We start from the raw sequence: 71,635 nt of genomic DNA, 5'->3' as shown, positions 1-71,635 counted from the left end.
AGTTCCAACTAAATTCAAATATAAAATCAAAGGGCTTTGTTCTAATAATGAGGCTGAGTATGAGGCTTTAATTACAGGCCTTGAAATTTTAATTAGCCTGGGGGCAAGAAATGTTAATATAAGAGGTGATTCAGAATTAGTGTTGAGGCAATTAACACAAGAATACAAATGTGTTAATGAACACTTAGCAAAATATTTTGTTATAGCAAGTTCTCTTCTGAATCATTTCGATTATATTAACATTGAGCATATACCTCGACAAGAAAACCAAGAAGCAAATGATTTAGCCCAAATAGCTTCAGGGTACAAAATGTCGAAGGAAAAGTTAACTCAGTTGATCGAAATAAAAGATAAACTGGTATTACCAGAGCCATTAAGCACTAAATTGCCAATGCCAAAACTTGTGGGGGCAAGTATACCACAAAATAACGAAGATGAAAGCATGAATGATCTCCAGGAAAAAATTCAAATTTTGGCCATTGACAATATGTTAGATGATGATTGGAGAAAGTCCATTATTGAATATTTGGAAAATCCAATAGGCAATGTGGCTCGAAAGGTCAAATATAGGGCTTTAAATTACGTGATTATGGGAAATGATTTGTTTAAAAAGACTGCAGAAGGAGTGTTGCTGAAATGTCTAAGTGAATCAGAAGCATACTTGGCAGTTTCCCATGTTCACAGTGGGGCTTGTGGATCACATCAAGCAGGCCATAAAATGAAATGGCTTTTATTTCGACAAGGTTTATATTGGCCTTCGATGTTAAAAGACTGTATAGAATTTGCTAAAGGCTGTCAGGAATGCCAAAAGCATGCAGGGATACAGCATGTACCTGCTAGTGAGTTACACTCCATAATCAAACCTTGGCCTTTCAGAGGATGGGCTTTGGACTTAATTGGTGAAATCAAGCCTGCTTCTTCTAAGAACCAGCGTTATATCATAGTTGGTGTCGATTACTTTACAAAATGGATCGAAGCAGTCCCTTTGCCAAATGTTGATCAGGAAGCAGTAATTAGTTTCATTCAAAATTATATTATTTATAGGTTTGGTATTCCCGAAACAATTACCACTGATCAAGGTTCAGTTTTTACTGGACGAAAAATGCAAGAATTTGCCCAAAAAACTGGCTTTCGATTATTAACCTCAACACCATATTACGCGCAAGCAAATGGTCAGGTCGAAGCAGCCAATAAGATTGTAATTAACTTGATTAAAAAACACATTGCCCAAAAGCCAAGAAATTGGAATAAAACGTTAGATCAAGTTCTATGGGCATGTAGAAATTCTCCTAAGGAATCAACTAATACTACCCCATTTCGACTAACTTATGGGCATGATGTTGTACTTCCGGTCGAAATACATTTGCAATCAGCCAGGGTACAAAAACAAATGGATATTCCAATCGACCATTATTGGAAAATGATGTCAGATGAGTTGGTTGATTTAGATGAGGAGAGATTAAGAGCATTAGAAGTTTTGACTAAACAAAAAGAAAGAGTTGCTAAAGCTTATAATAAGAAAGTGAAGTCAAAAACTTTTAATATTGGAGATTTAGTTTGGAAGGTTATCCTGCCCATGGATAGTAAGGATCGAGCCTTGGGCAAATGGTCCCCAAATTGGGAAGGACCGTTCAAAATAATTCAGATCTATTCGAATGGTGCTTATAAGTTAGAGGAGCTAACCCCTCAGAAACGTACTTTGAGCATAAATGGTAAGTATTTGAAAAAATATAAACCAACACTGCTCGAAGTTAAAATAAGCATAGAATAAGAAAAATACTGGAAACATAAAAATGGCGATAACAGTAAAATTGCCACAAAAGGGCATTTGTCAATATTACATAAAAAGTAGAATCGAAATACAGAATTCGAAATAAAGAAATTATAAGTTCTACTAATGCATGACCAAGTCCTCATATAGTTTCTTCAAGGTGGCCATCTCTTTAGTTAAGACCTGGTCAGCACTCTCCATAGCTCTCGCCTCATCTGCTACAGCTTGAGATGCGCTAAAGGCCTTCAGGCCTTCCCTCCCTTTTTCAGCAACCAGCTTCTGAATCGAATCAGCGGCCTTCTCCTGGAGTTCTTTGCGTTTGGCCTGCTCTGTTACAATTTTCTGCCTTAGATCATCGACCTGAGACAGCAAATTTGTAATAGTTGCCTCCCAGGAGGAGATGTTATCATCACAGGCTTTGATCTCAGAAGATCCTTCTTTCGCCTCTTTGGTGAGACGTTCGACTTCATGTTGAGCAGCTCGGGCTTTCTCGAGCAGAAGGATATGTGCCTGTTTCTGGGCATCCAGTCTGGCGCTATTTTTGCGTTTTTTCTGCACGGCACTTGCAAACTGGTCGATGATGGCCTCGATTTGGATAACTTTGCCTAGAATCTCATCAGAGGTAAGGGGGTTGTGCAATTTCTTCAAAAAATTCAGGTGTCCAAAAGCAGCAGAGGGGTTCTCTTCAATGGATTTAAGTACGTCTTCCCGTGCGTATTCCATTGACAACTTCAAGAGCAGGCAATCTTGGCGTACTGAAGAGGTTATGTCAGCATCAGAGGAGGACGAAGCACCAGGAATCTTTTCACTTGAGGTGTTGGCTTGACTGGTGTTCAGCAGGAGTCGAAGGGCTGCAGCAGGGTCTTCGTCTTGCATTTGAATGAATGTATCCTCTGCGATCCCTATGCTAGCGGAAAGCTTAGATGTCGAAGACGCCGGGAAAATGTCCGAACCTCCAGCTTCAGCCTCTTCTGTGGCCTCTTCATCGAAAAAGTTTTCTTCGGATGAACTTTTCTGACTCGATCCATGAGGACTGCTGGGTCCAATGCCTTGACCTTCACCCTGTTCCTCAACATTCACTGCATCCGTTTCAGGAGCGGGAGATGTTCGAGCATGCGAGGGTATTTCTTCTACAGAAGCATTTTGTTGTACCTGATTCGAATTATCATGGAAAAAGGTTAACAAATAGTTTCGTATAAGCTATGATTTAAAACACATTAAAAGGATGATACCTCGACGGCAGGTTGTTTTTGTGGTGAGTTCGGTGGCTCGACAGGGTTGTCCATCTCAGCAATAGAAGGAGTAGTCTCTACTTCAGTACCGTCAATATCGGTCGAAGGTGGTTGGACGTCAACAGGATGATTGTCACCTTGTTCTTTTGAAGACTTGGTCTTTTTCTTCTTCTTCTTGATTGGCTCACCACCCTCAACAGCCACAGAAGGTTCAGGCTCGATTTGTTTCACTTTCTTTTTCTTCTTAGGCATTTGAGCCTGAGAATTGCCTGTCTCTGTTTGTTCAGCAGACTTGGTCGAAGTCGAAGGTAACTTTCTTTTTCTTATAAGAGGTCTTTCCTCTTCTTCCTGCATTACGAGAGTAAAGAATTGTTAGAATATAGACTTGAAAGAAAGCTATAATATTGACATTAGAAATAAAACTTGCATCTTTCTCTTCGTCTAATTCGACGACCGCATGCTTCGAACGTTTTGAAGTAGTGGTAGTATCAATGCTATCATCTTTCTTTTGACTCTGAAAAAATAAAGAAATATGAGGCAAGACGTTAAGAATAAAAGATAAGTTCAGAAGAGTTACCTTCTCTTCTTGTTTCCACTCTTGGATCTTCACCCCAGTGGGTTTCTTGGGTCTCACATCAGCTCGAGACGTTTCAGCACTTTTCTTCGTCATGATTGTTTTGCCTGAAATAAGAATGTTAGAAAAGGCAAGAATACGTATCAATTTAGAAAGTCAAAAGTAATTTAATACCTCGAGCTTGAAGGTTTGAGCGGATATTTTCGACCGTTGGTTGTATAAAACCACTCTCAAGTCTGGAGATCATGATAGTAGTGTCTCCAACTGAACGGGTCGAATAATATTTCTCCCACCAGGTAACAAACCCCATGGTGCAGAAGTGGGAATGATTGAACTCAAAAGGATGCAGGTTATAGTTTTCATCAAGAGAAATCTTCAAAAACTTCTTGAAAGTCTTTTCCGAAAGATTGGCCCCTCTTATGACGTCTCGAGGATCTTCGAACAAGCTTTTAGGACGGATTTGCGAGAGGCCAAATTGTCTTGAAACCAAATTAGGCTGGTATCCAACCAGGCCTAAATAGTTCGATTGAACACCTGTACGACAAGACAGGATCTGTGGATTCAAGTAAAATGACCATATTTCATTCACTTCTTCTTCATTGTCTGGATCGACAGCAGGAAAATAGTCAGTGAACCAGGCTGGGCCAACCTCTCGACTAATGAATGGAGCATGTTGGGGAAGAAACTTGTCAAAGCTCAGAAAAATCCTCATGTACTTTAGGAACAGCTTTTGTGGGTTTTGATCTAAGGTCTTGGGTGTTAATCGAAGTGCTCTCTGGCCTTCGATCGAGCGATTCGCAACTTCTTCAGCATAATCTTGTGGGATTATTAATCCCATTTCTTGTTCGAAAGTGGCATTAAGCCACAATTGGAGAAGCCACATAGGCCCGGACACTAAGAAGGAAGACCCATCCTTCGATTTCTTCAGATCATCGCATGCCTCACCAAGCGATTCGTATAGCACTGCTAACAAGAGGCGTCCAAATCCAAAGTTCTGACCTTCATGAATTTGTAGTGCCATTGGAATAAACCTTTTGGCTACTTGCAAGGATTTTGTGCAAAAGACATAGTGAGATAGCCACAGGGTCAAGAATGCTACATGCTCTTCATCAGAGACTTCCTCTTCGACCGGTCCTTTGTGTTCAGCTATATATTTGGAAAAGGTGTTCTCCTTATATACTAGCTTGATATTATCACTAGATTTAGTGGGATCATAAGTTTCTCCGCTAGGCCTAAGGCCTGTGAGGGCGGCTACGTCTAAGAGAGTGGGGGTCATCATACCACATTTAAACTGAAAGGTGTTGGTGGAAGACTCGAAAAAGTGCATAGCTGCTATCAGCATTTCTGGTCGATATTCAGGACCAGATCGAGAGAATTGTATCAAATAAAAAATGCCATATGTCTTCCAGAAATCCTCATATGCTTGTTCGACTCTATCAAGCCAAGGTAGGTAATCCCTATGGGCTATTGACGGGGCGGATCGAAAGAGTTTGTTGGGTTTGCTTAAACAACTAAAATTGTAGGGCTCACTATCAAAAATCCTAGGTTCGCAAGTTGGGTAGCAGGGAAATACCTTGTTCATTGCACTCGAAAGTGATTCTTGGTCTGGCAGGGGTCCACCGAAAGCGTAAACTGTTCTTTCCACTGCGAAAGGGATCATCACCTCCGATTCCCAGGTTTCTGTGTGTTCGGCGTCACCATGTGGTTCTGGAACCACCTTTTCTCCATCAGTCCTGACTGTAAAACGATGCCATTTCCCAGCAAACGGAACTGTTTGTCCTTGCGACATTGTAAGAAATTTGAAAAGGGATGATTTTCTCGCGAAGGGTTTGGTAGTTGTTGGAATCAGTGAGTGAGAGCTTGGGTTCACGAAGAACAGTGGCAAAGTTCGGAAATGCGGTGAGGTTGATGATAAAAGGAATAACGAGTATCTGGAAATGAGAAAGCTTCGCCGGAGATAATGGATGCAAAGAAGAAGAAGGGTTTCAGAAGCGAAGAAGAAGAAGAAAGGTTTCGGAAGCAGAGAAGCTGAGGGGTTTTCTGGAGTTTCTGGCGCTATTTATGGGGTTTCATTTTAAAAAAGGGAAAAAACAATATAATAAGAATCAAGGGTCAGAAATCAATCACATCATATTTCCCTTTTAGCTCCCCAGCGTGACACGCGTCCCACTCTGCCTAGAAAGGTGGAATTAATGATGGGTAGTGGGAAATCGAGGCGACGGTTATCAGTGAACGTGCGATCATGACGCCGTTTCAGGAAAACTGGTAGAAGAAGAGGAAAAATGTCAACTTCTCATCTTCCTTCGATCTCGAGTCGAAGCAGACATTTTTTGGGGGCAATTTGTTAGCCCATATTTTTGATGAGCTAAAAATATGCTCTAAATTCGAATTTTGTTAGATACTGTTCTAATCGAAAAGACAAGAAGGAGGGCTTCGAACCATTGGGCTAGTCGAGCGGGTGTATGGTCGAGTCGAAGGCAATACAGCAAAATTTCTGGACTTAACGTAATTTTTGACAAGACTTCATAAAATCAGTTCGACTTCGAGCAATATGGATAACCGTTCTAAGGAGCAGTTATGTGCATGCAAGGTGTACGTAGCAGGACACTTGGCGTTAGGATAATGTTCGATCGTTAGGGCGGTTTATTTTTAAATATCTATATATAGCAGTTGTTAGTCAGATTTCGAGGTCGCAAATCATTTATACAAATCCTTATATACTCAAAGTACCCAGCGCAGAGAGAAACGAGTACTCAAGGAGAATGTATGTTTGTGAACCATTTTAAGTTTTCTGTAAACTTTACATTTCGAATGCAATGCATTTTTCATTTCACTTTAGAATTCCTGTCTTTTAAAGGGTTCATTCGATCGAATGAACTCGTCGAGCCTTTTAATTCTGCAATTTACTTTTCCCTTATCAGTTTACTTCCAGCATTTCGATTCTCTCAATGAACTCATTGCAATGATGAACATTCAAAACTTCACATCTAAACGTAAACACACAATTGACATGCTCCTGAGATTCACTAGTCAATCTCGCAAGCAACTCGATTAGACTAGCGATTGTTTACCACATTTCACAGTAAACAATAAGTCGGTGGTTCGGTGCATATTCGTTGATATTTAATATAGAATTGTTGATTTCAAATTTGATACAATTCTTAGCAATTCAAATAGCTTTACTATGCATGTGCAGGTGGTGCATCGTGCTCGTCAGAAGTCCTACAAACATCGCCTAGTTTGCATGGGAGTTTTGATATGTGATAGGCTAGTGATCTCTTGTTTGCTGAATATTTGTAGTATCGTATTAATGTATGTACGTGGAAAACATTTCCTGGTTGAAATTCATCTTTAACTAACAAATTTTATTTGTAGGTGAAGTAGGAAGATACACATCAAAATCAAGATGGTTATTGTTGAAGAAGATAAAGTGGTTGCGACCCTTGACGTGAAAAATGCTCTAGATAGTAATGATTTTCAACCTAGCAATGATCAGGCTAATTCGGAATATCAGTCTGACCATAATGTGGAAAATTATGAGTCTTGGCCTGTCAAGTATCTCTCCAGTTCCAAAGCAGGAGTACTTCCTACATCTGAAACTTAAGCTTTTAGTGCCGATGCAAATGAAGGGACATTACCCAACCGTGAATTAGACAACACAGAAGAACTTCCTAATTAATACTGAGTGGGTAGGAGAATCACAAGTTACTGCCCGCCAACCAATCAAGCAATGATGAGAGCCTATGCAACAATCAACATGTTTGAAAGAAAAAATCACTTTCTGTTTCAAAGTTGCTCATGAGATTTTGGAAGTTTCTTTTCATTATTGTGAAATTAATTTCAAAAGGAAATGCTTTAAATTTTTAACCAAAGATTTTTTTTTATTTGTAACACATGGTTCTGTGGTGTCCTCGTTTTTGAAGGTATGTTTCTCATGTGGGGAAGACCCAAGCCTAGTTCTAGAAGGTAATTTGAGTCATTTCAATTGTTTATCTTTCATTTTTCTCAAAAATTGCTTATAAGACATTCACGAATCACAAATGCTGATTTTTGGGACTACACGTTTATGTTCACCAAATAATTTTTTTTATATTTCTATGTTTATATCAAATTACTTTTTAAGAAATGTATGTAAAGTGTAAACATGTTATCAATTATATTAAAATCTTCCACCATTATTTCAGATTTCTATTTTATTATGAAAGTTGTTTCTCATTAGTTATATTTTCCACCAAGTACACTATTATGTTTTTGGGATTTTGTAATGTTGAATTTCTTGTTCTTGTGTTTAAGGCAACATAGTGAGTATTCAACGAATGTTGTGCCCTAGAAAGGAAAAATGTCAGAGTTTTAATTGTAAAACAAAATCAACATTAAAAAAATAACATTAATTTCTACAAAACCCTTTTTAAAAGTCTTTATTTTCTAAGACAATTTTTAAAAAAATTATTTTAAAATAATTCTAAGATGAATTTTAAAAAATTATTATCATCTTATAAAGTTAACATTCTGAGACGATTTTTTAAAAAATTATTTTTAAATCCTAATATTTTTTAACATTATTTAAACAAAAAACCTAAGATTCTAAGTTGATTTCTAATTAAAAAAAATGATGTAAAAATCAATATTTTAAAACAGTTTAAAAATTCTCATAAAAAATCAATATTTTTTACGATAATAAATTCAAAAGACGGTTAAAAGCTGTCATAAAAGATGATAGATAACTATTTTAAAAGTGTTTTTTAGTAGTGAAAGTATTGTAGTTGCATTCCAGCATTATTATTATTTACTGCATAGACCGAGACTCACGAAATGATTTCCACTGAATTTGCGGCAGTTTTCTGGATCCAGAAATTTATACTCTTGTCTAGTTTACTGTGTAAAGAGGAAAACGTGATGAACAGCCACTTCAGGTATTTCAGAACCAAAACTTTGCACGTCTTTGTGTGCATGATAAATATCTCAAACTGGCCCGCAGTGATAAACTTTGCACTGAGTACAGTTGGGATCTTACTATTTGTGCCTAGCTTTGTAAAAGTCTTTAATTTCTTCACTTGCGTTCTAAAGAAAGCTAACATGGATTACTAACGTATAACTTGGACTAAAAGTGTAGACTCGAGACAATTTTTTTTATCATGTTATATGTGTGAAATATTTATCATTTCTGTTGATTATTAATTTTTGTTAAAAGTTTAATTAATCATATTTAGCCACTAGCATTTGCATCATAACCTATGTTATATATATATAAAAAACTCGAGACTTAAGAGCTGTACGGAGTTTCACTCGAATCAAAAGAAATTATGATGTAGAGCCGAGACACTTGAAGACCATACTTTTGCATAATATTTTAACGAATCTCCAATGCTGTAAAGCAAATAATATAACCATTTCCCGTACGGTCTTGGCAATTGTTAGAGATTTGGCCAATATAAAGGCATCGGACTAGGGAAAAGTGAATAAATGATGCTGTCCTCTGACAAGAAATATATATATTAGATTTGAAGAGTGTGTTGTAAACTTCATGAATTGAGTGCAAAAGTCAAGAAAAGTTGAGAGAGACCTCTTAGCTTAATTAGAAGACATCAAAGTGAGGATTATTTAAACATTTATTGCTTTAGTATCCATTCCTTCGATCACTCTTGCTAGGTCGGTTGATTTATTGGCATATATTAAATGAAGAGCTGTGTGCCCTCTCAAAATATCAGAGGATATATACAACACGCAGCACCCATAATTCCTTCACTAAAAAAGTCAACGATTGTTTATCATCAGTGTCCAAATTAAAGAAATTAATGGCAATATGTCAATAACACCAAAATCTATTACTGTTATAATATGTATATGCATAGAAAAATTATAAGGTATCTTTTTTAATAAAATAATAATAATTGAACTTTTGAAGAGCCAAAGGATTACAGGTGCTGCTTGGATGGTACTAGCTACTCCCAGTGTGATTGTATTATATATAGTAATAACAGTTGCTTGCTCTTTTATATAAATATTTTGTTTTCTATATAGATATAGATGGTAATGGCATTGCCACACACCTAGCTATGGTCACAATAATGAATAATCAGAAGGTAAAGCAGGGAATTTCATCAGTTGACAAACAGAGGGAATACTATATGTGAGTCTGTCTAGTTTGACTAGTTTATGAAGACAAACCATTCTTAGCACTGCAATAGATCACCATTAAGGCAATGTTAGTTTGCACTTATAAATGTTCTGATACCCATTTCAATATAAATCTAATAAATGAAAGTAAAATAAACATAAAAACAAGTATCCAGATCTGTTGACAAAATTAATTATTTCATGACCAACATAACTGAAAACCAAACATACACTAACTTTATGCATCTTTCATCAAATAATTCATTCTAGCATATTCTATTTATACCCATGATTTTAAATTGCGGTTCAATCACAATTGTGACCACAACATGAAGATATTTTGACACTTCATGATCGCATAATGTAAAAGTTTTTTGTCTCATTATAACATAACCGCGACTGCAGTCACAAGAGTAATTTAAAACCAATTTGATACCTTATTTCAATCAATACTGTATCTATTAACTTCAGGCTTCTACGTACTACTAGTTAGAGACTCGTGTTTACACTTGGTCCAGTTAGATGTAAAATATAAATATTTATGAAGTTTTACGAAACAGATTAAATTTTTGTATTAGTTTGTTCATGAAATTGTCTCAGCCAAATAGTCTAGAATTACATCATTTCACTCTTAGGCCGTGTTTGAATAAAAAGATTTCATAAACACGGAAAATGAAAGAGAAAGGATAAAATAAAATATATATATTTTAAGTTAAAATCAACCATGCACCACAATTTTTAAAGAAGTTAAATGAGATGTTTTTTTTATGAAAGTTAAGTGCATTAGCTGATTTTAACTTGCAGAAGAAATTCAATTGATTTTATTTTCTTATAATTTTTTTTTCTTTTATTGTGAATTAAAAAGTTCAGTTTCAGCACAAACCATTTACATGTTTCACTATCAAATAAATTAAGTTGAAAATATTTAATAACCGTGAATTATTATTATTCTCGAAACATATTTTTATCTTTTAGAATTATAATTTTTGAATAATTCTTTACTAAATTTTTACGTTCTAAAAAATCTCTAAATTATTATATATAGGGATTAATTCAAGCTAAAGTTTTGCATCGTACAAATTCTTTTATGCTTTAAATTGAAAACACTAGCTTAATTGGACTTTGATTTCAAATTGTTACTAATTAAACTATAACTATAATCAAGCGAATATAGATTCTCTAGAGTTGAAAAATAGCTGCACCTTGTGCCGTTTATAATAATCTAACGGTTAATATCTTCTCAACCAATTTTTTACTTTAACATTTTAATATAAAAGTATATTATTCTAAGGACCAGTATAGCAGTAACACAAAAATCAGGGGGTCAATTGAAATGGTTTTCAAATGTTGACTGAAACATGGAATTAACATATAAGTTAGTTTATTTATGTTAAAAGTTAGTTCATAATTCTGTTAAGAGTATGTTAGAAGTTAGCTATCATGTATATATAATCTCTCTTCTCTCCATAGTATAAGACATGGGCTTAAATCATAAGTTTATTACTGATTTATTATACAATCAAGTCCTTATATCTTTATATATTGAAAAGCTTACACTTGAACCACTGAGCTTTGTTGAATTACACACAATAGTACTATTCTCTTTATTTTCCTATATTAATCTCTCTTGATGTTGTTTGAAAATATTACATGACACTCTCAATAAAAGAAGTTATTATAAATATTAAACAATAAAAGGTATTACGTATGTGGAAGAAATGATTTTTTTTACACTGATATTTACATGTATATATCTCATTCTTGTACAAGTAAAACCTGATTAAAAAATAATAAATTAGGATAATTAGGAAAAGATAAATAATCATCTTAAAATGAGTATTACAACACTCTCTCTAACATATATAAGTGTGTAAGTTAATCTATTACTAGTATTTCTCTTATCATAATTATAATAATCATCCCTCTGGGTTGTTGTGGGCAGTCGACACGTACAACTTGTGCTATGTAAATGATTTTTTTTGTCAGAAAAGCCTAAATCATTATTCATCGTACCTACAGTAATTAGAAAAATTTAAATCCTTGTCCTATACATTTATAGCAACTAAGAAAGTTGAGAGTATAAATGTGAAGGTAAAATGAACAAGTTGATTAGTAAAAATCTCCCCCAATATTTTATCCTTCGATTTCCCAACACTAACATTATAACAAATTATAAAGAAAAACATATTATTGTTGATATATTCAGTGATCCCAAGAATAAAGATATACTTCCTCCTGTTTTGATTATTAAAAAAAGACATATTGTAAATTTATTAATAAAATTAGTTAAATTTATTAAATCGTGTCATTTCTAATTAAAAATTAAATATATTTTTTAAAATTTTCTTTTATTAGAAGTTGATATCATATATATAAAAAAATTCAATGAAGAATATTTTAAAGAGAGTCTCATTAAATAAGGCTTATATAATTGAGATTTGGTTACATTTAAAGCAAAAAAAATTAAAAGAAGAAGAAGAAATTGTTGCTTAAATTTGAGGAGAAAGTAAGATACAATATGAATTTTCTTCCATAAACCGTTATAAATAAATAATAAAAAGTGTTGTGAAGAATTTATTTCCTTTTAATAAAGAATTTAGTTGGATCATGACATTCACATCGTTGTCTACTTGTCTCGGATCATTCTTTTAAATTGCTGACTTTTTTTAAAACTTATAATTTAGTGTGATTTTAAATAGGTTAATATAAAATGTAAAAAAAATTATAATGATAGTGTATAAAAATTAAATTCTTAAAATAAGTACTCATATATTCAATTTTTTTTCAAAGTAATCGAGATTTAATAGAAAACAAAATGAATTATTATTATTATTATTATTATTATTATTATTATACCTTTAATTTCACTTGTATCTCATTTCTACCTTATTTTTATTATCATTTTTCTTTATATTCAAATGAGTAATGATTAACATTCTACTGAAAATGTCCATCCATTATCCATCTGGACACATGGTTTAGCTTATGTATAAATATGATTAATTTTAGGTTTAATTATTCTGTGTGTATCTGAACTTTACCAAATTTTTAATTAAGTCTCTGATTTTTTTCATTAGATTCATAAATTTATATTTAATTTGTAATTAGGTTTATGTGAATCCTAATTAAAAATTAAATACAAGTTCATGAATCTAATTGAAATAAAAAAAATTGTATTTATTTTGTAATTATGTCTCAGTTAGATCTAATTAAAAAAACCAAATACAAATTAAGATATCTAATTGAAAGAATAAAAAAGTTCAGGGACCTATTTTAAAATGACATATAATTTAGGAATCTAATTAAAAAACTAGGAACCTAATTAAAAAATTAGGAACCTTTGTAAGCTAGTATTTTTACCCCTGTAGATTTTAAATTGGTTGAAAAACTTAAGATTACTAAGTTGAGAACCTGCAGAAGCGAGGGTACTAGCTTGTATATGTGAGAATACTAACCCGTAGTGGTTGATAATTATTTAATGTAGTCCTTAAACTATTTGTCATATTTAAAAAGGTTCTTGAATTATTTTTTTAGTTGAGTTCTAAACTTCTATTTATTTCTTAATTAGGTTATTGTTGGATCTAATTAAGAAAGAAATACAACTTGAAGAATCCAACTAAAAAATAAAATTCATGAACTTAATTAAAAATTTAGGAACCCATAAAGTAATTGAACCTAATTTTTATTTCACAAGTGGTTAAGAAAAATGAATTTAATTGTATAATTATCATTATGTGATTAATATTAACCACTTTTGAGGCACAATTATTCATTATTAAATATTTCAATAATCGTATGACATTATCAATTATTTGAGACAAAGTTAATCACCATTAAACAATTCAATAATCTCATACCACTATTAAACACACATCGATAATTATATAAACCACATTTATTTAATATTAATCACTTGTGAAATAAAGTTAATTATATTAACATATGGAATTAAACATGAATGACAATCAGTTACTACTATTATCACTTGTTAGTCAAAGTTAATGATTAATAGGCATTTTAATAAACTTATGAGCATGTAACCATGTTAACTACATATCAATTTGTATACAATCATGTTCTTACTCTTCACTACTTTTTGACACAGGTAACTATATTTATACATATAGTTAATCACATATACTAAGTAAATGCTTAGTGTAAAATTTTTAAGTGTATGTTACTCTTTTTACTTTACAATTATATTATTGGTTATATTCATTCTTTATTTATTTAACTATTTCTTTTCAATTTGTCTCTTCTTTCTTCCATTCACACACTAAGTCTTATTTGTTTGTAGTGAAAAAAGTTAAAAAGAAGTGAAATAAACAATAACATGAGATGAGATTTACACTTTTATACTTCAATTTAAAGGATAAAACATGTTAGTAATTTCTGATATATACTTGAATTTTATTTTTAATCCTGATAAAAAATTTCTTTATTTCTACTCCATAATATTTAAAAAAAAATTGGTTTATGTCCCTAGTGTTTGCCAAGTCTATTGATTGTTAGTTTGACACGTCAGCTATCTATATGTTGTGTCACATCAGATTAAATGTGACATGTAAGTGATGATGTGTTCAATAACATGGCTGTCAATAATTAATAAATTAAAAGATAAAAAAAATAAAAAATAATATATTCTTTCTCTCTCCAACTCATTGATCCTTTCTTTCTCGATCTCTCATCTTAGCCTTCTTTTTCCTCCATGAACCACAACAATGGTTGTGGCAAGGTGTTGTTGACGATGATTTCGAGTGTTGTCACGAAAGATGGTTAAGAGCTTGAAGGAGATTGTCTCCAATTTTTAAGGCTTTTGCTTTGCTCCCTCATGCATTGCATGAGAAATATTTGAATGAGAATAATACTCATGTTTTGTTTAGTTGGTTGTGGAGTGTGATTTTTGTGGCGTAGGATGTTGTTTGGTTTGAATCTAATGATGGTTGTGATGTTTGGTTCAAATATGAGTGAAGATGATGACTTGGAGGTGATTTAGGCACAATGGTACTGAGGTGGTGTGGGCGACACGACGGCGTTGGGGTTAGGTGTACGTGGAGCGTGATGGTGTTGGTAGGGATCACATTGACATTGTTGATGGCCCAAGGGTGTAGGGTCCCTAGTTTGCATGCGAGAAGAAGTGTTTGGTCATGGGGGCACAACAATGTTGGCAAAGGGTGGCATGGTAGGTAGTCAGTATGTGGTTTCAGTGTCCATGGAGGTAGGTGTTGGTTAAGTGTTCATGAAGGAAAAAAAGATAACAATGAAGTGAGAGAATGATAAAGAAGGAACCAGTGTGATAGAGAAATAATTTCTTTTATATATATATATATATATATATATATATATATATATATATATATAATTTATTAATTATTGACAATCATGTTAGTAGATATGTCATCACTTAAATGTTAGATTGATAACTATGTCATTCAACATGATACAACATATAAGCAATGATATGTTAAACTAACAGACACATTAACCGTTAACAAAACTTATTAACGACAAAGACATAAACTAAAAATTTTAAAATATCAAGAAGAAATTTTTCATTAGAGATTACACACACACACACACACACATATATATATATATATATATATATATATATATATATATAAAGAATCACCGACATGTTTTAATCTAATTTAAAACTTTTATCTTAATTTATTTTCATTACATTATATTTCGTTCTACCAAAACACTAAAAAAATGGGGTTTACATTAACATTTTTCAACTTAAATATTAATATTCTTCGAGAAAAAAGGAGATTTTTTACCATTGATGTCCATCACTTTCCTATTATTGGGGAATAGGACCCTATCCGCACTAACACAATAAAAAGTTACGAAGGGTAGCTTTACCGTTGCCAATTATATATTCAGACCCACCCTTTTCACTTGTTCATGTCCATTCCTCTCTTCTCTCTTTCCCAAGGAACCTCTCTTCAAACAAATTCAGCCAAAACCCAGTAACCAAACCATGGCCTTTTTCCTAACACCCATTCTTCTCACCACACCTCCCAAGTTCTAAAATCCCCAGTCACCTCACCAATTTTTAACCCAACTCCAGAGTCCCCTGTTTTCCCCTGTTTCCCTTCCCCTGCTTTTTGCACATTTTCACTGTTGTTGAGTGTGGACACTCACAATGTCCTCCTCAAGTGTCTGCCAAGGGTTGCAATCTTGTCTCGAACCCCGCGTGATGGAGCCACGTGTACTCAGGCTCAAACTCGCACTACAACAAGGTTCCAATTTTCCTCAACCCTCTCCCTCTCCCACTACCAACACATTTTCACTTTCACCCCTCTCTGACTCCGAAGAAAACCCACCTACCAACTGCCAATGTGACAAAAATGACACAAAATCCGGCGAGCCTAGTGGCTGGAGTTTCCTTCAAACTCTCTCACAGGACAAAACAGAGGACCAAGTCTATGTCCACCCCACAGTTAAACGTTCCTCCTCAATTCTCAGTGAAAAAAGCTTAGAAATGTGCACCGAAAGCCTCGGCAGCGAGACCGGTAGCAATGCCAGTGAAAATGGTGATGACATGTCCTTGTTTTCCTTTGACACCAACACTCGTTCCACCGAACATACTACTACTACTACTGCTACTCATGCAAATTATGAGTCTAAAAGAGTGAACCGCACTTGCAACTTGCCACCACCACTGACCACAATCACTGATTTTGGCGGTGTTCATGTTCGACCTCATCGCGAAGGTGGAAGGCTAGTATTGGAAGCTGTAGCTTCTCCTTCCCCTCGTCCATATTTTCACATAGAGCGCGGCGATGGAAGGCTTAGGCTGTGTTTGCTTGAGAGCTTTTCGGCCTCGGATAGTGATGATGAAGTTTGTGATGCTGAGGAAGGTGTTGATGAACAACAGGAAGAAGAAAATGAAAGTGAGAAGAACAGAGGAGAAGAAGAAGAAAAGGAGTGTGGTGAAGAGGATATTGCTACTGGGGCAGAGGAGGAGGAGGAGGAAGAGTGTGTTGAGAACGTGGAGGATGGGATGGGAGTGAAAAAGTTGGCGAGACCAAGCAGGTGCAAGGAAAGTGGGAAAAGAGATATTTTTGGTGATGCCTTGGCTAATTTGAGCTTCCCTCGTTTTCTCTCTGTCTCCGAATAGAATTTCGTTTACTACTATTATCCCTCACTCTTCTCTTTCATTTTTCTTTTTAGGATTTCGACCACCCTTATGATTGGAAGACTGGTGCATCAAATTTCTGAATGCATGTCCTAATGTTAGTTAGTTATTATAGTTATTAGTTATGTTGGACATCGTCCTTCTGTGCTCCAATCTTTGCGGTGCTTGTCTCTGTTTTTTTTGTTATATATATATATATATATATATTTTTTTTTTTTGGTTGAGTACTTCTGTTTTTTTTTTTTGCTTATTTAACTTTTTCCTGTTCCTAGAATGCCCCGAAAGCATATTATTCGTTGACCGCAAAATTACAAACTATGATTATCTTAACAGACGCTAGAAAAAGAAAATGAAGGAAAAGCAAGGCATGGGGTATAATTTACGACCCAAACAGTGGACTCCAATCAGGACATAATCACATCAAATTATTCGCACCATATTTAATTTCATGTGTAATTTTTTTTATGTATATATTCGCAAAACCATCGAGCATGTGAATATATAAATGATTGACGAATTTTTATCAGATTTTATTTATTTTTTTCAAAATTTGAATTAGTTAGGTTTCATTTTTTCTCATCAACTAGATAATTAAGATAAAAAAATAAACTACAGATACAATTTTCTTGATTTGAACATTAAATATTTTTTTGGTTTAACTAGGAGATATTAAAATTTTTTATTTGACATTAATTAATTTCTCTTTCATTGAATCAGTCTATTTTGAAGTAAAATGATATATTCAGTTATATGTATGTTGTGATTTTATGTTTAAGTTAAAGATCAAATCTCTGAATTTAATTAAAAAACACAAGAGTTGAACTTCTTGTATCAACAACTTTTAGTTTTGAAAGAAGTTTTGTTGTCTGGAATAATTTTACTTACCTAAAAAAATATGTAGTTTCTAAAAAAAGAGAAAAATACTCTAGCACAATTAAAGGGAGATAGTACAGAAACATTTGTGTACATTGGTTACCTATTTTGTCACGGTTCTTGTCTGATTTTTCTTTTCTCTCGTGGAAGTGGAAGTCGATCGAAGAAGTGAGGTAGTCCTTTTCTTTCTCATAAATAAGGCGATGTTGTGTTGACAATGATTATGGTAATAAAATCCTGTTACAAATTGAGCATATTAAAAGTCTCACGTGAGTCTCTAGTCTAATGACAGTGGCTATTACAGGTAAATCCCTATCCAATAACACTCACTACCATGTTTGTTAGCAATTGGAAAATTGGGTAGAAAATCTCAGTCCTCCTCAACAATCGACGTGTCCTCTTAACTCTTGAACCGTGTGTTGTCATCCAAAATCAATGGCATGCATATTACCTATGCCACACAGCTAATAATTTGTTTAATGCTGAAAACTATTGGTGATCATAATTGAGCAAAACATGGCGGGATGATGTATTCCCTACAACAGTGTCAGTTGAGCAACATGGGTGGGCTAGGAATCTTGCTCGTGGAACTGTTGGGGTTTACAGTGAGTGAGGGATATCCTCTTCTTTTTTTTTTTTTGTAAGAACTACTTCAATCATTCATGGGAGACAATTTTGCACACATCAAAGCTCTTCATCAATGTGATCCCAGTATTTAGAGACACCAATTAAGTTGATGAAACAATTTCGTATCAGTTAATCCACGCCCTCCATAGTAAACTAGGGATGGATAAAAGTGCATGGCTTCTTAATATGGTAATAAATCAAAAAGGCAAACGAAAAGAATTGATGCACGTACCTCCTCGTTCAAGAGAAAACCTAAAACAAGTTGTGGGTGTACGGCCTTAGTACCAATGCCCGGTAACTATCAAAAAGGAGGGAGGGACCCCAAAACAGTAACGTGGACTGACTTCATCACGTAGTATCACCCATGTGATGGCCTTGCCACTCCTCTCAGACCATCATGTTATCAACACATTGTAAATTGCAAAACATGGCCCTACTTTGGGTTCCTTTATTAAAGAATTCTTATGTCATCGATCAAAGTATGATACCCCTCTTGCTAGTTGCATTGCGTGAGTTGATGTGACCAGCTTGGTTAAGGATTAGAGATGAAGTTGGGTGTGTGTGTGTGTGTGACATTTTTTAACGGGGGAGGGCAGTGCCTAATCGTGGACTTTCGTCATCCATACGTTAACTTGTTTTTGTTGAGGGTTTGGATGACAGTGGACGAAACTTTCAACCATCACATGCATCATTTGGTCCCTAATATCATGTGCATTAGGAACCTTATTTGTAAGGTATATATATAGAGGTCCTTTTAGCACATAATCTCTCACTATGTCATGTCACCCTTGCAAAAATCTTTGGGGCAACTAGCTAGCTACCATGTCCCTTAAAATTATTGATCCTGACGAGTTTTTCACACTCAATTTATTACACTCTCCCTTCACACCCCATTTGTCCATGCCGTTTCTTTTTACACTGCATTCCATGCATGACTCATATCCGAATGTAACATTCTTAGGTGTGAAAGAATGAAAATTTAATCTAGTTTTTTTGTCACATGATGACATGAAGGTACTAAGGCTAATATCTGCCAAAGATGGTTTAAAGGAGAAAGGTTGTTTTTCTTTTTTCTTTTTTCTTTTTCCCTTTTATCTTCTGGATTTGATTCAGGAGACAGATTCTGGAATATACGAAAGTGCTGCCTCTGTGGTTTCACACCTACGGGTGTACCAAAAGAAAAGAAATGTAGCACACTACGCAAGCATTGTATTATCATTATGAACGCAAAATGTCACATACTGAGACTGTTAATTAGAACTGAATTGACCTTAATTTATTAGTATGGTTTTTGTCTAATCAAAATCAAATTATTAATATGGACACTGTTAGTCTGTACTAATAATATAATGCTTCATACCAGAAAAGAAAAACATTTCTGTGAGTATATAATATTCATGTATATTATTAATACATCATATCAAAGAGTAGATATGTATAATGTTTAGACTAATATATAGTTGAATTTCCCCTTATTATACTTACAGATTATACCAACAAGTGATTGATAGACTTTGTCTGTTAAATAAATGGCATTTTTCATAGGATATTCCTTTTGGTCTGGTATTGGCCATTTCTTATTGCACGATGTCGTTTCAGCTTTTACAGAATGAAATTTACATTAGTCAGTAGTTCTGCAAATTAACTATACTCTTACATTCTTTGTTATGAGTTTGAGTTATGAGCATGTTATGAGAAGATCAAGGTCGGTACTTCTTGTAGGCTTAGTTGTATTGTTAAATATTTTCGGTGGACAGATATTTATGGCACCTCACAGTTGCAGATGGATCTGATACAGACGGTATAGAAGCTAGAAAATAATTGTGCATATAAGTGTAAGAATACCGTGTAGTATTTAATAAGCATTTAAAGTTCAATAGAATTCGATGGATCACTAATTAATAACTTACAAAATAAGTCACTTCCTCCATCTTATTATAATTATTGAGTAACAAAAAAATTTATCTCAAAATACTTATTATTTTAATTTTTTAATATAATATTAATTATGTCTTTTCACTTATAATAGTAATGATAAATAACAAAAATTATAAATAAATTAATCATGATATAAGATTAATTTCATAAAATTATTATTTTTTATCTATTTATTATTTTTGCTTGATCTGTGTAAAACTATTATTTTGAGAAGGAGGAAATATATATAAAAATATATGGGAAATGGGTTCCTTTCTATAATTCCTCATAGAGCTTGACTTTGGCATCATAACCATTTTTATCTTCAAATCCTAGTTCCAATTTCTATTTGATTCTTCGGTGCATTGTGTCAGCTCAGGGATTTGCAGAGTTGGCCTATTCAAAACACGAGTTGGAACTTGGAAGCTTGTATATCTAATTTGCTCATGATGACTTAAATACAATCGGAGTTTCTCTTTAGATTTTCTCATTGAATATGTTAACATTAAGTTAATAATTGGTGCATGATTCTTTAACTAAAGACATGAAACTAAAGAATTTTAAGTACAACGGCACTTGATTCTATGATATGATTGTATTTATATTTATTTATTTATTGTTAATAAATAACTTATTCAATTTGATGTTTTCTCATACGGTTCTATACATATATTTATTTGTTTTGAAAAATACCTTTGGGTTTTAGATTTAGAATATACATGTGATTTATTCATTAAATTACATGCCAATGTTGGCAGACTTGGTACATCTTTTTTATCCACGGGAGACTGAATACATTTGTGATACATAAAAGATAATATTCATCAATAGAAGAAGTATTACCACAATATTCTGTTTCTAATAAATGAGAAGAGTGACAGAATTTTCTGTTATTGAACATTCAATTAAAAGCAAATAATATAATTTCGGTTATCGTTTGACATTCAATTTAGAGCAAATGATAAAATTTTCATTATTGCTCGAGCATTAATTCCATAGCATATTTTGGCAACACATCATATCATACACTCATACAAATTTTAGATTTTTAGCTTGGATGTCGAATAAAAGAACCCGGAAGCTTTTAGACATCCAAAATACAGGATTTCAGATTCTAGATAACAAATGTTCCTTACATGATGGCAAAAAAGACTCCGTAATAGCATTGTCATGGGCATGACATATATACTTGATTAGTTTGTAAGATATATTCCATGACTCATTTGACATTATCATACACACAATATAATTCATTAGATAAATTACATTTGTAGGCTCTCCAAGTGATAGGACCAACAGATATTGTGCTGGGACAAATCTTTTTCATCTAACTATAGTTTTCGTTATCTCATACATAGGAGTACATATATAAATAACGTTTCTGAATATGTGGTTTTGTTTGGTCTATCGTTTGATGATTTTCATCCAGTAGGTAGGTAACATATATGATCTGACAACTCGTTTGTGTGATCACGTATTTATATAGTTGAAGTACTCAAACATGCTGATTTGTTCTGCTCAAAAAGAATATTAACCCAACTTGTAGTGTACAACATAAACATATAGTCAAGCATATCATTGTCCAAAAAAGAAATATTGTTTAGCTACTTGTGCCGAAAGTTCGAACTCTTTCTTTCTTTGGGGCGAATGGAAAAATTTAGCATTTTTTTTTAATAAAGCATTTTCTTTCAACGCATGCATAAGTATTTATATTTTTTTAACGCTAATCCCTTGCCAGATAATTCTAACAACGCATCTCCCGCAGTAGTTTATCAAAAAGAAAAATCTCATAGTAAAACCACTCAAATAAAGTGAACTAACATTTGCATCCCTCACGGCAATAATACATTAATAACTTATTTTAGTGAATAATTTAACGTAATTAACAAACTTGTAACTTACTTAATATTCAAATGTAACATTAATGTTGGAATCCTTCACAAGTCTAATCCCTTTCTATTGGGACATTATCTACGTTTTATTCTATACATTGTATGAGTTATTTAAGTTAATTTTACGTATAAATGTATAATTTAACTCAATTACTTGGAAAAATGAAAGTAATATTTTGATTAAAGCAATATTTTTAATGAATATTTGATTTGAATAGTTTTCTTTTATTTAATTATTTGTATATTTTAAATTATTTAAAGTATTGTTTATAAACTTAAAATATTGTGAAAATAACAATTTATTTTTGTTTGGAGTAAAATTGTAAAGTAATTGAATTATTTTATAATTTTATTTTTCAAAATTACAGTAACGTTTAAATTTAAGTATAATATTTAACCATATTAATTAACATTTAAACTTCTATGTTATTTATAATATTTAAATGGATTTATCATTTCAATTCAATGAATAAATCTCAAAACATCCTACACTTCCCTCCATCGGATACACCCAAAAACTTGGACAGAAATAAACCGTAACCCAAACAGGAGACAGCTCAAGAAATACAATTGACACTTTCTTTGGCCAAAAAGAAATAAAGAAAACAAGAACTAAGCATTTCCTCGTCGAGTCATTAATTAAGCTGTGAATGAATCATCCATATGTTCTGGTTGCTAAAAGCTTTATTATCCTATCCATCATTAATTTGACAACCCTAGCTAAAACTGCATCCCCTCGTGCAAGATCCGTGTCTACAACTACCATAGATAATGGATAGCAGCTATATAAAATGGACTTTTCTTTGTTTTCCATGTGTGGATGACAAAACACACATAACTATGACGTGTTAAGGAGGCTAGGAGCGCATGAACAAAAACACACACACACACACATAAACATCAACTTTTAAGCACACGTTGAGAAAATAAGTCTTTTTATTCTTTTTAGTCTCCCCAATTCCAAACGCAAAAAGTTGTATTTATTGTATCCCCACCAGCATATATATATATATATGTGTGTGTGGTCTTCCACTCGTACGTAACACTATTTCATAGCTCTTACTCTGCTCAACTCTTTTGTTTGCCACATGTTCCGAACTTTTAATACCATCTAGTCCTTTCACTCGCTTTATATCAATTCTAATGTTGGATCCATGTCATCGTAGGCCTAATCCACATTCCATTTGGTCATGTAATGTCTTCAAAAGCTTCAAGTGCCCTAGAGGCAAGGATTGAATTCGTTTTGGGTTTGCAATTTAACTAGATCAAATCCATTACACTAAGCATATTTGAGACATATCCCCAAGTAGCTGGCTAGTTGATTAATTGAGCTAAATGCATGGCCCATGCCTTCAAGGAAAGTTGATAGGGACAATTTGCATGTGCTAAGTCGTGTAATGGATTATCTAAAAATAAAATAATTAAAGTTTAAGTTTTAGGTCTATTAATAAAAAAATATTTTTTATTAGTTTTATAAATAAAAAAGATCACATATTTTTTTAAAAAAACTTAATATGTAACTCACATTTAAAGTAAAAAAAAAATCTCTTAAAATTTACTTTGAGTCTCATTCATCATTGAATTGGCCTTATATAAGACTTATAATTTCACAAGTGATTAATAAATACTCCATTCATTCCTTTTCAATTGTCAGATTTTTGTTTTTGTTTATTTGTCATTTGTAAAGTTCAATCACATTAATTACTCCTTTATCAATTATATCCTTACTTTTCTCTTAATTTTTAATTAATTTATATGTATATTTATTGTGAAGCGGAAAGAAAATGGGATAAAATAGAAAATTTCACAATTATTTTATTAGAATAAAAAAAACTATTACATCACTTAATTTTTATATAATTACGTTAAAAGATAGATAAAAAAAAGCAAAAATAATAAAAAGAAGACAACCATATATACAAAGCAAGGGCACGGCCCATGGCACTATCATTCTTGACAAATTAATTTGTGATTGAGATTTATGTTCCCAAAGTTCATTGGAATTTTGGCATTAGACTTGAAGAAAGTGTGACATGCTAAATATATGGACTCATAAATTAACTTGGATTTTAACCTTGGACACAATACCTAGGTATTGGAACTCGGTCTATACATGTTTTTAATCCATGATTCATCCTCTATTTTACCCAATTTAGGATACCCACAAATTTCCAACATATATAATTTTCATTACAATTTTGGATACAGGATGGTTTAATTATTTATTTAGTTTTTATAGTTATACAAATTTTACTTTTTAATCCTTAATTAAAAATCATTCATTTTAATACTTGCATATAGTAATTTAATTCTTTTTAATTCTTATACATAACATTTTTAATATCTTTTCTATCGTCTAAACTTAGAAATTAAAATAATGAATGAATTTTAAGTATAAGGATTCAAAAATAAAATTTGTATAACAATAAAAATCAAATAAATAATTAAACCAAGATAATATGTAACTGTTTCATGGATCACTATGTTTATTCCTCCCCGCCTGGACCAGCTCCCGTGCAAGGAACTAAGGTGAGAAGTTCATAATGGTTACCAATAACATCAACTTGTATTCTAAAATAGACATAAGCACATACATAGCTAGGGTATTAGGTGAGAATATGTTCTCATAAGAAAAAATTGCGTACAGATGGTGAAAAAAAATTCCCTTTTTAAAAATATAAAAATTATAAATCTAAACCATACAAGTATCATTGCATAGACGATCAATATTAAAAGTAAGTTAATAATTATATGATTATTTAAAAAGGTTATGTATATTTATTTTTTAATTTTGATTATTTAAAATTAAATATGATTGAATGGTCTTTATTCATTGTTCTCAAGGGAGGTGTGGAGGGAGACGGAGAAAAGATGCGTATGCTGCCATAGCTAGTTGGGAGTGTTTTGCAATGATCTAAATTTTAGTCAGTAGATACTTGCAACAAATGCTACATTTAGATATGTATATGAATATATACGTACAAAAATTATTGGAGTAGGTGTAGGTCTGTCCAACCTGCTCCATACATATAAGTTATTTAATTTATATGAAATTTAAAATAAAAGACTAATATTACATGTATAGCCTTTATCATCATAACTCATAAATCTTTCTTAATTTTTTTCATCTCAAAATTGAAAACTGAGAGTCTATTGTTGTCTAATATGAGATGTTTAAAATCAAACCAAATCGTTTATAAATTACTAAATCAATCCAAAAAAAACTAAAAGTTAAAAATTGCTTAAATAAAAAATTGTAAAACTTAAAAATCTAAAAAATCATATATTTTTGTGGTTTGACTTGATTTTCATATCTTGTTATAAAAAACTAAATCAAACAGAATATATCATATATTATAATTATATTTATTTTTATTGTGATAATTAATAATAGTTATTAAACAAATTATTACTTTTTATTTACTTTATAATCAAGATGTATATTTTATTTTTATATTAAAAAGAAGTTACTAATATTGTTAAAAAATGATAATAAATATCAAGTAATTCACAAATTACTATTATACTATAAAAAAAGTTGGTGATATTATTTTATATTAATGCTAAATAGAAGTGAAGATAATAATTTTTAACTAAAATATGTTTAAAAAATTAATAAAAATAAAATTAATTTTTAAATTTATATAACATATATTATAATTATGTAAGTTTAGTTGATAGATTTAAATAATGATAATAAATTAAAATTTTTTAAGAAAAACATGAAATCAATCTGAACCAAATCATAAAGGGATTAATTTGATTTGATTCAGATTTAATGTTACATTTAAATTGAATCAAACTAAATCACATCTTTAAAAAATCATGACTTTTTATTTAAAAACTAAACCAAGCCATGTCACAATCACCTTTACTAATATATATATATATATATATATATATATATATATATATATATATATATATATATATATATATATATTAATTTTAATATATCTTATTTATTATATTTTATAATTAAGATATCTAAATCTAATACATTTAATCAATCACTCCAAATATAAATATTTAATTATCTATAAAACATGGGAATGAACTCTAAAGTTATTTTTTTTTATCATCATAGTTAAGGATTTAAGCTCTCCAGCACTACCTTAGCATATTTTCACAAGTTTCGATTTCAGTTATTTGAATTGACTATGAGATTAATACGTCAAATTTAAAACTCTCTGTCGTTTTCAAGATTTAATCAAACATAAAGCTCTTTATCTTTTTTAAAGAGTATATTTGACAAAGATCAAACACATATTATCTTTCATAAACATAATGTGTGTTGTTAATTGAGTTAAACTCATTAAATTTGTAAAGTTATTATTTGTATAGGTGTACACAACTCATCAGCTCATTCTTCAACATGAGTCGATTCAGACCTCCACTGATTTTCACCCAAATTTTATCATGATCATGAATGAATAGATTACCCAAGCAGTGACAATTTTCACGGGAAAACTCACTTTAGCTATGGCTCAAGGTCAAAAGTTTTTTAAAAATATATGTATAATAAATTAGGTTGTGTAGTACCACGCAGAATTGTCATCAAGAGCAAATACAATTTGCAGAAGTTAGATCGAGCCAATTTTAACGGTGGGTTGAAATTTTGCTAGCCTAATCCTTCGCGGAAGCGGACTAAAATGGACTCATGCATCAGTTTTTTTTATTTACTGTAGACTTATTTTTAACATATAAAAATGTAAGAAATTATTAAAACAAAATATTTTTTATATAACAAAAAATATGGATTCTCATTTGTACTATAAAATCACAAAATATAATATATAATAATAAAAATAAAATAAAGTATCTCAATTGTAATAATAAACAAGTAATATAAATTAAAAATGAAATGTACACAGAATATATTAACATAAATATTAACACATTTGGAGAACGTTTAGGCCAGTATATTCAAACCAAAATATGCTCAAATTTGGGAACGTTTAATACATGAAACAAATTTAGATTCTTAAGAATTTGAAGTTAGATATGTTTGCTTTTCATGTTTTGTTTATTTTAAAAATAAAATAAAATTTCTAAGAAATAATGTTTATAAATAATGTTTTTTTTGTGCTGTGTTTTTCCACAAAACTGTTTCCATTGGTAACGTGAAAATCTAATTTTCTAAAGTTTAAAAAAATAATTCCATAGGTAAGGTAGAAGTCTAACTTTCTCAAGCTTTAAAAAATAAAATAAATTACAGTAATAAAAACATCACATTATTTTTGTTAGATTATTTAATACGATAAACAATTAAAATTTTTGGTAAAAAATACTACTACATGTGTTAGTGTTACTCTTTGATTTTCGAAAAGCTTGTATAAATATTTTTAGAAATATTTATAACTAACTAAAGAAATTGAGCAAAACGAGGAGTTCGCTTTATTTGCTCGCTTTGGTAGATTTATCGCTTTTTTTTTATTTCTTTTCTTATCTTATTTTTGGCATCGATATTACGTGGATAATTTGACGAAAATGGCTCATAAGATGGTCTCCCCAAACCCAGATTCTCTTTTTTAATTTATCTTTCATGGATGCCAATAAGTCGATGCTATCTAGAGAATCCAAAAGAGTATCCTTTGGGCCCCCACCTCCATCAAATACTTGGCAAGGATCCTCTTGATATCATTTTCTCTCTGTATTCGAAAAGACATTTTTCTTTTTATGAAAATGAACTCCCTACTGTTTGAAAAGAAAATTAAACTTTGACCATTAAAAATATTTTATTAGATGATATATAAATATTAATAATGAATATACTTCAACTGCTTTTACTGGTTACTCTTCATTTTTTTAGGGAAATATTAATAATACGATTAAAATTTATTTTAAATTATAAAATTATGAGAAAAGTGATTTAATAAGATGCAAGACCCAAATTCTTTTCTAATTTTTAATAAGTTTCAACTAATAAGAATAGTATTCACATCGAATAACACCAAAGAGAGACAACAAAGTGTCTTAAGCTTAAGCCTTCGTCAGCGCTCTCCCTAACTCTATCTAACCATGAACTTGAGGAGTACCCATGTGATCCTTATCTATTTATATGTGGTGTTCCCTATAATGTCATTAATTGTTGATTTTTCGACGGCTCATGTACCATGACATTTAACTTAATTTTTTTATTGGTCAGAATCTTTCATAAGTAGTCCTTTTCAAGACCTCAATAATGTGTTTCGACTTCTTTTAGGATCAATGACGGTCTTCAGAGACCAACATGAAACTTTTCAGCATGCTTTGTCCTTACTCACATGCTTTATGATCAATTTTCCAAAAGGTCATCCATCTCATAACTATTTCAAGCTAAGTCAGTTTAACTGTGAAGTTCTTAAATGATAGACTACCGAAAAGTAGATGTATATTGTTGGTATAAATAGTATCAATCAATTCCTTTAAGTCGTATTCAACTGTACAATCACATACCTACATAGTCTTTGGATCCTTTTCATTCTGTTGTGATTTGATCGCAGTGTTACATTCTCCAACAGCTCTGTGTACATGTCTTTCTCTTATTGAGTCTTGTATGTCACGCATATGTGTGCATGCAGTCTTGTCAACTCCGTAGAGGTACGAGTGTGTTGTGTGTATCTGACATGTTACATATGTGGTGCGTCGCCTGGTATTGTTGTCACATCCCAATAATATTAAATTTGTGCTTGATAGTACAATCCCAGGATACCCGGATATGAAACTCGTTCGATTAAGTTAGTGAGACATCCTATGGGGTGAAGAGCTTCCGTGGGTTTGGTTAAAAGATCAACAAGGTCGCTAAATGTTGGGCCCTAAGGACTTAAGTGTGAGTTGACTCTTCTAGAGGGTAAAGTTGGATGGATAAGACTTAGCCTTGGGGGAAGAGTTGGTCAAATGATCCACAATCTACCAAGTATTATGCTTCAGGCGTAAATTCTTAAATGAAAGATGAGAGTTGACCCCATAGGGGTAGAATCGGTTGAACAATCCAAGTAATATGTTAAAAAATTATATTACTAGCATTTCTCTGTTTTAACTACATAAAATTTTAATTTTTTTCTCACATATATATATATATATATATATATATATATATATATATATATATATATATCGTAGGAGTAAATAAATATTAAAGTATTTTTTTATTCATAGAAATCAAATACATGTGTAAAAAGATTTATAATAACTCACATTATTTAGCCAATTAAGCTAGATCATTCGTAAATACCAAAGTAATGCAATACAAATACGATGACTTCATCACTCTTATTACTAATCCATTTTTTAGCGTTCGTCCATGTGAATTTGGAAATTAGATTTGTCAAAGTTATCAATTTATAGCATGTTTGGATTGCCATAACGATTGTTGGAAACTACATTTCAAGAAGCAACACCATCCCTACTTATGTAATAAAGCAGTCTTTAACTTCTTGCTGCCGCAAATCCAAACATGGACTTAACCATGTAATTGTCGTCTACAATCTTTGCACAGTGTGGCTGGACATGTACGGAATTTGCACCAACAACAAAGATATCTTGGTCTCTTAATTTATTTTAAAAAAAAAAAAATTGGGCTTTGATTCATCATTCAAGCCTGAGCGTGATGGGCTTAGCACAACGAATTGATGTCATCAAGCACTTTGCTACTTTAATATTCCATTTAAACATTTCAACATACAGAACATAATTTTGCTCTCGTACTTTGAGTGCGATCATATATATTTTTTCAATCAAAATTGAAATTTGAATTCAATAACTCGCATTATAATTTATAAGCATCAATGTTACCGGTCATCAATGATAATTAAAGTGAAATTTTAATTTAATTAAAAAAAAACAAAGTACTACACTTTTTGGTTTTCTAAAGTATGACACAGAAAAGAATGATTGAATACTGCTCACCTGCTCTAGCCAACAGGGTACCCTACTCTTAAAATGGACGTCAATCTTCCGATTCGTTCTCTTTTGGCCCTAGAAGAGTGCCCTTTGAAGGGAAGTGATAATATGCTTTGAATCCCGGAGGAATATTATTGGGTTGGGGACCATACACTTTGAAAAAAAATGTACTATAACGCAATAGAGAACATAGTGCACAAAAACCTCATTCAAATCGATCAGGGTGCTGGTACATACTAGTACTTCTAGGATAAGTTACGTGTCGAAACCCTGCATGGCTTGTGAAGATTTCCATGTCATCTTGTTGCTAAATTTTGAGTTTATGTTGTCTTTTTCTTGCACCTTAATTAACAAAATAGGCAAGGGAGCTAGCTATAGTCCTTGCTGCCAACCCTGTGTCCATCATGTCATATCTAATATGTTAAAAGTATATAATGATTGAAGTCACTAGCAAGTTGCAATTTGTTAAATAATTGATGCGGGATAAACGTATATACTATATAGCAATGCATTATTATTCTCTCCAAGAGTGTGTGTTGTGTACTTTTGTTCAGGAACCAATGTGATTTGAGAATGAAAGAAGAGGCCAAAAGACACTTGCTAAGGAATAGGAAAGGATTAGAACCTTTGGCAAGAAATTCGTGCCATGTTAGTATACATTGCACGGGTAACACACCATAACAATCAAGTTAAGGGGGCAGAGGAATTTTGAACTAAGCCAAGACTCATCTGAGTTGCGACACGTAGAACATTTTAGATCTCCTCATGCTAACTTTTCACATCACACTCACACCCGCTTGTCCAGTTCTCTCCCATCTTTTACAAATTTTCTTCACATTGATCATTCATATTTCACTTTTGGTAGTGTAATTGTGTTGGTTTGGTGATATATAGCATGTATGCTGCCATAGGACAAGGTCCAATCACACGTGAAACTTGCCGGTGAACTTGAAAGGAAAAAGTTGCACTCATTTTTTTAGTTTATTTTTTTAATAAACTTTTAGACTATATATATATATATATATAACAAATATTTTGCAAAATTATTTATTCTAACAAGTTCTGATATCAAAATCCAAATATTTGCATTGTGAACAAGTTATCAAAAATCAATCCCCAACTAGAGGACTACACGATGAGTTATGTTACTAATATTGATAGAATGCACACCCCTTGGTAATTTATTGTGCTTGGAGTATGAGGAGTCTTGATGATTTTTATTTTTAGGATAGCTTGATGAGTTATGTTACCAATTGGTCAAAGAGAAATTATTACATGATTCCATATTATTATGATTTCAGTTAATTTTTATGTAATTGAGTTTTAGGGATTCTTTCTCACAAAATGAAAAATTTAGTTACTGTATCATGTAGAGATTGATTGAAATTACAATCACGTGATGATCCTAAACTATGTAATAATTTCTCTTTTATTACATAATGTTAAATTTACTTGAGTTTTATGTATAATGATCCTAACCAAATCATGACTCGATTCAACATTTTAAAGTCTAAAGCAAAATATTGTCTTGTAATTAGATTCTGATATGGTGTTACAAATTAGGAAAAGATGAAGAGGTTGATTTATTATATAAAAATATACGATGTTGTATTTGTTGTTTACAAAAATAGTAGAATCTTTGTATTGTCTAAGGATTTAGGTCACATTGACCAAACCACGTAAATTCTTTGTGTTCCCTCTCTCTGCTTTTATTTTTCATTTTCACCATAACAAATAGCATAAGAGCTCTAGGTTATTAAGATTGATTTCGTTGTTGCTCATGTTGTCTTTGTATATTGAGAAATTCATCAATTGAATGATTTCACTCTATAGAAATTAAAGATGAGGGTCATTCTATCCATCAAGGATGTGCAACAATGATAGATGGAGAAGATAAAGCCTACGAGTGTGAAGGAGGAGAAGAAAAAGATTTTAAACATTGCCATGATATTATAGAAGATGGAGAGAAAAATTCAAAAGAAATTCCTAACTAATCACTTGTATTAGAAGCAACATTTATATACCTTGCAAGTATGAGCATGCAAGTCGCCACTTTAATAATTTTAACCAAATCATCTTAGATTTACAAGGTGTGGAATTAAAAATTGATGATGAAGGCCAAGCGATTATTTTATGTTCCTTACAGAAGTTAGATAAAAAAAATTTGTTGATGTAGTGTTGTATGGTAGAGGTATAATCTCTATTAGAGATGTGAAATATGATTTGTAGTCTAAATAATTAAAGATAATTGTATCTGGTTCTCATGAAGATAGTACAAATGTGGGTTTGATTGTTAGTCGGGGTAGGAGCAAGGAAATACAGGGTGAGAGCATGAGTGAGTTGTGACATTCTAGTTGCTAACGAGGGTGGAAGATGATCATTCATGCAAAAGAGAAGAGATACAGATAGAGAGAACTCCTAACAAACTTCTAGTGGGAGAGGTACATGAATGAATCAAATATACAATAATTAGAGAGATCCAAAGGTTATATAGGTATAGGGTGCGGTGAAAGTTGGAGGACATGTGACAGTTAAGGTGTCAACGAAGTTAGAGACTAATCACCAATACAAAAGAGATAAGACACAAATAATGAACAACTTCTAACTGACTTCTTGGAAGGTGACAAATAAATGAATTAAATACATGTTTGAACAATCGATGATCCAAAGTATGTTCAAATATATATAAGATTATACTCTTTTTTTAATAGTTCATTACTTAAGAATTTCATAATTAAACATATTTGACATAGAATAATTTTAGGTTGAGTGACTTTTTGATAAATTTATGTGAAAAAGGATAGCATGCTAAAATATTTTATGTTGATTTATGAGAACAATTATCAATCTTAAATGCGGCTCACCATTATAGTGGAAGCTTTTTACTCTGGAAGAACAAATGGAAAATTCTTTTTTGTTGCACCCTATTCATAAGAAACAATTCATGAGAAAGATTAAGGACCAGCATGGAAGTTCTACTTTTATGAGATGCAAAACCTAGCTATTTCGTGGCTTGTAAGACGAATTTGCACTCTAAAGGAACACATTCGTTCATTTAAGAAGATAAAAAAAAAAGGCAGACTCTTTATAAGAACACATTTCATATATGTGTGACGTTAAAAAGAATTGCTTATTTGCTGCCGTCTTACATGTTCATCTCCTTCATTCAAGCAACGATTTCATAGTTTCCAGAGGCGGTTGTGAGGAGGATGCAAAATAAAGAAATAACAAGGCTCGGGTAAAAACTTATATCTGAATATAAACAATATTAAAGGCCCAAAAAAATCATATAATTTATATCGTATGATAAAATGTGATTCTAAACTAACTCAAATTTAATCAATTTGACCGCGTTGAATTTGATGAAAACTTAACATTTTCCAGTTTTAAATTGACAATAATATACCTTTCTTTGAATTACAAATATTCCTTTTTATTTATTTTACAAACACGTAAAAATTTCTGCGCATATATTTCTTGATTAGCTTCGTACAAGTGAAAAGTACACGTATAAGGAAGTAACTATAATTTCCTAAATTGAGATTGTGTTTGAAATAATAAAAATTAAGTTAATTTATTTTAATATTAAAATTAACTCTTTCATTATAAAAAAAAATGAAATTTGAATTTGTTCCCGACTTCAGTCCAGTCTATATCCGAATCATCCCTACGCGGCCCACAAATCCCTTAACCAACTACCGTAAGAAGTTATGATCTCCTTATCAGATAATCAAACACCTTATCACCCTTTTCATTTAGGAATTAGGATTGATTCCCATAATCCCATATACACAAAGATCATACATGTGAAATACATTAAAATGACTTAAAATTTTATATTATTAATTATTAATTTATTACTTTTATTAAAAATAGGTTAAATGACAATTAATAAAAGCAAAAATGCCAACCCAAACCACTAAAAGTAAATTAAATCTTAGGAGTACAATTTTTGATCGAATTTCATCTGTACTTGACTGAAAAGGTTTCAGGATTAAATTATTTCATATTATACAAATCAAATAAGTACTGAAATATTTAATTCCAAACAAACTCCACAAGAGACATCAGTGTAATTACATCTAGTCAATGTAACTTAAACTTGAAATATACACAATGAAAATCAAATTGAAAACAGACACGGACCACAATCATATTTTGGCAGCTATATATGAAGCCAATATAGCAAGAAAAATAAATGAAATTAGTAACACTGTACAAAAAATATATTCTAACTTAAAGTTACCAAGATTAGTGTGCCCAATACTGAACACGAATTCAACAGTTAATTTAAGTCAGCTCTGCCATTATAAATTTTCTTGATGACTAACCAGAGGAATTCTTTTTAACTGCATATGCACGACATGCTGCCAAACCAACAAATGCCATAGCAGTCCCAACTGTAAATTCAAAACAGACAGCTATTTCAAAATCAACACTTGAACAAGACAAAAACGGATATTTTTGCAAATTTTTGGTTTATGCATCATGCATCAAGTTCCGGTGAGAGGTAGCTAAGACAAACTCACCTGAGGCAAAAACAAGAGAGTGCTGAAGAAGCCGATGGTATTGCTTTCTTTTCCTCCCAATCTCAGTTTCTGGAATGCTTAAATGAGGGTGCTCTGCAGCATTGACAATCTTATGGTACACGTTACTTGAATCGCCTAATTTCATACTTACATGAATAGGTGCCTCTATTCCCAATTCCTCAGTAACCTATAACGAAATTAAATAGCAGCTTTAACTATGAAATTATGCATAACAATAAAATATGTTAAATGATGTCATGACACTGAGTTGATATGCAATACCTTAACTGAATCTTGTACTGCCCTTGGATATGGAGTTAAATCATCCTTTGCGGCAATAAGGAGACAAGGAACTCTATAACCAGTTAGATCTCCTTGTCTACCAACCTTCTCAAGCAAATCTCTGGATTTCTTCCATGAATGTTCATCTGAGCTGGAAAACAAAGAGAAAAAAGCAAAACTAAGTTACAGGAGCAAAATGCCAAAAATAAATAACCAAATACGTAACTATGAATTAAACTAGATTAGTTCAATTAAGGAAAATTTATCCCACACAAGGTCTTGACAGAATGGACATGTGGTAGAGCATCAAAATCTGGTATGGTGATACTAATACAAGTATCTAAGAATCACTTTTTTATAATATAACATGAATTTGACAAGAGATGACAGCCTTGCCTAAAAACAAGTACATACAATGATGTGAGAGCTTTTGGTTCCTGCTTTAAATATAGCATGTGTACAAATTGCCTCAGATTAAATTTTTCAATTAAAGCCAAGCCATATTGTTGGGAAGTCCAACATCTCCCACCTCAATTCTCAATGTGCAACTTATATATTTGTTGGATAACTTCACTTAATGCTAATTGGTTTTAAGATGAAATATAACACATGAGTCATCTTGGTCTCACTCATGTGCCTCCCTTTTCCCTCTTCAACTATCCCAGTCATCATCTCTTTATTCCAGTCTCCATGATCCCAGCATACTGATAAACTCTAAGAAAATTCTGTTACTTTTCCTTCCAGAAAGCTGGTGTTACCTTCTTGATTCCCTCCAAGCATATTCATCAGAATGGCTATAAAGAACGTGTCAAGTTTATGTTGTAAATTTGTTAGGTTGACATATACATACATCATACATACATATATATTGATTTTCACATTGTTGGAGAGCATTGATGGGGATTTAAACTGTGGCATCATTATACATGAAGTGCTCAAATCAATATGAAATCTTTTGGGTGTTTCATAAAAGTTAAGCCTAGCATATGAGCACAGACAAAAGAATAAAATTATATGGACAAATAAGAACAATACTTGAAAGCTGCAGACAGGGTAAAATGTTGGAAACCATGAAGAGAAGCTGATTGGGAGAGTGGAAGAGAGAAAGACAATGCAAGCCCTGAGAGTGAGGGAAAAAGGGTCATGTGGGATTTTAGTGAAAGATTTTATGTCAACCATTCTTTTTGATTGAATGGCTATAATTAGCTCCCCTCATAATAACCATTCCTTTAACTTGATATGCTCATTCTTCCAGAAAGTTGAGAACCATAAAAATGCAAGCCAAATTAAAATTCAGATTAATTTTCAATACAATTAAAATCATTAATCATGGATTAAGGTTTTGAGTATTTACCATATGTTTCTAATTAGCAATTAACATCCATATTGATGACTAATAGGGAAACATAATATGCAAGGCAGGTGTTTCAAGGGATCCTAAACAGCAGGAGATCTTATGTCATTGCAGGCAATATGGAACAAAATACTTTATTCAGGCAGTTAGTTTATACATAAATACACAGGATACAAACATCTCTTCAATACATTATTTATATTGACTACCCATAAATATGCTGGTTACAGCAAAGCAAGAATACAAAACACCATTCCAACAGTTTAAATGTACCAAAGCATTATCGTAAAACATTTTGCACAATACCTGTCATAGACAAAAACAGCTACATCACATGCTGCCAAATAACCCTTATTTGACAAAACATTCGATACTTCACTCTCTGGTATCTCCCGCAACACAAGAGTTTTTCTGGTTCCCTATATAGTAGCAGCAAGCACCAGCATCGTGAGTATAAAGACTGCGTTTTGTACCCAATTTCCTCCACAACATCTATGTGACTCCTATATTTACTAGTAATAGAGCATATTAAATTGAGGCAAAGCATGACAGAAAGACTACCATTTTTCAAAATTATTTAAATAACAGTAATGTTTTCCAATCATGATACTCACCCCTATTAATTCAATGGAATTTGCTGCAAACCTCTCAACAGTTGTTGGAGTATAATTGTTTGAGAAAGGCCTGTGAAAAATGAAGGAGTTAATTGTTTCTTTGAAGCCAAACATATATAAACAGTAGGAGAGGATGAAATTCACATACTGATATATCAAAATATATTTAAAGACACACAGACTATGGTGATTGGTTCAGAAGCACACCTTCCCAATAATGAATCCAACAGAGCAGACTTCCCAGCATTTTTAGAACCAAAAACATAGCATTGGAACACATTCTTTTCTGTTGCTTGCTTCTTGCGATCTACTGCTCTTCTACGGGTAACACGAAGAGCAGCAGCTGGATTACCACTATATCCAATGTAAATCAAATTAGCCAGGCTACATGGTGGATCAAGTAATGTCATAAGGACCCACTGCATCATACAATTTAAGAGATATATCAATAACTCATTCTGAAGAATAAAAAACAGCATAAGTTAACCCCACCTGCGCCAGGAATCCATTAAGAGATATGTAACCCATGTTAGTTCTCTCAGCAGCATCCTTATATAGAGCATCATCCCATGGACTGCAATTCACAACCATGTACCAAACCTAAGATGGATGACATCAAGTGGAAAAACTACCTATAAATCATTTCGAGATTATCACAACTGAAAAGGAAGGAAACAAAATGAATAATATACAAAGAGCATCCCACATTTGAAAATAGATAAAATTAAAATCAATACTACTAATACTATCAGATATGCTTCAGCTGAAAAAATGTAAAATAGTAATGTTTGCAAAGGTAACGTTCTGTCTTCATAGGATTACGAAAAATGGTTGTGTTCTGAGCTCTCATAATGCAGTAAAATAATTAGAAACTTCATGCTGCACAAACATAGACTTTGGCAGGAACAGTAAAAATAATCCTTCAAACATAGAATCTCCTGAATTGCCTTCCCATATTCTGAATGGTTAGTGATGTATTCAATATACTGATTTTATCAATCAGCCCTAGGCCCTATTTAGATAAACTTATCCTTAAGCATTTATAGGAGAAGAAAATAACAAGATAAAATGGATTGAGCTTTCCCATTAGATAAACTCAACTTATGCACTTAAGTTTTATTGAAGCTCTGCTCATCTAATTTCTCCAAAAGCTAAGATGCATAAGTTGACTTTAGCTTATGGGAGAAGCTCTAGTGGAAACTGAGAGTTAGGGGCAAAATGGAAATTATGTGTACAAATAACTGCTTAGTAATCAGTTCTGTATTAGAAACTCAGATAACTGCTTTAGAAAACAGTTTTGCATTAGAAATTGCAGAGTGGTAGTTATGTATTAGGAGTATATATCTGATAGCATGTTGTGTAATTAGTAGTGTGAAGTTATTTGTAATTTGTGGACAGAGAAAACTCTCTGTAGGAGACATTTGTCTCTGGGACATCAATTGTATTGTTGTATTTGTGTAATAGGAGACTTCCGTCTCTGGGATAGCAAGTGTATTGCTGTATGGAATGTGATTTCAATGTTCAACATTTATATTTTATAACTTCTATCAATTAGTGTTCTATCAAGCTCAATACATTTTACCTTCTTATTTTCTTCTCCTACAAGTGCTTATGGAAAAGTTATTCCAAACAGGACCTAGAATTAGATTTCTAAGCTTCTTGATATACCAATATTGGTTTATACCAAATTACAGATAAATCTGGTAAAGGCAGTATAAAATAGTCCAGCAAGTTCTATAATTTTTTTTATCAAAGAAAAATTCTTACCCATTCTTTTCTCAAAAAGAGAGCAAAAAATTGGCTCAAAAGGAAATGTATTTAGAGATAGCACACAATATGCAAATAAAATACTTGATGGATATATGTATTAATATTTAATAGTGTACTGACTAACCATCTTGAATCTAAGATATAAAATTAAAGTAGCATAAGTGGTTTCAGTTTAGGGTTTATAATAATATGGCAGCATAAAAAATTAACAAGAACAATGCTCAGCCCAAATCCCCACCAAAAGAAAAAACTCAAAGGCTCAAACTAACTGGTTTCTTGGAATCACAACATACAAGAATAAGAATCACATCACCCTTTTGGAGGCTCCAATTTCTCTAATCTCTAGTAATTGAAACTATCCATTCTCCAACAATAAGACCAAAAATATTTTCAAGCACAAGCAGTAAGTAAAATGACAATGACACCGGTAGCAATGGCATGATGGGTTAAGATTTTCTTTCAGGAAAATAATTGTTCTTTTTCTCTTTCAAAAACTCTCTCAAGAAGCTGTGAAAATAAAAGGGTTATTTCCTTAAAATAAACTAATCTAAAATACAGTGACAACCAACTCAATCAATTAAAAGAAAAGGCAAAAAAAAAAAAGAAGCTACACAAGTCCAAAAGAGCTGGATTAAAAGAAAGGTAAAAAAGCCAAAATCCCTACATAACAGGGCTACTAAAAAAATATAGAGCCCAGAAACCAAAAATAATTTTCCATTGTAGTGCAATTAGCACTACCAACTACAGCTGTGAAAAATTATGACCCCAAAGAACTCAAGTGAATTCCAAAAAGAATATGACTAACTCGTCACTATTACCCAATCAAACAACTATTGCAGTTTACACTTTATAGGTTGCCCCTTCTTTTTCCTTTGTAAAGCAAGTTTAATTCCTATCAGTCTCTCTTATAGAAATCATGACATAAGTATAAAAACAACATCAATCACAACTTCATCACAGAATTGAACGAAATCTCCAACCAACACCTATAAAAGGCTAAGGCTTTCAAGAGGCAATACATTTATGACTTAAACTGAACACTTTACAGGAAAAAGGTCTATTAATTCTCACTGAGCATAAGAACTATGATATACAGGATGTTTCTTCTCTTTGCAATGATTACTCAGTTTTGTTGAGTCTACAACTTATCTAAAAATTTCCTCCTAGGACTGAAGTTATAGCTAGAGCTTACAGACAGTCAACCAATTTTAGAGTTCTACATCCACAATACGAAAAAGTAATTTAGTTATGCAACTAATGAGGTACTGGTTATATAAAGGACAATCAAAAGATGAGTTCACCTTTTTATTTTTCAATACATGGAAAGTTTAGGCAGAGGGAGGTAGCAAGTTCACCTTTCTGGTGCAGTACAAAATAACTTATCAACTTCAGCAGGTCGTAGGGCTCGATCCTAGAGAGTATCAAGGTTCAAAGAAGTGAATAGAAAAAAAAAAGTATATTAGATATGGAATACCACCTAAAAAGAACACACAGAGGTAGGAGGTTAAAGCACATAATAGAGGTCAAGGAAGTGATAACAAAAACATTACTACATACTTTATCTGTATCTAACAGTCGAAAGATACCATTTAGAAACTCTACAGCTTCACCTGTCAGCTCCACACTCTGTAAGATTATGTATATGAAAGTAAATACTTCATATCATTTGAAAGTTTTACAGGAAATTTAAAATAACTTCACCACAATTGGAAATAACTTGATGACCTAAAGTGTTGGGAAATGCAGTATTTGGGAAAAAATGCATACTATCGTACTTTCTTGTGCTTCTTTGAAAACCATTTGACTCGATAAACATGCATCATAAAGTCAATACCACCAAATATTAGCATCTCTCTCTCCATCTCAATATCAAGCAACAAGAAATAAAAGCATTCACTCTGTTCCATTTCCGTTGTCCTTGTAGAAGAAAATTTTGGTTTCTATTTACCTATCCTTTTAAAAGTTCAACAAAACATTAATTACTATTTTCTCAATTATGCCCTCATATTTACCTACCCTTAATTATTTTACACACCTATTAAAAAAGAGAGAAGTAATGGTAAAAGGAATATGAATAACAAATGAGAGAGAAATAATTAATGAGATAACAAATAAAGGAGACAAAAGGCATTCTAGTCTACTAGTGAATATTTGCAGCTAATATTTGCTAAGCTACTAGTGAATAGCTAAAATTACAGTAAACAAACAAGTAAAACATATACGTAACATTCTAGTCTTCCCAATGTAATAATCAGACACATTTTTGGTTATTGTTAATGCCAAGACTGAATAATCTACAGTTAATTCGTAGTATCACTACAGGAAGTATCACTACAGGAGGACAAAAGTGGAATTTCCACAATAGTAGAACAAAGAAGCTATGAATGACCTGATCGAAAGCATGCTTAGATGGAACAGGAAGGAAATCATCCATGAGTTTCAAATTATTATCATATCCAAAGTTTCTTAGAACAGCCCATAATGTCTCTGGACGCCCTTTTTTGAGGAACATATTGTGGACATAAATAAATCCAGGAAAAGTAAGACCATGTGAGTTGAATCCTTCAGGTACTTTCTGCTGTACAACCCTTTTGACTCCTGCTATTTCAGAGGATTGCAATGGTGCATTGAAGCATCTAACCTGTTGATATATTTGCACATTTTGAATAAATAGGCCACACTTGAAAACAATAAATATTCAAAGCATATTAAATAAAAAAAAGGAAATTTAAAAAAATCCAAAATCAACAAAAACCTGAAACTCATTTAGTTCTGTGTCATTAAGGGCTTCATCCATGTCACGATCACAAAGAACAAATATTCTTCTCAATGCCCTAACACATCGATCCTTTAAAGCTTGACTTTCATGATCATACAAAGGATCTATCGGATGAAGTACCGCTTTTTGAGCAAAATAAAAAACTTCAGGTACCTAAAATTTTAGAATTAATATTAAATTTCAGACACTCACATTTTGCAAATAATAATAACAATATTATCAAGAGTATATCCTTATAAAAGTAAACCAAAACAACTGTGATATTACATAGATTCATGAATTTCTTACTTAACACTTGACTTGTAAAAGAGAAATGATAACTCATTTAGCTGTTGTTCGTTTTATTTTTATTTTTTTAATCTTTTTCACTACTTGTATTTGATGATTAAGGATCATTTTGGCCTTCAATGAACCATAGGCTTGTATTTTGGCATAAGGGAAAAGCATTAGAAGCTTAATTTACTTGCAAGATATTGTCATAATGAATGGCCTTGAAATACTCTATATATAGCAGTGGTTGATAGATGTTGTTTACTAACAATGTTGTTAAATAATTGCATTGCATTGCAAAATTCCAAGGATCCACGATCATGACTCTGTCCACTATTGCAGCCACTATGGGTGTCATGGTTACGGCATGCATCCTACATCCTCCTGTCATCTCTGGCAAGTCTCCAGCCAATTGAACTTTTGAGTTAATATTATGCTATTTTTTATGCACTTTTTTTATTTATTTGAATACAACTTTTATTTTTTATACATATATAACTGATATGTATCATGTTTCAACTATGCAACTTCTACTATTTTCCAGCGACACTATTCGCTTTATAACATAGTGGATTATTGACTTTCCGCCATTTTCCGCAATCCACAATTGATACACTGTTTTCTAATAACACGATATAATATCCATACATCAGTAAGCATCACCAAGTAACAAAACAACAATGCGGCAAAGCAAAATACCTGGTATTGCGTAGCAGCAGAGCATTCAATGCAGGTGACAATTTCCTTGAACTGTTGCAGGAGCTGTGTCATGACACACTCCAAGCTCACTTGCTGGCTTTCATCCCTAAGATCCAGCTTGCAACCAACCACAATTACAGGCACCTTCACCTGCATCAGTGTATCACCCAAAAAATCAACAATAATAAATAAAACACTATTTGTTTACCACTCATACTTCATTTCTCATTGACAAATGCATAAAACCACCAACCTCCAACTTCTGCAGCTCCGGGAACCAGTAAGAACTCAACCGCGAAAACGACGCGGTGTCATTGCAAGCATAGGTTAACACCACAACGTCAGCTGCTTTCAATTCCTCATTACGCTTTCTCTGCTTCTCCAAGCTACACAGAACAAAAGCACGCGTTCATTCTTAGTATAAATAATCAGACATTTCAATCTAAGCATCAACGATCATCACAATTAAAAATACAAAAACACGCATAACGTAGTTCATTTGAAAGATGCGATTCAGTTAAACATAGGTCGCGACTTTAAATCTTTAATTGACGAATTGTTTCGTGAAAGAACGATTGCTTCGAGAAAATTTTGAATGAAATTAATGCTTCGAATTAACTGTGGAAAGTTGAAAAGAGAAGGAGGAGGAGGACCTGGAAGGTGTGTCAACGACGGTGAGAGGAACGGTGTCGGGGTACAAATCAGGGGCCAGGAGGGTGGGCGGAAGGACCGGCGGAACGGCCTCGGCGAATGACTCCGTCGCTATGGCGGCTATCAGGCTCGATTTTCCGGTGGAGCGGTCGCCGGCGACCACCACTCGAACTCCACTGCGACCGCCGAAGCTGCTTGAGTGATTCGCCATTGATGCGATGCCAGGTAACAGAGCGTGAACGGGAAATAATAAAGCATCAATAAATTAAAGGTTCCAACTATGTTCATAAAATGGAATTTAATGATTAACTAGAGAGTTTTTCTGAAAAGAAAACGGGTATTTGTAAACTTATCTTAGAGATTTAAAAAAAATTATGTACATCATAACAATTTTAATAAATCTTTTTTTTAATTTCTTAATTAATATTCCAAGTACACTAGTTAGTATTTATTTTAAAGTAATAATAACATATTACTCATATTAATAAAAAAAGTAATATCTTACCTATAATCTATAATTTATAGCAATTGTATTCAAAATGATTATTTTTTCGTCTCCATATTTTTTAACTATTTTATTATTTAACTAACATTATAAACTCCAATATCGTTATGTTTTAACTGCATATAAAAATTATTCCTACAAACACATATAAAATCTAAGTTTAAAATAATTGTTTACTATCATTTCCTATTTAACCTCTATCATATTTCCTTATTCTTTTTTTAAAAAAAAAAAAATATAGAGACAAAAGGTGTCACTTTTCTCCTAATTATTAAGTTAAAATGAAGTTTAATTAATTTTCATGAATGCACGCAGTCTTGATATAAATTTTTTTGTGCAAACATTTTACGTATAATTTTTATAAAAATTAATAAATTGATAGTGTAAATCAGTGCATTTTAATTAAAAAATTCAAACCATTAAAGCAATCAATAAATTTTATGAAAACTAATGTAAATTGATACCATTCGTCAAGATTTAAAATTTAATTAGTCTAATTATATTTTTCGTTTCTTTATGTAGCGATTTTGATTTTTCATGTTCCAATTACACCAATTAATTCCCTCAAGTTCATTCCTATTTACAATTAGGTCTTTCTATCCTAATTTCATTTAGTAATATTTACGTCGTTAATTTGTTTACAATGAAAATACATTCTTTTGTTATTTATAATTGTAAAAAAAAAAAACAATAATTTGTTCATAAATAATGTTAACACCACAATTAAATTAATACAATCATAATACTCAATTAGTGGAATTGAAATCTAAGAAAGCAAAATCACACAATACACAAGAACTAAAAATGGAATTTAGTTTATTTAGTTATAAATAGTTTGACACAATCTATTGTTTAACAACTAGCATTTATTAATAAAAAAATTACTCTATTATATTGTTTATAATACTTAATTGCCATGATTTGCTGCTAGCTTGCGGATATACATCCTTATATTCAATCATAAAGCTTAAGAAAAAATTCATGGAAAGTTAGTTAAGTGGGCCAACATTTCTGTGTGCCCCACTGTTTTAATTGATCTTCGAACGAGCAGTGTGAACGAAGAGCATTTTCCAGCAACCATGTGTAACATAATGTCATAATCTTTCAGTTATTTTATATTTTTGTTTCTCAGAGGTATTTTTCTAGTGATAATTGTTTTCGAGTCAGAATTGAAGTATGAAAATCCTGAAACTGATCAAATGCAGGATGAACGTTCAAGTGGAGAAGGACAAAGTCCTCGAGTGGAGAAGGATGAAGGTCAAGAGACGGAGATACTATCAATTTAATTTGGGCCTTCATCCTTCTTCACTCGGGGGCTTTGTCCTTCTCCAATTACGATGACTTCGTTCTTCTCCACTTGGACCTTTAACCTATATTTAGTCAATTTTAGGATTCTCAACACTAAATGTCTGATACTTTTTTTAATGAAAATTTGACCTTGCTGCGTTGTAGAGAAGTAACCTCTTCTGCTAGACTCAATTCCTGGTAGTAAATTATTTTTGTTTATTTATAGCTTTGGTTACAGAGTTAGGTTGCCAGAACTTCTTAATTATGTAGTGTTGAATTTTATTGCTTGACCTGCCAACTCATCAGAGATGGGAGTTTTGGTGACCTAAATCACTTGAGTTTGGATATCTGCAATTTAATTCGCTCGGTTTCTGTTTTTTCTCAACATACCTGACCAAAAAATAAGAACCTTGCTTCACCAACCATAATCTGCCACATTAAATACACTATGAATAATGAAAGTTATTCAAAAAAAATTAATTACTCGTTTTATTTTTATTTTTCTGGTTTGTTCTCAACTGCTCATTGATCGCATTGACAACCTGCTTCACAGAAATCCTGCACATTAAATAAGTTAGAAAGTTAGAATTGAATAAACAAAAAAAGATTAAGCTTGAGCTTTGTCCTGAATCATGAATTGACTTTATTTGAATAAGGAATGGAGTAGGGGTATTGCATGCTTGTAGTTTGTATCAGAAGCACGAGCCCCACATGCCATCATCATCAATCCATCACATCCCTCAAGCTCACCTAACTGAATGTAATCACTTTTGTGTCTTGTTTGGTGAAAGAAAAGGGAAATTATACCCAAAAGAAATAAAAATTTGCTTACAAGGTTAAGTGTTATAAGAATTGAGAATGACTCTTACACATTTTGGTGTTATGAAGCCTTTGTATTGATGAAGATGAAGTCGTTATGATTGTTTTATGCTTATTGCTACTCTTTCAAAGATGTTGGAAGGATTTGGTAAGGTGGTTAAGAATAGTTGTTATAAGCTTCCACATACGTACATACAAGGGTTATATAGATGATAACATATGCGCCAGTTTTTCCACCCTCAACAAATTATGCATCAGATTTTGTTCCCTCATGAAAATTTAAGCTAACTTTGGATGACTACCAAAATTTTTTAGACATTAATGATTTCTTAATTATTATATATAAGAACAATTTGGCATCCAAAAACTAATATATTGTTTAAAAATAATCCAACGAGGCAACGATAAGAGGCTTTGACCAAAATAAATTAACATGAGGTTATGGAGGAAGCAGCAGAGCATATTACGTTAAGAATAACTTACAAGTTATAATAGATGTAGGGGTTTACCGAACCCCTTAGCACACTACAGAAATGTCCCTCATGTGATGTTATTCCACAGTACCAAAGGGTTGACATGAAATCATTTGAAAAGCTAACATAGAAAATAATATGTTTTAGAGAATTACTTTTCAAGAAACAATCATATGGCTACTGTTTTTTAATGTTCTTTCATGAATTTGATATATACACTAATTGAGAATCTTGATTACTGGTATTTTACAATTATTTTTTTTTGCATTTATTAGCAAAGGCTTTCTCTTTTTAACCTTTTTTTTATTCTTTTTATGCATGCTTGATCCTAGTATTTTATAGGTATTGTAATAAAGGGAATATAATAAAAAGTGATGAAATAAATATTTTTCAAATTTTAACTTCAACGTTGATGGTGAAACTTTTTCTGTCAAAACAAAAATTGTAAGATCAATCATAAACCTGTGCCTTCATATAATAATTTCTTTCTGGGTGCATAAAGAGGAAATTGCAAGGCAAGATGATAATTAATTAAAAAATTACAGAAATACACTTTTTAACACATTTTTTTAAATATATTATTTATTATTGATTGAAATTTATTAAAAAGATACACTTTTTATCTTACATATTATCTCATTTAATAAGTCTCTTTCTCGATATTATATATTTTTTAAATAATTTTAACTAATATATTAAAAAGAATGAATAAAAATATGTTAATATCACTATTCATTTTTTTAATGGATATCACTGTTCAATTAAGAATATACATTCTTTAACCATGTCTGGGTATTAATTGAATGCTGTCCATTAGTGTAAATCCAGTCGTGTCTATTATATTATATGGCGGTCAACCATAAACTTTTGGCAACATAACGCAATATTTTGATAAATTCGTTTGTGTTTTTATAACACCTACTTTAAAATATTTTTTGGAATTAGTAATTTTTTATTATTTTATATTTTTTTAGTCAACAAATAATAAATGATGTAAATTAATAAGATGAACTATTTTTCTCTCTTCGAAGAATTGAGGAATATAAAGTCACAAATGCATAATCACCACTATTCTCTATCAACACATTAACAAATTAGGTGAAAAGAATTTGTTGGAAAAAAATGACTGAGTCCTAATAATTTTAAAAATATTTTTGACAAAAAAATAGTACAAATTATTAATAAATTTACTTTCACTAATTAAAATTTTCAACTTTCTCGTGAATTATTCTTAATTAATGATAGTAGGTGTATTTTTTTTATACTGTATTTTTCTCACTTTGCAAAAAAATCAAATTACTCATTTTATAATACTGTATTAAATAGTTTATAAAATTAAATGATTAATTATAAGAAAAAATAAATAAATTTATTAATATGAATTTAAATAAAGACAATGTTGTATAGAACATTTTATATTATAATCTAATTATCATATATATTAAGTTTTTTAATTTTTTATAATAAATATGGATGAGAAATAATCTCTATAAATAAAAAGTCTAGTGTCTCTTATTGAAGGCACATAAAAGAAAATTATTATTTATTTATTTTCTGCACTCCCTGACACGCAAGTTATTTTAGTTGAGTTGTAGGTCGGAAGTTGGAGTTTAAAAGCCCTCTCTCCCTCTCACATTCCAGAACGAGTACTCATCACAATCATCAATATCAGTTGTGTAATCTTTTCTCTGTTCTGCTCATGGCTTCTGTTCATGATGATGCTGCTGAAGTTGGTTTTGAAGAAGGAATGCTCTGGCTACCCTCTCATGTTTTGGACGAGGCATGCGACTCCAAGGTTAGTAATTAATAATACCTTTGGTTCTTCTCTCATTAGTTCCTCTAGCTAGGTGTTTGAAATAAGCAATTTAGTAGTTTCATTAAAACTAGAGATTAATTGGATCATGCACACTCTTCGATTATTTTTTTTTTTATCGAGTTAGTTTTTTTTTTATTGGTGGAAGAATTTGAACTTATGATCTCTGGCATCTATTTTCCCTTCATAACTAAATCAACCTAATAACCCTTCAGACACACTCTTATGTGGGTGTAATGCTACTTTCTCTCCACATTTCACGGTTAACATATAGTTTGGTTATAATTATATTAATATTTTAATTAGTGTTATATATATTAGAAGTCAAATGTTTGATTGAATTGATATAAAGCATTTGGCTTCACTGATTGGATTTTGTGTGATAAATATATATATATATATATATATATATATATATATATATATATATATATATATATATATATATATATATATGTGTATGTGTGTGAACTTTCCAACAGATACATATGAGGAACCGCCACCAAAAACAGCGGCAACACGGTTACCACAGATATCAACGGGAAACACAGTCACAGGTACTGTTCAATGTAATTCAATTAATCTCTCTGCCTCTGGTTGTGGCTTCAGGAGATGCAATGTTTGCGTAGAAGTTATGGTAGGTATAATATTAAAGGATGCATTCTTTAAGTTAGGTTTAGGTATTAATCAAGCTGTAGCTTTAATAGTATATGTACTTTAAAAATGTGAGATGACAAATATTCCAAAGCTGATAAGTTAGGCACACTTTATATGCAAGTGAAATTACTAATTAAGAATGTAAAAATAGTTTTATTTAATCAAAGATTCGCCGTCACATTCTGGGCACTTACGTGTAAGGCTACTATTTGAAGTTATCATTATATGTGGGATTTTAATTAATTAATCACTTTAGTATAAGGAAATGTAGCTACCCTAGGCGTTAGTGGGTCGAACAGAAAATATATGCTTTTGCACTTCGACTATTCCTCTGCACACAGTTTTCTTTTGAAACAAAAAGGGTCTGTACTCTTTAGCGTTGCACGCTGCAGATAATCCTTGCCTTTTTTACCTTTTTTAAATTTTTTCTTGTACTTTCGGTAACATTCTTTTTGAGTTGAGAACAAAAGGCCAAATATAAAGCAGATCCTAATTAATTAATTTAATTGATATGGTTGATGGCGTGGCACAAAATTCAGCTAGCTCCCTCTAACATGACTCAAAAAATCAAATTATAAATAAGGATGGACGTTAACGTGTCAGTTGAAAATTATCTCAATCTAGCTAGTTACTCTGATTTTATTTTAAAAATTGTAAAGGTGCACACTTATATTATATATAATATGTTACACAAACCTACATATGTAGATAACTTTAGTGGCTTGTAGAAAAGTACTAAAGCATGCAATATGAAATTAGATATGTCATGAAGCATGCCTTATTATTGGTCGCATGCACGCATAATCAATCTGCAATGACATATGAAAGCTTCTGGAGTTGTAGATTGATGATTATCATGATTTACATTATTAAAGAAAAGGGTGTAAGGTCAGGGTTTTGTTAATCGACACCCATTTGTTAAGAAAAATATGCTCTCAATAAGATATTGAGTTTACATTAAAAAATGAAAATTTTAAGGCTTTAAATATTTTCATTCGTTATTCAAACCTTTATATTTTAATTCCTTAACCAATATATATAATGAGCTAGTGCCTTAAAAAAATTGGTGCATGCAGTGGTTAATTGTAACTTCCTCACTGCCAATGTCTGGTGTATCTGGAATTCTGCACTATGCAATATCCACACATCATATAGGCAAATAGCAATTAATTAATACGGCTGAAGGAGAGGGAAATATTAAACATATTCTTATGTACTACATTTAATTAATGAAGTCGCTTTCAGATTTGGACTTTATTTGCTGAATAATTTTACTTATTATTATTTCCATTTCATATATCTGATTTTCTTCTTTTGTTGAAATTAAAATATGTATATGTACTCCAGTGCTCAAATCTTTTTACAAGATCATCATGTCAAAGGCCCAAACATGCCACAGGTGGGCCTGGAATGCAAGCTGTTTTCTTAGTTTCGGGGCAAGGATCATGTGGTACTGGCGTGTTCTTACCCCAAAAAGCAGGCACAAAATCAACCAGCAAGCCAGGTTTGCTCTTTTTTATTTCCTCCTAATGAGGTGTATGTTTGTGACAGCATGACTTTTTCATTATGTATATTTATGTAGTTATAATTCAACGTTTTGATTCATGAAATTCACATCATGTTATTTAAAGTTATTATATTAAGGTATAATATATAAGAGAGTTTAATTCAATTGATTGAAAAAGATGTGAATTATTATATATTTTTAATGTTATTTTTTATTCTCACATATAAAAAAAAATTTGAGTTTTTGGTGTAAGTTACAATAGTGTGTCATTTTGACCTTAAGATTGAATATATTTTGCAGCATGCGCTCCTGTCCTCCTTCCAGCCCGAGTAGTTCAAGCTCTAAATCTTAAAGTGCACCAATTAGGCCTGCAGATTTCACCTTCTCAAGGTCTCGTATCCTAGCCCTTTATTTAAGAAAAATATGTTACATATCATATTCCAATATCTTATTAAAATGTTTAAAAGACATACAATTTTCAGTGCATGGAATGTGTACCCTAAATTTTAAACTTAATTATACGATATAGAAGGAAAGTTCTATAATGCCATGATCTCATTTCAGCTCCCAAATATAGCTCGAGAAGCGGAGTAGTATCCACCAGTGAGTCAACAAAAAAGAAAACGGATCAGAAAGATGCTCTTATGCAATGCAGTGTTGTTTCTCAGAGTCAAAGTTCTTCTCCTGAGATATTTCTTCCAAAGGAATGGACATACTAGCTCCTGATTTGATTAACACCAAAAGGAGCTGATATTGTATATGTATGCAGTAAGTTAATTAGCTAGAGGCAATTCCATCATAAAGCCAGGGTGTTGAATTATTTGTGCTGCTATTATTATAGCTATAGGAGCCCTCACCGTGTAACATTGTTAACTTATGATTTATCATCATAATAATAATAATAATAAAAAAGCACAAAGGTACCGGTTCTATAATATGGCACACTTCATGCTTCCTTTTTTGTTTTAGGTCGCACACTTCATTTTAATATACTACTGTCACGGTGTAGAAGCTTATTTTTCTTAGGGAAAAAAGAAGAAAACATTAATTGTTTGACTGTTTGAGGTGAAGTTGAAGAATTAATTTTTGATAAGAAGAAAAGTTACAATAATTATAAAAGTCTTATCCTATTATATGAGTTGATTAGATATATAGATCACTTGGCATTATTTTATTTGATTAAAGATTAAAGTTTTATTAGTATTATTTACCATGAGATCCTTATTGATCATTTCCTTAAATGTCTTTCTTACTCTCCCCCTCTACTCTTTTTTCATTAGTGTCATTGTGTCAAGCGAGATCTTTTTTATATGTGTCAAAATCACTTTAATCAATTTTATGTTATCTTTTCTTCTTGGTTGTACATCAATCTTTTTGTATACAATTATTATATATCTTCTTTTCGATGATGTAGTCACACATATTTATTTTTACACTTTCATTTTTATTACTCTCATCTCTTTTTCATGTCATGAGATGTAAATTTAAGTCTAACGAAATTTTCATTGTGTAAGTGACCAACATATATAGATACATCTATCCCTTAACATAGCACATATCACCTAGCCATTGAGGAGTGTCTATGATTCACCCTTTGAAAGTTAGAGATTTTGTCAAAATAGGTGTGTGATGGGGGATATTGACTGACCATAATAAGACATGAAACAACCTTAATCTTTAGTGGGATTAGCCTGCCACCTATTTTCTATGCTCATTCATTGTTATTTGTGTTTGTTAATTCCTCCAGCACTAGGTTGGATCCCACCAAACAACCATAACTTACATTGGATCCCACCAAACAACCATAACTTACATGTCTACTCAATTAACCATCAATTATGCATTATGCATGCATGACAAAGAGCCTTTTTTGCTTAACAACCATTTGGTCACTCAACCAAAAATGCAAAAATGTGTTTTTCACTCAACAAATTTGATTCGCTCCGGAAAAAAAATGAAGAAACAATTCTATATGACCTTTTACCTTGCCATCCAAAGTTATAATTAACTTTTATAATCATAATTATATTATATATGGTAAGTTTTTTGATTTTATAATAACTACTATAAAAGATATAACAATGATATTTTTAAATGTTGACAATATAAATTTTTCACTAATGGAAATTAAAGTCAAACATATATTTGAGATATTACAGGGTAAACTATATTTTTGGTTCCTCTAAAAATTTCAAAGTTCAGTATTAGTTTCTTTTTTTTTTTTCAATTTTTGTCCCATCTAATTTTGAAATATCCATATTTCACTTGAAGTGCTATCGATCTAGATCATTTTTCATCCCAGAATAAAGCACTATCCAAACACACTTTGAAGGATAAAAAAGGGTGTATTTCAAATTTAGATGCACGAAAATTGACAATTTTTTTATAGGGACTAAAAACAACCTTTGAAAATTTTAAAAAGATGAAAAATATATTTTACCTTATTATATCTAAATTTTACTTAGTGAAAAAATAACTAATATGCAACAACTTTATTATATTTAGTTTGTTCTTTTATCTTTTAAAAAAGTCAAATTAGTCTTTTATATTTTTAAAGTGGGACAAATTGATCCTTCCAAAATATTGATCTTTTCAATTACTGGACATGATTTTGAATATTTTTGGTTAATTCAAAATATGAAACTTGTGTCATTAGATTCACTTTTGCAGAAAAACTATGAAATTCAATTGATATTCAAAACCAAAAAAGGATCATAACATATGATGAAAATCACATGAGAAATTAATCACAGGCAACCATAGAAAATTTTTATATTATTTAATTACTTATTTTATTTTCATAGCTGTACAAACTTTACCATTATATATAGTCCATGCATTTTTTAAAAAAAATCTTCCACTTTAGTCATTATCATACTATTTTTAATCCTTATGAGTTTAGGCTATAGGGACTAAAAATGATTAAAAATAATATGTGTGAACTAAAATAGATGATTTTAAGTATAAAGATTAAAAGGTAAAATTTATATAATTATAAGAATCAAATGAATAATTAATTATGAATTCTTTTAAACTTTTTAATTTCCCATTGAAATCACTTTTCACATATTTTTACACCATGTTCATGATTGTTTTTGATTTAAATAGGTGAGTTATATAGTTTTTCTGTATGTGAATATAATGAAACAATTTTTATATTTTGAATTAATTTAAAAAAAGTCGTGTGTCAAAATTGAAAAGATTATTATTTTAGAATAATCATTTTAAATTACTTGAAAATATAAAATACTAAATTAAATATAACATAATCAAAACATGGGTGACTAAAAATTGTATTTTAAGTTTTAACCTAAATATTTCTGTCTTACACTTTTTTCTATACACGTAAAAAAAATTTCCCTTAAAAAATTCAATGTTATAATAAAAGTTGTCCCAATTTTGTCAAAAATATTCCCACGACTCCTACTAAACCAATCATCCCACGCCACGTACCGAGTTGGCACACACATCGTGACATGGTCCAATGAAAATACCCCCAGAGATCGTGTAACTTAGTTCGAGAAACAGAGGATCCAGGCCGCGGACACACTCACTCTCACTGTTCCAAGTCCAACAACCATGGAAGCAACGCGATTCTCCCCTAATCACTTCTATCCACACTGCTTCCTTACCAAACCCAACGCACTCAGAGGTAAGTTTCCTCCTCTTAACGCTAAAGAGAGAAAAAAAAAGAAGAAGCTATTTATACAAAGCATTGTAGCCTCTTATTGAACGTTAATTATGCAGAAAGAAGATACGTAAAATGCATCAACGGAGTTGGAACTAGGGTTTACCTTTTCACAAACCCCGCATTCAACAACGCACCGAACCGGTCTTTGTTTCCGAAGCTGAACCGGACTCTCTCTGTTAGCTTCTCCGACCGGCTCCGAGATGATTATGTGCGCGTCGATGCTCCGAGGAGCAAGGAAGTTGTTCCGGCGACACGCGGCGGCGATGGAGGGGAGGCGATTCTTGCGTCGTCTCCGAGTGCTGACAACTCGGGAACCCTGCAACTGAAACCATTGATGTTCAGGAACAGGTTTCTGAACTTTGCGCGATTGGGTTCTGTGATTAACGGCGCCGCGGAATCGTTTTTCAAGAGCGAGATTCGGAGGAGGCTGTTCGTAACGGCTGTGTTAATTGTGATTAGTCGCGTTGGCTATTTTATTCCTCTTCCGGGGTTTGACAGAAGGTTGATACCGGAAGACTACTTGAGCTTTGTCGCAGGATCATCTGTTGGTAAGTTGCACCATGCGTTGATTTTAACCTCTGTAGCTCTTACAACACATAGCCACGCTTTTTGATTCTCATTGGCAAATGTTAATTGAGTGATATTCGTTTTGAAACTCCTGTGAACCTAAAGGGACCATAATTGGATGCAAGAAAATAAAATGAGGAGAAATATTTGGGTGAATTTGCTAATGGCCCTGAAACTCAAATTTGACATATTTGAACTCAATTTGGGTGTTAGCTCAAGGTAGCTTGTGAGAAGGAAAATTTGGACCATTATGTCAGTGTTTTTGCTATAGAAAGTAGTGGAAGGATGGTAATCACATTCCAAAATTGATTATAGTTGTACATGTATTCCAACATTGATTGTAGATATATATAGAAATCCTAAGATAAGATAAGATATTTACAATTTGAATTTAAGTAAATCCTAAGATAGGATACCTACAATTTAATAACTGAGTTAGGTCAACAGTCCAATATTTTCTGGAGCAATTTTTTGCTTGGATATTTTTCTGAGTTTATACATGTGAACAGTTATTCATGTAGCTTCTGGCAGATGAACTTGGTGACTTCACTGCTGAGCTCAAGCTATCTATTTTCCAGCTTGGGATCAGTCCTCAGATAATCAATCGCGTCCATTATTGTGCAGGTATGCCCCCTTTATTTATTGAGTTGTTAGACAGATATTTGATGCAAAAGTTTACTTTCTGTTACTTTGATGGCCAAAGGATGTTCAACTTCCTTTCATTATATTCGATTTTTAATTCTTTGATAATTTTGCAAGTGTGTTCATAAAAGTATGTGATATATATCAATATATGAAACCAGTTGTGTTCCTCTTTTAAAGCAAAGTAGATCTTTGGAAACATTGCTCTCTGTGCTTTAGATTATGTAAGGAAATAAGTCTTCTGTAAATAAGTATCTTTGAAAGAAGAATTATTTTTCTCCTTATTTTAACTGTGAACCGTGAAGTACTTGGTTGTAAAGACTAAAGAACACTGAGGTTCTCAAATCTCAACCGGATACCCATTTTTCTTGTGTATGGTTGATTTCTTTTTTGATGTTTCAGCCTTTTATGAACTGCATTTATACAAGATATTCATGTGCAGGTACTCTGTCATGTTGTCCCTTCTCTAGTAAACTTACGGAAAGAAGGTCTGGATGGGCATGAGAAGATTAAGAGTTATATGTGGGCCTATCTATTCATCTTGAGCAGTCACCTAATTTCTAGCTAAACATTTTTTTGCTATCTCCCTTTATATTTGATTTAAGAAATTTCAACTAATGAACTATTCACTTGTTCCGCACATTTCAGATGGTGGATGTCATTTGGCTTTGCAATTTTGGAAGCTTTAATAGTGGCTTGTTACTCACTTCCATATTCAATTTATGCTGCCACTTATAGGTAATTTGTATACAAGAATATTTTACTAGCAAGATTTCAATAATCCAACAAATAATTGAACTACCAATGTTATCTTCACAAGTTGATATCATGAGTAAGGTCAAATAGATGATTTTTCATATATTGTAATTTCAACAGATTTCTTTAAAAATAGATGATCTTAATTACTGGTGGACATAGCAGTGTCATTGGCCTTCATTACATTATGACATTTCCTTTTTTTATAAGCACATTATGAAACTGCTATCCTATTTTTTTTTTGTTTTGTTTTATGCTTGATAATATGGTTTTCATTCTATTTGATTGTTGTCATAATTTTACTGAGTAATAAATTTGGCGGAAAATCTCGTCAAATTAATATATATTTTTGTTTTGTTAAAATATTTGCTACTTTTGCAGGGTCAAGCATGTAATGGTGACATCTGTTTTATTGGTTTGTGGTGCAATGACTATTACATGGATATGTGATACCATATCAGAATCTGGATTTGGTATTTTTCTTGCCACATAACTGTTACTTTATCACTTTTGATTTGAGTTGTTGAAGTTAAAATTTAAAAGATAACCAGAGCATATGGTGGGAAATGTTATGGATGAATGTCAACTTTGAATTTGTAAGAACTTATGCAAATGATAAGTGGATGCTCCTCAATTGACTTGTCTTATTTATTAGTTAGGAGTCATATGTAATTTTGAACCATAAAAGATGACAATGAATGACTTTTTACCTATTTGCTTTTGTCGTTTTTCCTATGTTACTTTGCAATTTCATTTTCTATGCTTTTTTATTGACTTTGTCATGCTACATAAGTATGTAATCTACTCTACAATAGAAGGAAGATTCTTTCACTTGGCATCCAATCCCTCTTCTCTGAAAGCCTAGCATTTTGTTTAATACAATTGAATAGGAAGGAGAAAACTGTCTTTCCAAATTAATGGCTTAGATCGACCTCTTTCACCCACTTCCTACTTTTATGTTTTTATTTAATTATATTTACAAATTGCATTTTTAAAGTCATTTTTTATTCAAAATTTGAAATTTAGAGGAGAATTGTCTCAACTTAAATATTTAAATAAAATTTATCTACTGCCTGTGTCAAGGATCTTGTTAGTTTGGTAAAACTGAAAATTGTAGAAATATTGGAAAAACACCTAAATCATAACTAATCTGATAATTTCAGTTTTAGCTGATCTGGTTGACTTCAATGCTATCTCTTTGCCAGTTGCCACACTGCAAAGGGAAGGGAGATGTTGATTATTCCCTATACTTAAGTCAGTTATGTGATTTGAAAGACTCATTAGATGTTGGATGTCTGCTTTAATCATTGAATTCATTCTGCTGTGACTAATAATACCTTCTTCAGGTCAAGGTTCATCTCTAATAATATGCGTGGGAATACTTACGGGATATATGGAGACATTATACAAAATGCTTACTCAGCTTTCAGGTACTTGTCAGGATGCAAATGAAGGCTTTTGAAATTTTACTTCATCTCCCTTCCCTATGTCCTCACTCAAGCTTAAATTTTGACATTAAAGTAACATGTCTGATATCTAGAAAATTGGGTTTTCAGACTCTACTAAAATTTTGACCAGTAGCATGTTTGGTAACAATTGTTTAAGGGATTGGGCACTATTTTATTTGAGAAAATGTTTTTTATTTTCATTTTGTTTTTACTCTTAATTACAAAAAATTTACATTGTTTCGTTTTGTTTCTCGCTTTCAAAAGTTTGTACAGGAAACAGTGAAAATAACTGTTTCTTACATAAATTTTTTAAAAAAGAACATGAAATGAAAGCAAGGGGACATTTTTGTAATTAAAAGTTAAAACAGAACATAAGTAAACAGTCCTTTGTTTTTTTAAAAGCTTTCTCATGAAGCAGACAAAAAATAAGAAATTATTTCTCTAAAATAAGATGAGCTAAACACACTTAATTTTCTTTTGAGATGCATATTCAGTTATTCAATTAATTTTGTTTTGAAGATGACAAATATGTCTCAGACATACTTATACATGCCCAAAAATAAAAGAAAAGGACCATAAAGATGAGGAATGGATAATTTCAGAGGATCGTTGCATTGCCTCCTGATTTGATCGGCATATCAATATGCACAAGATAGCAGTTGAAATATGGAATATGCTTAAATCTGCAATTAGTTTTGCTCGTAGGAGCATGTATACTTAGAAAGTTTGAATAATATATTAATATTACAAGAGTGCATATTAAAAAATTTAATATAAGAGTATTATACAAATTTAAGGTGAAAATATCTAAAACAATAGTATTATGTTATTTATCTCATGCAAGGAGGATTCTTGTAATTATACTTTACATGCAAACTCATTGGTAACACCACATTATCAAGCAAGAAATTCATGCCAGCTGCACTTCCCTGGCTTGAATTGCTTTTTATGTAATTCCACTTTTGGGAGCCCATAACTGGCATGTCACTAGTACTGGTAGTATCTTACTGATTTATAGTTTCTATTCTCATCACCCAAAAAAGAAATAAATGATTTACATTGGGTATAAGGGGATTTAGTTGAACAGTTTTCCTTCTACAAAAAATAATGGAATTGGTTCAAGTGTCTTACTTATATACAGTACTGAAAATTTAAAAGACTTTCTTTAAACATAATACATAAACCATCAAATGCTTTGTTCAACTTCCTAGTCTGTTGTATAGATTCACTTAGTCCTTGGTTTTATTGATCCAGGTTGGTTCCATTATTGAACTCAGAAGATCATATCAAGCATATAATGTGATGCCAAGCTTGAGCAATGCTTTGAGACGATATGGTGTATAACTTTGGGAAAAGCTATGCTGTCACTCCCCTGAGCCAATTTAATTTGAACCTCTGGGATAACTTTGGTCAACGTTGTATGTGGTAAGTAGTATAATTTTTCTGTCCACAGATTTTTTCAATTCTGGTACTGATAATTGATCAGGACTTCCTATTGTCAAAAAGATTTTCAGGAAGTTTGGTTTTTCGGGGACATTACAGATTTACAGTGTCTAAGAATATTGAGGTTAGCTAGTGGTGTGTTGCTAGTGAGGAGGTGGTAAACGCTGCCTGCCGATACATGACAGTAGCTGATTAAGAAGCCTCATCTTCTGGTTTCTATCTCGAAGATATTTGTTTTATGGATTTAGGAAAATATTTATTTAGGTTATAGTTGTAGCTGCAGCAGAAATTTGTACAGGAAATTCTCGTGTTATAGACGTGCTCTGTAATATAAAAACGAGGTGTTTGTATACAGGAGGTACAATGCCTTGATAGCGAGTCGTTATCCCCAAAAAATGGCCTAATGGTAGGCACTGATACACTAACAATGTAACAAGAAGAGATTCACCCTCAGCATTTTAGATTACATTTTCTGTACCCCTTTTTTGCTTTTAGCACCCTTCAACATTTACTTGGAGTTTCAAAAGTATATTCCTGATTTTCAGTGATTTCAGTGATTTTACAATTCTGAAATTCCCAAGTTGTAGAATTAATTTTTTCTTCTTCCCGAACTTGGACCTTCAAAGCTATAATATGCTTTTGGAAGATTGAGTTTTAGAAGCAAAAATAAAAATAAAATAAAAATTGGAACTTGAGAGTTTTAGAATTGTAAAATTATATAGAAATGAAACTTAAATTCTGAATTGAAGTCGGAAAACCCAAAACGTAGATAACAGGCGAAAGGAATTGTAGAATTCAGAAAATCAATGGAGGATGGGAGTAAAAAACCATCATTAATGGAAAATTCTAACTTATGATGGAGCGAGAGCTAAACATAGGATAATGGATGCAATATCATTGCATATATGAGAATGCTGTTTGTTATGGGAGAAATTATATGTTTTGGAGCTATCACATATCCATTCGAATCCTACAAGATTTTTTCATGTAGATATGGAAATGATCAAGGATACTTATTATTTGAAATCTATAATATATAATTTCTGAGGAAAGAATGCGTGACTCATTTTTTTATAGAGTATTCTGAAAAGAAAAATAGTTGAGGTATGCAAAAACCAGGAAATGGGTGTACAATTTTTTAATGTTTTTTAAATTGAATGTTATTTGCCTTACCAATCGTTCACGGAAGCCTATGGGTGCCATACAAGGAAGTTTAATAGTCCACGAAAGCCTTCTGAGTACAATGCAATGGAGTGACTTGTTTCCTTTTCTTCTCTCCTCTCCTCTTAATTAAAATCCCTTTCGTACTTTAAACTAAACAATATATTGAATCACACAGTGTCTGGTTGGGTGGAAAAACAAAGCGAAAAGAAAACACAAATAACAATATTTTTTTGAGTTTTTTATTTTTATTTTTCTATTTAGTTGAAGTGAAAGTAAAAGTAAGAGAGAAAAATTGACTTCCAAAATAAATAAATAAAATATTTTTTTTAACCTTTTGTTTAATTTAAATTTCAATCTCTTTTTTTCCTTCCTTACTTTCCATCCAATCAGCCAAATGGACCCAAGAATCATTTTATATTTAAATAGTGCCATAGATTTTCACTTTATGCAGCAAGAAGAACATAGAGGTGTTGTTAGGTGCACCACTTATATTGCTTATGCATCTAATATAGATAACAAGTTTTTTAAAATGTTCGTTATATGGATCAGGTGATCTGTATAACTCATAAGGATTACATTCATAAATGTTTTAAAAATATGTTTTACGAATTAATTTAAAATTAATGATCCAAACAAGAGTCAAATTTGTGACTTTCGTGTTATTGTACGACACTTAATTATTTGAACTAATAGTTCAATTATATTATTATAAAATAAATAATATTATTATATATAACAGTAAAATTTCTAATGTATATTTAATGCGCATGTAAATTTAAGTATCAATTAATTTAATATAATTTATACAATTAGTTAATTCATATGTTTTTTTTTAATTTTTTAATAAATTAATTTTTTTAAATAGTAAATATTTTTTTATAAAAAAAAATATATGGATTAACTAATTCATATACATTATGGCCAACTCATAGCCGAAGATTGATTAAGCAAAAATCTTCACAATCCGATACCTTGGGCGGCTCCGCCATCTTTCACACCATCTACGACGTCGTAGGATTCATCCTTTACATGCACCAGCAAATACCCTCGTATGTCCTTTTCCTTCATTTCAAAACCCTCAAACACATGGAATTTCAATTTCAATTTCATTCTTCAATTTCGATTTAATTTATGCAGCATGGTGCAGGATATGAGCCTCGAATTTGACGCAATGCATTCGGAGTACAAGCAACTGGTATGTTATAAATTCTTAGTGGAAATTTTGAATTTCAACTTTCAATTCATTATTGTTTATTCGATTTGCACGAACCCTGAATTTGTCATTAACCTCAGGAGATGGAGTTGGGAACTGAGGTGAAGCCATCGTTTCGGAGAAAGCACGTTAGCAAAATGAGGGATATCAAGGTGGGGACCAAGAGATTGGATAAGTTGATGAATTCACTTTTGAATATGCAAACCGCGTTTAAGACCATGATCAGCGAGGTTCCCATCGTAGACGGTGTCGTTTTGGCGCTCGGAGCTAGCCCACTTCGACCTCAGCATATTTATGTCTTGAATTTTTCCTCTGCAAGGTTAATGATGATTTTGCGAGGAGTAAAGCGGCCGACACTTTTCGAGAAAGGTTCCTTACTGATAGTAATTTTATGTTCCTGGATTAAGATGATGTGTGTTTTGTGAGAGGAAGGAGTGTTGGAGGTTGTGTTTCGTGTTTTCTTTAACAGTCAATTCGGACATTGATATCAAAGGATGCTGGCTCTGTGACCTATCCTGGGACTTATTCACTTTTTTTCTTCTTCTAGTTGATACACATTAAGGTCCTGTTTGCTCGATAAGCACTTTAGATAAGAATATATAAGACGGTAAAATAAAATGAGTTTCTTTCATAAGTTAAAATCAACTTATGTATTTCAGCTTTATACCTGAGAGAAGAACTTACTATAAGTTGATTTTAACTTAGGGAAGAAGATCAATTTATATTTTCTTTTTCTTTTTTTATAAGTATTTATGTATAAGTTTATTTAAACAGAGTATGAAGATTAAATACTCAAATTGGTCCTCTAAAGATACATGAGTCTTAAAGATGATCCTTCAAAATTTTGGACTTTTCTAGTGTGAAATAAGCATCAATTTGGGACCAAATTGTTGTTCAAAGACCGTTTGAGGAGCTAAATTGATATTCGTTTAAAATTGGGGGATCAGATTGATGTCCAAAATCTTTGTTGGATCAACTTGATGTGCCATGTATTTTTTAAGGACCAATTTGAGTATATACTCTTAATTTGAATGAATTTTCTTTATGTTATCTCCTAATATTTTTAAATGCTTTGTTCTATAATAATGCCACTGTTATACTTTAACTGCTTTTGTGTAGGTCCTATCAAATTGTTTGTGTTAATCAAGGCCCCTTCTTCTTTCAATCAGCCTATGCATTTTCCTCCTAAACGTGACTTTAGGTATAACAGAAAGGTAAATAGGCTACGAGGACATGTTGAATTTATTATTGTCTTTTAGAATGTTGATGGTTTCTGTTTGCAATTATAGGGAATGTAACATGCTTCATCGTCTAAATTACATATAATAAATAAAGTGAAATAAGTAACTCTTTACATAAATAAAATATTATTCTTAAATATGAACATATAAAAATAACTCACATTAAAAATATACAGTAATCAGTCACATTTTATTTTGAGTAGTAACAAAGTTCAAAATATATCTAAAGCTCTCCACAATTTCAATAATTTATTTTTTGTGTTCAAAAAACAATACTTTTAATGAAATAATAATCCCAATAAATAAAATAAGAGTTCAATTGAAACACTTGCACCTTCACTTCAGATTTACAATTTTGATCATGTCTTCAAAAATTTGGTTCAAGTCCTGCAATCCTTCAACCATTCTTCCTAAGACTTCATTTGACTAAACGTTAGCAAATCACTAATTTTATTTCAATTCTAAGTTTGTCTCCTCAAAATATTTCCTCAAATCTAATCTTTGATTCTTGTTTATGTCTTTGAAATTCATTAACTCACCTAAGTCAAACAACGGCGCCAATTTTAAATTTTAATTATATTTCAACTTATTTTAAGTATAATTTTTTGCTTACATAGTATTATTTATTTGATCACCAATTAAATATTCAATACAACAAACATCGCACATAGTCAATGTTTATGAAACTTTCCTTACAAGAATATTGTCTCACAACATAATTATCCCAGTCGTACGTGAAACTATGTTTATTACATGCAGAGGTCGAGACTAATTAATTAAGGAGGACATTCATGGGTATGACACACCACCCCCCACCCTCCATGCAAAGTTCATGATATATATATTATTACATGCATGATCAATTCAAGTTCCTAGTTGACCAAATGAATTAAATATTTACACAAATTTATTCAATTAACTAACAAACACACCTTTCATGTTTGGCACAGCCGTCTCACCTTAATTAATTAAAGTCCAAACGCATGGTTAAAAGTGATCATTGGAACAAAGTGTGTATGGCTCATGATGTGGTATAATCTGGTTAAGGGCATTTTTCACTTCAACAACACTAGCCTTTTTCCCGTTACCATTTTCCTTCACCTTGGCCCTCATCTCCGCCACAAACACTCCATCATCCTTAACCCAAGACTGCACCATCATCACTTCCACCCCTAACTCCCTCAACATTGTCATCACATCCAGCAACAACCTTTCCCTATGCACACACTCCACCTCCAACAGCGCCTCGCTCTCTATGATCGAAACCTCCACCTCCCTCACTCTCCTCTTCCCCCGGAGGCGCTCACGCGCTTCGAGACTCTCAATCTTCTCTCTTAACTGTTTGATGTAGTGGATGGTATCTTCCAGAATGGACTCCTTGTCCATCCTCATCATGAAAGGTACCATCGAACGTAGAATGAGAAACCTCTCATTCAACTTCTCCCTTCTGCGGCGCTCCGCCATCACGTGATTAGTCTCGTATGACGAAGCTCCCGTGCCCTTGAGCCGGTTGGCGTGCAAGTAAGGGACGTTGAACAAAATGTACTTGAGGAGCCCCTGCGAGGTGCCATCGGCCACCGTCTCGTGGAAATAGTGGTGGTGGTTGTCAGTGTCGGATTTCCATTTGTTGAAAGCTGATTGGAAGGAGTCAGTGGGGTGGTTGACGGAGGGTGAATCCGGCCACCACCTGCTGGAGTTCTTTTTAAGGATGCTGGACACTGTTTGAGAGTAGTGGGTGTCTGTGTCGCCTTGTGCTAGATTTTCTGTGGGAGGATGTGCTGCAAAACAAAATATACTAAGCCATGAATAAATTAAGGGAAAATATGATGAATCTTCAATGCTAATAGACTCTTAAGAGAGCAAGAAACAGAAGATATGGAGAAATATAAATATCATAAATGATATAATGTGATGAGAAGAGATAAAAAAAACAAAAAAAAAAAGTTGTTGATGTATGAATGTGTCATACTCTTAAGGGTTTTTCTAAAGTGAAATTAAAGTAGAAATTGATATTCTTATTGGAAATATTTTTAAGTAGGCACGAACTTAACATCTCATATTTAGGCACATAAAAGATATTGTTTAATATAACTCAATGTACTAAATTTAAACATAAAATATAACTTATTTTATAAATTAATGAACTCACTTTAAAGGAGTTTTTACACTATTTACCACAGATATTTAATAAAAAACAGATATTGAAAGAGTTTAATTTTAATATTTTGTTAAAATAAAGACTTTTACAATGTCAATATCACTCAAGATTAATCACTTTTATTATTATTTTTAAAGTAATTATTATAAAAATTAAAAAAATTAAATTATATGATAATTTATGATTAAACGAGAGAGTAAGAAATATTTATGCTGTCTATCTATATCTATTGAGTTTGATAAAGAAATGGTATGTTAAGAAATGAAGTTCTTAATTTTCTTAAAAAATTAAGAAAATACTATTTTCTAATAATATCTTAATTTATTCATAACTAATTTTCAAATATTTTAATAGAAGTTTTCTCTCACAAACATATCATTTTATCATATGTATCAACTTATCCCAATAATATTTTTATTAAGAAATATACATTATCTTAAGAAATAATTAAATAAGGAAAATATTAAACATATACCCTCATTTTTTGGAGTACTATGAGTGGAAGGAAGATAGATAGATCGAGAGAGAGAGAAAATAAATAAATGTGAGAAATTTAATAAGAAATGAAGAAAAAAATAGAAAGAAAAGTGGGAAGAAAATGAATAAATAGTGTAGCATAGTTTAATTAATTACCTGGAGCTGGTGGTCGTTGAAGTTGAAGGAGCTCCAACCCTGCAGCACACAGTGCCATTGACTCCTCTTTGGGGAAGGAATCCAAGTGATTGGAGCCATCTCCAGGTGATCCGACCCCGAATTCCTCCAACTGGTGGTCCAGCTCCATTAGCTCGCTCGGTATGAAACTGTTACTGTTAGGGTCTGCTAATAATTCTGCTTCGGTATTATTATTATTATTATTCAATATAATAGCTTCTCCTTTATCAACAATGTTCATGTCGTTTTGGATGAGAACATTATTGGCGGTGGCGGCAGCAGTGACAGGAACAATAACAAGAGGGTATGAAGAAGTGAGATTGGAGGTGGAGTGCTCTGACAGTGCAGGCTTTGCCGTGGGAGGAGGAGGCTGCTGATCTATGAAGAAGCTCTTTATGTGTTGGATGAAATTTAGGTCTTCTTCGATCTAGTTTATTAATTGATGAAGAAACACGTATTAAATTGAGGACATTATTTGTTCAACAAAAACAGCACATGAATATTAATATTAGTACGAGGGATTCTTTGCTTGTTAATTAGTATTACCTTATCGGTTGTGCCCAACTCAACGACGCCCTCCAACACAGGAATACACACCACTGTCTGCAATTTGCATGGCAAAAACGTATAAATTATAACTGAATGTCATATGTTTTAAGTTGTACTATATTATTCAGTTTTGATATTTCTTAAATAAAAATTTCATTTGACAATTCATATGCTTTTAGTCGGGTCGACTTAATGGAAAGACAGATATGTGATGTGAAGTCATTGCTGTAGAGTGCTAAAATATATTAATTTACTGATGTTATTTTTTAAAATTAAACAATATTAATTACTTAATAAATAATATTAGTTTCTTAAAAGTAACTAAATATTTTTTATTAGAAAAGGCTGCATTTCGCTTCCATTCTCTTATGAGATTTTCTCTTTTGGTATAAATTGGCATCTTTTAATTCTCTCAACTCATTAATCACATTTTCGTTCTTTTATTTATACATCTCATTTTCTTTTTCATTCATATATGTATTGCATTATCATCATACAGTACTTATACTTCTTTTTTTCCTATTATGTAAAAGTTTGCATCTTATAGTTTAACATTAAATAAATTTTATTATTAATTGTAATATAATTATTAACTTTGAATCTCTAAAATTTTAAGAGAAAAAATAAAACAAAATTATAAAAAAATTAGCAAATATTTTCATTAGTTTAAAAATATGTGTTACGTACAATTAAATTATATATCAAATATTTGTTATAAAGAGACCAAGATAAATAAATAATTTTTAAGAAACAATTTTTTCTGTTATTGTTTTTGTTCTAGCTCCTTTTGTTATTATTTTTTGTTATGGAAGCTTTATATGTCAGATTCTCTGTATGTTAAAACCATGGATTTTTTATGTTATTATTCATCTCTTTCCTTTTACTTTGATGAATTCCACTTTACTAGTCAAAAAGTCTTTTCAAGAAACAAAAATGTATTAAGATATGCCTAGGACAAATGGACAAGTTGGAAAAAATTTCACCTGTATATGAGCACTCTGGCCGCGCGTGGAAGATTTTGCCGTCATTGAAAGAGAGAAGAGAAGCTAGTTAGTAAGTGAAGCTTCATGCATGGAAAATTTTTCCAATTTTAAATAACTATGGTAGTACAGAAAACGTTCGGGAGAATTTGAAAAGCAACTTTTAAGTGGTGAAAAATCAATTATATAGTTAGATGTCTTTTTTTTTTTTTTTTCTGAATCTATAGTTAGATATCTTGTATTGCAATCATACAGGGTTGGAAGAAGGATATATTGCTTTTTATGCTTCTTCTGTTCTGTGTCTCTGCAGTGCCTGGGAATTGTGCCCAAAAGTCAAGGATAAAGTGTGAATTACTACTGTATTTGTTAATTAAGTACCTTGGCAAGAATAGCTCTTGAAAAAGTTTTGCTGTCTACTTCGTTTGCACCACTGAGCCATAAATGCTGCCTCCTGGCATATGCTGTTCCGGGCAACCTTATAGTACATCAATCAGTTATAAGTCATTAATTTAACACATGCTTTATTAAGAAATTAGAAATATCTAATATAGTGTATTTAATTTTAATATTTCCTTAACCTGTGTGCTGGGGTTTTAGTTCACAAAACTGATTTAATTTTACACATACTGATATTATTTGCACATAAATTTTTTCATCATTCTTATATCACTAGTTTTAAGTATTAACTAAAACAAGAGAATTGAACCATTCAATACACATTCTTAATTTAAAGAATGTAACATGCATGTCAGTATAAAAATAATTTCCCTTTTATCCAATCACACCTTAGTTCAGTCTAAAGATAAAGATTTGGGTGAAAAGAAGCTACAGATACATTCATCACCTAAAGCTGTTTTATTAATTATCATCTAAACTTGGAGGCCCAATGTATAATTTCCCAAATGAAAAGAGTAGTGTGAAAACTATTAACTATTAAGAGAGAGTGAGGGAGATAAAATTGTGATTGAAAAGTTTAAAGTAGAACTAAAGAATTGACTACCACAGAGAGAAAGTTCATAGTAGTTGGATATGAGGTTATATTTCAACGCGAAATTTAACAGTTAGTTGGATCACTTCAGACAGAAAATCAAACATAGCCTTCTATATGTTGAAATATAGAACACCTCTAGTAATACATGAAAAAGTTAGATTGCATGTGCACCAAACCCTTGGAGCATGCATGAAGGGTTCACTGGTGGATCAGGTGCACATTTTTCATTTGGGGGAAATGAGGTTATAGTTATAACACTTTGTTTGGAACGGTTGATTAGGAAAAGACAAACTGTAGGGAGAGAAGCAACAACAGTCGAGACATAAATTGCATATTTGGGGCCACACAAAAATTGCCCCTTCCCAAATTTGTGAAGGAAGTGGCTTTTTCTGTTGAAACATCTTGTCCTTTTCTATAAACCTTGGTATTTCGTCAAAACAAATAGGGAAGCCGTGAAAAGGACGAGTGGTGGTTCCTTGAACAGTGTGGTCATGCTGTGCAGTGACAATCATGCATGTGTGGTGAGGGTTACTGTTCAAGGAACTAGAACGTGGTACGGAGTTGCAAAATAGTTCGAAGCCAAGAATGTCCCCACACAGCAACATGCATGGTGAACGAATGATGCAAAGATATGAAATTAAACAAGGATGAAGAGGGTGTGTGAGGTTTAGATGAGGGTGACTTGTTTCTTTTCTTTTTTGATTTGCGAGTGAAGGCCAGGGAAAAATAGTGATGATGACGAGGCTAACAAAGTAGATGAGGACTGTTCCCTTTCTTACCATTTCTTCTTTGTTTGATATATATATATAGACACACACACACGATGAACTTAGCTTTACCCAAGGTTTCTTTTGTTATTATTTTTTTTAATATTTTAGTTTGCAAAAAGATATTTGTGATGGATTTTAATTAATGTTTAAGGTATGATTATTTCAAGGTACTTGCCCAATTTTTTATGGACCCTAATTGGTTTTATTTCCTTGAGATAGCGACTATAAATTTTAATTCTTGAAAATCTGTTATTTATCTTGAAAAATCGATTATTATGACTTGGAAGACTCGATATGATTTTGAGCTTCAAAACAATCAAAGAGGTTTAATTTGTTTTGAAATGATGTATATGTTAGCACAACTGGCTTTTGCAGCTGCTATACAAGTTCTGCCTTTCTGTTTCACTGGGAGTAACTATATCTTTTCTTTTCTAAGGGAAGTGCCAGCTGAAGTCTCGAGTATCGAAAAAAAAATTTAAACAACTGTGTCTGTCTCTGCCTTTATAATCTCGAGCTGTTATTGACATTTGTTTTATGGGGGTCTTCGTAAGATTGAGCGTATCAACTATAGCAATTCCCTTTTTCAATTGGCTTTAACTAAAGTTAGGGCTAAACAAGCAACAACAGTCTCTCTCTCCCTTTATAATTCACCGGGGGTGACTTTATTTTCAGTGGAAAAGAAAATAAAGCAAGAAGAAAGAAAAAAATAATGTTTGCTTCGAATGCTTCAAAGTTCAAATCATCATTGCAAATTTCTTTCTAGCTTTAACTAAAGTTCTCAAGTTGATCCTCCACCGACTTATATGAATTAAATTTAGATTGAATTTTAAAAATATAAAGTTGAAATTTTTCAAAAAGTATTTAAAATTAAAAGAATGATTAAAATAATGGGTACCAAGTTTTTGTTTTTTTGGAGTAAATCCCGCAATTAGTTTCCGAGATATAAGTCTGTGTTAAAAAAATATCGTTCATTTTAATTCATTTTTATTTCGTGAAAGAAAAATAAACATTAAAGCGAATGATATTTTATAAAATTAGGCACAAGTGAAGGGTTTTTAAATCTTTAAGATTAGAATGATTGACTCATAAAATCAGAAGGATCAATTGGAGGTTTATTTGTTATATTTTAGAAGAGAACATAAGATCAGTTACCCATGAAAAAAACTTTAATATATAATATGTGTGCGTATGAATTTGACGTTAACTAATTTATGTATATAACAATTGAGTTTCAAGCAAAAAATATGAAATTTTGATTTTAAAAAATAAATTGAGAAGTAATTATGTTAATAATTTCTTTAAAAATGCAGAAGAAGTGTTTTATAACAAAAAAACCATGCATGATAATGAGGAAGATAATATAATAAAAAATTATTAGATCACTCTGAAAAGTGAGATTTCATTTTTAATATATACAATTTGAGAGTCTTTCAAAAAAATTCAATTATCAATCAAGTGTTTTTTTTTATATAAATACAATAAAAACTATTTCACTTTAAAAATTGAGGATTTTATATTTTTCAACGCTTAAGTCTCATATCCCGAAAAAGAAAATAAGAAGTATAATAAAAAGTTACTTCTTCCCCAAAAGTAGAAACTCAATTTTCTTACAAACACAACCTCTTCATTGATACCATCATTATTTGATCGAGTGGCAAGAGATGAGGGCGTTTGAAAAAAAAAATTGAAGGAAAAAAGTCATTAGACACCAAAATGAATTTATATGACAAAAGAGAAAAATATTAATAAGATTGATGATGAGATATGATATGAAGAAAAAAAATTAAGATTATTGATGAGATGATTAATATTTAAGGGTATTAAGACATAAGAACTGTACTTTACATGATCTATCTGATGAAAAATGAAAAAAAGAAAAAGAAAAAGAAATCTCTCTTTGATACAAAGAATGATCCATGGACAGTGTTGAAGGGTTGAAGTATAATAAAAAAGTAGTGTTGAAGGGTTGATAGTAATGAAAAGAGAAAGGAAATAAATGAAATAATTTTCAAAGTAAAGGGAAATTAAGAAAAGTAAAAATGTAAGATTGGACTTGGAGTTGACTTACCCGATACCAAGATGAAAGGAGAAAGAGACACACAACAAATAGAACCATTCGGATTCAGTTAGATCCTCAGGCGACAAAGCAGCACATGGCCTTCGTGTTTGCGTGTTTATTGTCTCCTCAGCAGACAAAGATTCATATAACTCCCTTAGTTGCTCGCTTCTTTGCAGAGACGCTTCCTCAGTGCTTACCTCCATTGCTTGCACTGTCTTCCGTGTCTTAATTGCTCCGTTGTAGTATCCATCACCCCAAGTCAATATCCTATTAATTATTAATAATCAAATATATATCAATCCACTTCAAACTCATTAATCATCATCAATTAATGTCACATACATACAAGACTTAGATTAGTTATGACAAATAAACTTGATCCCATAGAATTTTTTTAGTTTCTCAAATAAATATATATATCTTTTTTTAAAGACATTGAAACATAATTAAATACTATCAGAGACAACTAGTCTCTTCTGTTATACACAACTTTGTTGCTAGTTGATCTCATAGATATATAAATTGTGTAACTAAACCCAGTTAAGAAATATGGGTGTTAATTCGAGGAAGCAACTAACTAATTAACAACAAACGTTTATACGTACCCTTGTTGTGGACAAAGTTGCCAGAAGAGGCTGTAAGTCCACTGAACTGATTGCACTGATGCCCGCAACATGGTGTGAAGCCTGCTATTTGGCGGCGTAGCCATTGTTCGTTCCCAGCAAGGTTTTCCACTAGCAGGTCCTTTGTCCTTGTTGTTTATCTTCTCATAAGAAGCACAAATGAGAGAAAATTTGGCTTTGGGGTTTCCTAAATAAGGGAATAGGCGATGATGGATAGGGGTTTGTCGCTATCGATGAGATGAAAACCAAACTATATTTAACACCTGCAACAACATTAGGAGAGCAACGAAGGCGATCTAATTTAATTAAAGAGAAGAGAATAAAACGTAAATTAATTACACACTTCCCATACCAATGCGTTAAAATAGTGAAAGTTCACACATGAGCTAAAGTAGACAATTTTTCGTACGCATGTGGTGGAGCTTAATTAACAATATAGTAGACTTGAGGTTCAAATATTATTAGAAGAAGGGTCTAAGCTACATGTGAGCATAATTTATAAATTTCTTCTTTTCTTGACTCATCAAAACATTTTTTAAGGATAAAACCGTGAAGGATTACGAGAGATAAAATGAATAATATTCAAATGCAATGAGTCTAATTAATAATGGAGCATGAACTTCAGACCGAAAAACTAAAATGTTAA

The 71,635-nt window shown here is 31.8% G+C and overlaps 5 protein-coding genes and 1 pseudogene across 12 annotated transcripts; 4 read left to right on the top strand and 2 right to left on the bottom strand.

Annotated features, from left to right (window-relative positions):
• The first annotated feature begins 15,899 nt into the window (after nucleotides 1–15,899).
• LOC114398842 (protein FANTASTIC FOUR 1-like) lies at nucleotides 15,900–16,823 on the top strand. Its single transcript, XM_028360963.1, has one exon. The coding sequence runs from the start codon at nucleotides 15,900–15,902 to the stop codon at nucleotides 16,821–16,823; it is 924 nt and encodes a 307-aa protein (XP_028216764.1).
• Nucleotides 16,824–34,043: 17,220 nt separating this feature from the next.
• LOC114400880 (mitochondrial Rho GTPase 2-like) lies at nucleotides 34,044–43,274 on the bottom strand. 3 transcript variants are annotated; one of them, XM_028363539.1, is made up of 14 exons: nucleotides 42,985–43,272; nucleotides 42,585–42,717; nucleotides 42,332–42,481; nucleotides 41,339–41,515; nucleotides 40,973–41,224; nucleotides 40,141–40,209; nucleotides 39,939–39,994; nucleotides 37,306–37,387; nucleotides 37,021–37,232; nucleotides 36,814–36,883; nucleotides 36,506–36,618; nucleotides 34,846–34,996; nucleotides 34,564–34,750; nucleotides 34,044–34,434 (listed from the first exon to the last, which is right to left on the bottom strand). In XM_028363539.1, exons 1-14 carry the CDS (start codon nucleotides 43,191–43,193, stop codon nucleotides 34,361–34,363), a joined length of 1,935 nt encoding a protein of 644 aa, XP_028219340.1. In that variant the 5' UTR covers nucleotides 43,194–43,272; the 3' UTR covers nucleotides 34,044–34,360. The 3 variants fall into 3 exon arrangements, with proteins under 3 accessions (XP_028219340.1, XP_028219341.1, XP_028219342.1); XM_028363540.1 differs by lacking the exon at nucleotides 40,141–40,209 and having other exon boundaries at nucleotides 42,985–43,273; XM_028363541.1 differs by lacking the exons at nucleotides 34,044–34,434; nucleotides 34,564–34,750; nucleotides 34,846–34,996 and adding an exon at nucleotides 35,038–35,639 and having other exon boundaries at nucleotides 42,985–43,274.
• Nucleotides 43,275–47,671: 4,397 nt separating this feature from the next.
• LOC114399517 lies at nucleotides 47,672–50,980 on the top strand. Its single transcript, XM_028361714.1, has 5 exons — nucleotides 47,672–47,861; nucleotides 48,362–48,436; nucleotides 49,884–50,040; nucleotides 50,344–50,433; nucleotides 50,608–50,980. Exons 1-5 carry the CDS (start codon nucleotides 47,766–47,768, stop codon nucleotides 50,760–50,762), a joined length of 573 nt encoding a protein of 190 aa, XP_028217515.1. The 5' UTR covers nucleotides 47,672–47,765; the 3' UTR covers nucleotides 50,763–50,980.
• A 2,543-nt stretch (nucleotides 50,981–53,523) lies between these two features.
• LOC114399284 (preprotein translocase subunit SCY2, chloroplastic-like) lies at nucleotides 53,524–59,304 on the top strand. Of its 6 annotated transcripts, none has more exons than XM_028361444.1 (9): nucleotides 53,541–53,695; nucleotides 53,791–54,282; nucleotides 54,833–54,925; nucleotides 55,386–55,465; nucleotides 55,592–55,681; nucleotides 56,081–56,172; nucleotides 57,046–57,129; nucleotides 58,402–58,572; nucleotides 58,662–59,304. In XM_028361444.1, exons 1-4 carry the CDS (start codon nucleotides 53,623–53,625, stop codon nucleotides 55,445–55,447), a joined length of 720 nt encoding a protein of 239 aa, XP_028217245.1. In that variant the 5' UTR covers nucleotides 53,541–53,622; the 3' UTR covers nucleotides 55,448–55,465; nucleotides 55,592–55,681; nucleotides 56,081–56,172; nucleotides 57,046–57,129; nucleotides 58,402–58,572; nucleotides 58,662–59,304. The 6 variants fall into 6 exon arrangements, with proteins under 6 accessions (XP_028217248.1, XP_028217246.1, XP_028217247.1 ...); XM_028361442.1 differs by having other exon boundaries at nucleotides 58,654–59,163; XM_028361445.1 differs by lacking the exon at nucleotides 55,386–55,465 and having other exon boundaries at nucleotides 53,532–53,695; nucleotides 58,654–59,163.
• A 1,540-nt stretch (nucleotides 59,305–60,844) lies between these two features.
• LOC114398451 lies at nucleotides 60,845–61,633 on the top strand (annotated as a pseudogene).
• Nucleotides 61,634–62,980: 1,347 nt separating this feature from the next.
• LOC114399700 (basic helix-loop-helix protein A-like) lies at nucleotides 62,981–71,389 on the bottom strand. Its single transcript, XM_028361914.1, has 7 exons — nucleotides 70,972–71,389; nucleotides 70,376–70,633; nucleotides 66,925–67,021; nucleotides 66,550–66,564; nucleotides 65,564–65,620; nucleotides 65,000–65,444; nucleotides 62,981–63,986 (listed from the first exon to the last, which is right to left on the bottom strand). The coding sequence occupies exons 1-7, from the start codon at nucleotides 71,073–71,075 to the stop codon at nucleotides 63,196–63,198; spliced, it is 1,767 nt and encodes a 588-aa protein (XP_028217715.1). The 5' UTR covers nucleotides 71,076–71,389; the 3' UTR covers nucleotides 62,981–63,195.
• Nucleotides 71,390–71,635: the final 246 nt, after the last annotated feature.

This window comes from Glycine soja, chromosome 19 (genome assembly GCF_004193775.1).
Source record: "Glycine soja cultivar W05 chromosome 19, ASM419377v2, whole genome shotgun sequence".
In the NCBI taxonomy this organism is placed as follows: Eukaryota; Viridiplantae; Streptophyta; class Magnoliopsida; order Fabales; family Fabaceae; genus Glycine; species Glycine soja.
This window is presented reverse-complemented; position numbering and strand designations above follow the sequence as displayed.

What these genes read in the sequence shown, in the direction of transcription:
- LOC114398842 (XM_028360963.1), top strand. Translation starts at nt 15,900, where the DNA reads ATGGAGCCACGTGTACTCAGGCTCAAACTCGCACTACAACAAGGTTCC.
- LOC114399517 (XM_028361714.1), top strand. Translation starts at nt 47,766, where the DNA reads ATGGCTTCTGTTCATGATGATGCTGCTGAAGTTGGTTTTGAAGAAGGA. An exon ending in AACGGGAAACACAGTCACAG is followed by an intron (nt 48,437 to 49,883) that starts GTACTGTTCAAT and finishes TATGTACTCCAG; the next exon opens with TGCTCAAATCTTTTTACAAG. An exon ending in GCAGATTTCACCTTCTCAAG is followed by an intron (nt 50,434 to 50,607) that starts GTCTCGTATCCT and finishes ATCTCATTTCAG; the next exon opens with CTCCCAAATATAGCTCGAGA.
- LOC114399284 (XM_028361444.1), top strand. Translation starts at nt 53,623, where the DNA reads ATGGAAGCAACGCGATTCTCCCCTAATCACTTCTATCCACACTGCTTC. An exon ending in CAAACCCAACGCACTCAGAG is followed by an intron (nt 53,696 to 53,790) that starts GTAAGTTTCCTC and finishes TTAATTATGCAG; the next exon opens with AAAGAAGATACGTAAAATGC. An exon ending in TCGCGTCCATTATTGTGCAG is followed by an intron (nt 54,926 to 55,385) that starts GTATGCCCCCTT and finishes ATTCATGTGCAG; the next exon opens with GTACTCTGTCATGTTGTCCC.
- LOC114400880 (XM_028363539.1), bottom strand. Translation starts at nt 43,193, where the DNA reads ATGGCGAATCACTCAAGCAGCTTCGGCGGTCGCAGTGGAGTTCGAGTG. An exon ending in TTTTGTACTGCACCAGAAAG is followed by an intron (nt 37,388 to 39,938) that starts GTGAACTTGCTA and finishes TGTGAATTGCAG; the next exon opens with TCCATGGGATGATGCTCTAT. An exon ending in GCTGTTTTTGTCTATGACAG is followed by an intron (nt 34,997 to 36,505) that starts GTATTGTGCAAA and finishes TTTGTTTTCCAG; the next exon opens with CTCAGATGAACATTCATGGA.
- LOC114399700 (XM_028361914.1), bottom strand. Translation starts at nt 71,075, where the DNA reads ATGGCTACGCCGCCAAATAGCAGGCTTCACACCATGTTGCGGGCATCA. An exon ending in TCCTTTCATCTTGGTATCGG is followed by an intron (nt 67,022 to 70,375) that starts GTAAGTCAACTC and finishes ATGTACTATAAG; the next exon opens with GTTGCCCGGAACAGCATATG. An exon ending in TCAACGACCACCAGCTCCAG is followed by an intron (nt 63,987 to 64,999) that starts GTAATTAATTAA and finishes TTTGTTTTGCAG; the next exon opens with CACATCCTCCCACAGAAAAT.